The sequence below is a fragment of the Heteronotia binoei genome, chromosome 8 (assembly GCF_032191835.1).
Source record: "Heteronotia binoei isolate CCM8104 ecotype False Entrance Well chromosome 8, APGP_CSIRO_Hbin_v1, whole genome shotgun sequence".
Lineage (NCBI taxonomy): Eukaryota > Metazoa > Chordata > Lepidosauria > Squamata > Gekkonidae > Heteronotia > Heteronotia binoei.
The window spans coordinates 33,373,536-33,445,624 of record NC_083230.1 but is presented as its reverse complement, the minus strand read 5'-3'; the positions used below and the strand labels follow the sequence as shown (position 1 = coordinate 33,445,624).

The 72,089-nt window shown below is 41.8% G+C and overlaps 1 protein-coding gene and 1 non-coding gene across 2 annotated transcripts; both read right to left on the bottom strand.

Moving 5' to 3' along the window:
* Positions 1-27,277: 27,277 nt before the first annotated feature.
* PPP1R3A (protein phosphatase 1 regulatory subunit 3A) lies at positions 27,278-68,865 on the bottom strand. The gene is made up of 4 exons (XM_060244866.1): positions 68,043-68,865; positions 32,756-32,814; positions 32,498-32,634; positions 27,278-30,044 (listed from the first exon to the last, which is right to left on the bottom strand). The coding sequence occupies exons 1-4, from the start codon at positions 68,831-68,833 to the stop codon at positions 27,303-27,305; spliced, it is 3,729 nt and encodes a 1,242-aa protein (XP_060100849.1). The 5' UTR covers positions 68,834-68,865; the 3' UTR covers positions 27,278-27,302.
* On the bottom strand, positions 48,574-48,648 carry TRNAT-UGU (transfer RNA threonine (anticodon UGU)). The gene has a single exon. It is a non-coding gene; the product is annotated as a tRNA-Thr (tRNA).
* Positions 68,866-72,089: the final 3,224 nt, after the last annotated feature.

The following is a 72,089-nucleotide window of genomic DNA, read 5'->3' as shown; positions in this document are numbered from 1 at the left end:
CCTACCTTTATCTCATCCCCATCTTGACGTTTCTGCCCTTCCCTAACCCTGGCACTCTCTATCTAGGAAAACTATTGTTACTCAAAATAGACAGTCCCCATTTAAATAGCCAGGCAGTTATTCAAATGGTAGGGTTTTATTAAGAATAGGATAAAATTAAAATGTACACCATAAACACACACAAGAGTTAACTAAGAAAGGTAGGGAGGAAAGGAGAGAGATTTTTAGGGAAGGCTGAAAGCAGCAAGCTGAAGACAGAAATGACCAGCATCTTGGGAAATGTGAGAGAGAAGGTCCACATGCAAGTGCGGTTTGTGAAGGATCCAAGAATACACACACACTGCTGGGGCAGCAGGGTGACATATTTATAGAGCAAAACATGTCCTGAGGCAGATTGACTCACTGCCAGAGGACAATGAGTTGATGGTTGTATTGGAGGTAGACAAAAAGGTGACAGAGGGTTTTTAAACATTTTATTTTATTTTGACAGTAATAATAAATCAATTAACAGCTCAATCAACAATAACAGAGTATGAAGAGTATATACACAGTATAACAAAAATAAATTCATAATTTATATTAGTAGTAAGATATAAGAGGTACAGAACATTTTAAAAATGCATACATATAGATGCCATTTAGCTAATTTACTATATGATATGTCATATCCTTAGAGGAAGAACGTATAATTGCAATACTATATATATATATATATATATATATATATATATATATATATATATATATATAAAGATCTTTACAATCTAATTCTTTTGTTGCAGAATCAAGCAGAGGAAACCATTTATCCAATAAATGGGATTGATACTTATGGTTCCCTTCTCTGGCAATTATTTCTGATACCTTGTCTGGTATAAAAAAAGTCCACACTTTATTATGCAACTGGTTTAATAGCTTGACAAGCAGCAGACAGGAAGGGTTATTTGGAAGGTGAACAGACAAACATATATTAATCATCTCTTAATCAAGGGTAATGGTTGAAGGGGAAGTTAGGCTGGGATGTTGATGGGATTATACTGAGTGAATCAATAGGTTCTGGGTGACCCATTGTCCTAAAGTCTTGCATCTCTCCAGGGCAAGGAAGGGGTAGTAGCCAACCAACCACTTGTGCTTTGATATCTGTTTTCCCCAGGCCTCTACCTGACTAGCATCCATTTTGGTCCAAGCAGTGTCCGGCACTTAGGGTTTCAGGGTGATACCAAGAGGGGTGTTTCTGGCTTATAACAGGGGTGGCCAACGGTAGCTCTCCAGGTGTTTTTTGCCTACAACTCCAATCAGCCCCAGCCAGCATGGCCAATGGCTGGGGCTGATGGGAATTGTAGGCAAAAAACGTCTGGAGAGCTATTGTTGGCCACCCCTGGTTTATAGAATCATAGCATTGGAAGGGACCTCCAGGATCATCTAGTCCAACCCCTGCACAATGCAGGAAACTCACAAATACCTCCCCCTAAATTCACAGGATCTTCATTGCTGTCAGATGACCATCTAGCCTCTGTTTAAAAACCTCCAAGGAAGAAGATCCCACCACCTCCTGAGGAAGCCTGTTCCACTGAGGAAGCACTCTAATGGTCAGGAAATTCTTCCTAACGCTGAGCTGGAAACTCTTTTGATTTAATTTCAACCCATTGGTTCTGGTCCTACCTTCTGGGTTCACAGAAAACAATTCCACACTATCCTCTATATGACAGCCCTTCAAGTACTTGAAGATGGTGATCATATCACCTCTCAGCCACCTCCTCTCCAGGCTAAACATGCCCAACCTTTCTTCACAGGACTTGTTCTCCAGACTCCTCACCATCTTCGTTGCTCTCCTCTGGACCCATTCTGGTTTGTCCATATCCTTCTTAAAATGTGGTGCCCAAAACTGAACACAATACTCCAGGTGAGGTCTTACCAGAGCAGAGTAAAGCGATACCATCACTTCATGTGATCTGGACACAATACTTCTGTTGATACAGCCCAAAATTGAATTTGCCCAGGGCCGGGTCTGGGGGGGGGTCAGAGGGGGGTGCTTGCCCTGGGCACCGAGGGGGGGGTGCCAAATTGGTTATGGAGTCCATTGTATTTCATGGGACCATAAGATAGAATGGCCCATAAGGGGGGGCGTCATTTTTTAATTTTGTTCCTCCTCAAAAAAAAAGTAGATCTGGTCCTGCATTTGCCTTTTTAGCTACCACTGTTGACTCATGTTCAGCATATGTTCCACTAAGACCCTTAGATCTTTTTCACACATACTTCTGCTAAGAGAAGTCTCCCCCATCCTATAACCACGCATTGGATTTTTCCTACCTAAATGCAGAACTTTACATTCATCCCTGTTAAAATTCATTTTATTGGTTTTAGCCCAGTTCTCCAGCCTGTCAAGATCATCCTGTATCCAGTTTCTGTTGTATTCTGTTGTATTTGCAACCCCTCCCAATTTAGTATCATCTGCAAATTTAATAAGCATTCCCTTTTTTAGTTCTTAACTGTCCTTCAGGAGGAGGGGTCTGGCTGCTAACACTATGACCCAAGGCATCTGCAATGCCTTGCGCAAGGCTTCGCAAACCGGCACCAGTGTCTACCTTGCCTTGCCTTATGCAGGGGTTGGCTGGGTGCCACTGTCTGCCTTGCCTCTAGGAGCCTGAGGTAGGTATCACCACCTCCCCTGTCTTGCCTGGTGGGCTGGGCTTTGTCTCCCCTGCCTTGCTTTAAGCTGTCTAGGTGCCACCTTTCCCAGCTTGTGTGAGGCTTGGGTGGGTTGTGCTCAGTCCTACCATGAGAGGATTGGGGGGGGGGCTGATCATCAGCCCACCAGGAGGCATCCAGGTACTCTCAATTGCAATTCTCCCCCCTCTGTAGTAAATTAGGCTGAGAATGTTGAACAGGCCCAAAGTCACCCAATGAATTTCCACAGCTGAATGGGAATTTGAGGTCCTAGTCTGAAAATCTAAACACTACACTAGTGTTCATATAGGGGCTGCTGTTGAACAGTTACAAGCAGCCAGGCTCATGTAAATAATACAAATTAATTGGTAGAAATTTGTCCTGTGTTGCTGCTCAGTCTGGCCCTAGTAAGTCCTCCTTCAAGCCTCTGGAAAAGGCTCTCCCCTCTCCTGCCTTTTACTGACAGAAACCAAGCATGTTGTGGTTGCCAGGCAATAACCATTTGTTTCTTAAAGTTATAAGTGCTCCTTTCATCTTCTTGGAATTTTTAAACTCCTAATTGTAATTTTTGTAGGTTTCAGGTTTTTCTGCAAAACTTGGGTGAATTTCTGGTTTGTAGAGAGATCTGTTTTGTTCATTCACGGATCCATTCAGATATGGGTGAGTTTGCTGTTAGGATATACAAGTGGGGACTCACAAGGAATTGGCAGGGAGCGTGCATACCTTCCCCCCTTCCTTCCTTCTTCCTCCTTCTCTAACAATCTTCCCCTCTTTCTCATGCCCCCCCTTTCTGTCAGTCTTCCCTACCTCTCTTTCTTCCCCTCCCCTTTTGTCAATCTTCCCCCTCAAATCTTTTTCTCCTCTTCACTTCTCTCACAATCTCCTCTATTCCCTCTCTGCTCTTATCTGTCAACCTACCCCCACCTCTTTTGCCCCCACTCTTCTCTGTCAATCTCCCCCTCTTCTTCTATATCAACCTACCTGTTATTTCACGCCCCCCTCTTTCTCTCCTCCTCTTCTCTAATCAACCCCCTTTCCTTGCCCCAACCCTTCTTTCTCCCTTTCTGCCCTCCTCCTTTTCTCTGCCAACCAGTCCCTCTCTATTTCTTTCTCCCCCTCATCTCTCAATATATCTCCCCTTTTTGCCTCCTCCCCTTCTCCATCAATCTCCCCTTCCCTGTCTCTGTCAACCTATTCCCGCTCTATTTCTCCCACCCCCTTCTTATCAATATTCCCCCTATCTATTTCTCTCTCCCGCCCCCCCCCTTACTTTAACAGCTATGGTAGCTGCAGTGTCAGGAAGCTGCTCTGGATCTAAAGTGGTTTTCCTGTTGCCAAACCAGGTACAGCTCCAGGTCTGGCCTCAGCAGCGTTCATTGTCTGGGGTTGCTCCAGACCCAAACAGACTCCCGAATGATGACGTGGCCAAGCCTGGAGAGGCTTCCAGCATCCTCCACCACCAGCTAGGAAGAAAAAGGTAAATGCATTGTTTGCACAAGCCTGGGAGATATTTAACCTGCCCCTCGTGTATTTTTTAAAGATATTGGGCTTCGCTGCAAACCTGATGGGTCCCTCTACTTTATAGAAACATCTGCTTAGAGTTTATAAAACCAAACCCTCTACCAAACATACATCAAAACACATTTCAGTATTTCTGGTATGTCCCCTGAAGAGCTTTACACTCTGCAAAGAACAATTTACTGATGAAGCCTAGCCCTAAAGACACCTAAGGGTGTCCTTCACCTGAGCCAGGGCTTTTTTAGCTCTAGCTCCCACCACCTGCTAGTACTCTCTGACAAATAACATCTGTGTCCTGCAGGACTTTATGCAGGGCATGCAAGGCAGAGATGTTCTGCCAGGCTTTTGGTTGAGGACTGATCTGCCTCGTGAAGACAAGGATAGCAACAGGTACCACCTTACTTGGCATTCCCTTCCCCTTCCCCTCCTGCTTTTCCCCCGCTTATTGTGAGACAGTAATGCAAATGGTATGATTGCTTTGGTGCCGTTTGATGCTATTTTTAGCTATTCTAAATAGAATTTTAAATTGTACAGTTCCCATTGTTAACTGCCCTGAGCTCTGTGAATCCAGAGAAGAGTGGTATATAAATCTTAATGCAAATAAATAATAAATTAAATAAGTTTTAAAATAGAGTTAAAATACACAAAAACAGTTAAAATAGATACAAAATATAATTGGTAAGGAAGGAGGGATCATTGAGGGAATGCCAAACAAAACAAAAAGGTCTTCACTTACTGGCAGAAGATGGCAACTGAAGGGGAAATACGATACCCCTGGGGAGAAAGTTCCAGAGCTATGATGGTATGACCAAGAAGGCCCTCTCATGGGTTGCCATCTTCCTAATCTCAGAAGGTGGGGGCCTCCAAAGATGACCATAATGGTTGGGCAGGTTAATAATGGATTAGGCAGTCCTTTTCTCAATCATATATACTAACATTCATGTAAGAGAAAGAAACAACAGTGTTTGCTTCATGATTTAGTTCAAACCCCTCTTGCGGAAGGAGAGATCTCAAGGAGCAAACCTTTTCTTTATTTCAAAAAGTTTATTGAAAATTGCAAAGATAAACAGAACATCAACAGTCTTGGAAAAGTAGATTGGTAAGTATAACTGCTAACATACACAGACCCTAAGTAAGTAATTAGCAATGCATTGAGGAGGAATATAAGGTTAAAATGAAGAAAACAGTATATGACATAAGAAGTAAAGTAAACCACAGTAAGATCAACTGATATTAAACTAAACAAAAAGAGCAAACAAACTATCTCTTTCTTTCCACTTCTGTGCCATAACACAAGAACCTCTGTGCTAAAAAGAGGATAGATAGAAAATGAAGCATATTAAAAATATAGCATCGACATATGAGAAGGATTGTAAGGAGGAACTTCTTGTTAAAAGATATAGTCCACAAGGGGAAACCACTTGTCACCAAAATTAGAAGGTGACTTCAAGGAGCAAACCTGGTAGATAGAGCCCTTCGCTTTTCTTAATATCCACCACTCCACAGGAACAAGACAGGACACTCCATTTATCAGAGTTCCCTTCTTTTCCTCTCCCAGAAGCAGTTCCTTGCTCCCCTTTTCATTTCTCTCATCACACATTGCCTTTCTATTTAAGATGAAACGACATATTATGTTATTTGAGAAGCTGGGTCTGGGTCCCTGTCAAATATTGTCAAAAAAATTCAATGTGCAGCTTGGTTCTTAGATTCACTTCCCAGCTTGGGTTTTTAGTTTCTGCAGTGACTGTGATCATTTATTTCTTTTAGAGAATATCTTCTTATATGAATCCTGATCATTAGACTTCTGCTCAACAGCTGTGAGCTTATATCTGTACTTCTTTTGATAACAGTGGAAAATATAAATAGAAAGGTCAGTGCTAGTCAAAAGTAGTATGTCAAGGGCATTTGCTATAGATTGCCTGCAACGTTCCCAAGCAGTTTGACATTGGGCACAAATAGCAACAACACAGCATCTCCGATTTCAAATTCATGATGACATTTACAGGAAGAGTGGCTGGGAAGAGCCTTGCCTTTAAATCCAAGCCAGCAACAGAGTGGCAATATGGATTGGTAGCTGCCCTGGCTTCAGCTAGAAGAATTAGCTGGAAGCATGGATGCACTGTGAGAGAGCTGTGGTTGGATATAATGCCTTATCCATTCATAAAGCAGTGTATAATGTCTGTTAGAAAGAATGGTATGAAATCCTTAATAAAACAATCAAATCCTGCAGTAACAGATGGGACCTAGGAAGAGAATAATTATTATTTGGAGATGCAGACTTCATGGAAGCTTCAGTTGGTACCAAAGACAGCAGCTCCTTTATTGTTAGGTGTATACAAATGAAATCTGTCAGCTTCACTGTCTTCGAGTTTTCTTCCAGACTCTTACCTGTAAAGCTTTTCATGAAGTAGGGCACCAGTAGCTGAAGGACCACCTCTCACTTTATGAGCCAGCATATCAACTGCACAACAGGTTTCTTTCCCCCAGATGAGAACATGCTCTCTGAAGAATTCAAACATTTTCAACAGTAGCCCAAATTGTATGGAATATGAAGCCGGAAGAAATCCGGAAGTCTCCTTAGTTACTGGTTCTTTAGAAGGCCAGCCAAACACTACCGCCTATGGCTACATCAGATTAGCAGTTTGATATAATTGCTGTTCCCTTCCAGATTTAAAGTGCTCAATCAGGCAGCAGCATCTGCTTTCCATTCCCCAGACACTGGCACCCAGTTCTGACCCACCTTAAAAGCTGAGTTCTTAGGCACTGGGGAAACTGGTCTTTACGAATGTCAGCATTTTCACCCTGTGTTCCCGGATGTCTGGACTCCCTTGTTGCGAACTTAAGCCTTGAGAAGGGTGAAGCTTCCCATCCATTTCCACACACACCCCTTTTTGATCAGGTAAGGATGTGTGCATAAGCACATAATCACCCCTAGATTGTCAATCACCGCTTCTGCATTTATTATTTACAGTTTACAGACATCTTTCTCTTTATATCTTTCGTGAAAGCTTATCAAGACTGTGTTTTTCTTAACAAAACTTCCAACACTGTTTTAAAAAACTTCCCCCATGCTGCACTACTTATCTCAGGAGACTTCTCCAGCAATCCGATTGGCCAACAGCCATTGTCATCCTGCCAGGAATTTGAAGTGCCGCTTCCCAGCGCTGGCCCTAGACTGTCTGGCACAAGAGGCAAGGCTAACTTCTGGGACCGCCCCCCCCCTGCACTGATAACATCACCAAGTCACATGGGGAGTGCCCAATTTGGTAACCCCAGAAGGCCAGCGCCCTAGGCAATTGCCTACTTTGCCTAGTGACAGGGCCAGCCCTGCTGCTTCCCATATGCACTTATGTGCACGCTCAGAAGACCGATGATGAAAAAAGCTGCCTGATCATCCACTCTGTGGTTGCTGCACAGCAGTAATCTGATCGATCAACCACAGAGTGAGCACATGCTAAACCTGATCACAGTGGGCTGTCTGATACGAACATTCGAACATACGAAGCTGCCTTATACTGAATCAGACCCTGGGTCCATCAAAGTCAGTATTATCTACTCAGACTAGCAGCGGCCCTCCAGGGTCTCAAGCTGTGGTTTTTCACGCCTACTTGCCTGGGCCCTTTTTAGCTGGAGATGCCAGGGATTGAACCTGGGACCTTCTGCTTGCCACCGTCCCTCCCGATCAAAATTCTCCATTACATAAAAACCTGGATTAATTAGAGATGGGGGCAGATTGCATTAACCCTGTCGTCTGACCATAGCCCTTCTCTAATCTAATGTGATTCAGTAGATCTGGTTTTTATCTGGGCATGTGTACTGTGTTGTATTTTTAGTTTTTCTTATTACTGATGGGATTGTTCATTGCTGTCAACATTTGAGTAAATTTATGTTAGTGTCCTCATTTTAAAATAAATAAATGTTACTACAGCACAAAGAAAGTAATTGATCAGGTTCCATTGGATATATTACAAATGTTGTTTCTTACAGCATATCTATACCCGCATCCTTGGTTTTCAATGTCCTTTGTTGTTCTGAAATGTCCTAAGACTCCACTTGATATTTATTAGGCTTATATCCTTGATACTTTATACCCTTGTGCATCCTACCATATCTATGATGCAGGGGTCATTTCATAGAAAAAGAGGTGCCAGAGCTCATTTGCACAACAAATTTGTATAACTCATTTGCATATGACATACACTCCTGACATCACAGGAAGGTCTACTAAATTATATCAGCTCAACAGCTATCTTAAAATGCTTCTTGAATTATAATTGTTGTAATAAAACCTTACTCCCATCATAGTTTTCTTCTATGTGGCCACAGTGGCGTGATTATTTCCTTCTGTCTGCTTTATACATTTTGGTTGTTCCCCCTTTTTTGTGCAGAAAAAAAAATTAGAAAGTTTGTCAAATCTTAGAGTTCAGCAAAATTCTCACGGGGGTTTGGACAATGGAGCTCAATAAAAATTTAGAGGTTTTGAAGCTCTGCTCCTGTGAGCTTCTGTCCAAAATAAGGCCTGCTACTGTGACTGTAGTAGATATGGTAGGGTGCCTGTGCATCCTACCATATCTACTATACCTCTGAAGGAAAAAAAGGATCCCAGCAAGACTGCTATTTTGCAAGACTGTGCACACATTGGCAATGGAGGGGGAAAGAAGAAATAAACCAAAGGAACTGAGCACACTGCTACATGCTCCAAATTCTGGAATCCATTTCAGAAATTCTCTCCTTTAAATCTGAATCAAAGGAGGTACAAAGTAAACACACAGTGCAAAGCAAAGTCTGAAACAAACCCTGGGTAAAACTGGGGAGATCTTTTCATCCTTACCTATCTCCCATTGAAATATATCACATGCTTATTGCCCAGAGACAAAGCTCTTTCCTAGTCCCATCCTTTGAAAACAGGGTCTTTTTATCTTTTTATAGACCTTTCCTGCCCGTCTCTTCCCAGCTATCTTTCACCCCACCCCACTCTTGTTCCATTGCCATGTAAAGGGGTTCAGCTGACCCTTGCTGACTTAGTTGAGAATCTAGGGGTTATTCTGGATCCAGAACTGCTGCTGGAGAAGCAAGATAATGCAACAACAAAAACACACTTTCTTTCACTTTCACACAGGCTCAAACAATGCAGTTTAAATCCTTAGGGTTTGTAGAATCTTTCGGGCTCAAGTGCCATGTTCTACTGGAGAAAGTTTTTCCTCCAGACGTTTCGTTCTCGGCTGCAGAGAACATCCTTAGTGGCGTTGCAGCCGGAGCAGGCGCTCTGACCTTCTTGGCTGCTGTGCATTGAGTGAGGCCAGGGCTGCTGGAGAGCTGCTATTTCTAGGCTGGAGGAGGTGTGGTGAAAGGGCAATAGGTTTGTGGATGTGCCCATTGTTTGGTGGGGCTTCCTGGAAGGGTAGTGATAAGGAAACTGGCTGTTGAATGTGACCATTGTTCTGTGTTAATTGCTGGAAGGGGTGTGAAGAAAAGGAAGATGGTTGTTGACTGTGCTGATTGTTCTATGGAATGTGCTGGTTGTTCTGTGAATTTCTGCAATTTATAGACTAGGGTGTTTTGCAGAGCTGGATACCAAGATTGGTGGATGGAAATGCCTTCTTCCTTTCTGTTAAAGTTGTGCTGGTGTTTGTAAATCTCAATAGCTTCTCTGTTCAGGCGGGTATGATAATGTGAGGCCGTAGAAAGGTTTAAATCCACTTCAGCTACTATCTGTATAATATAGTGGGTTCAACACAATATAGTGGGTTCAACACAAGGAAGAAGCAAGGTGGTAATGATCATAGCTCTTTTATTCTGTACAGCATAGTATAGGGCCGCACTCTAAGACTGAGTAACTGGGCCAACGGGGCCAACTTATATACACTTTAAGGTTCCTGCGCTAGCACACCATTGGATCATTCAAATCAGCAAGGGGCCCGTGATTGGAGCAGGGCAACAGGTATTTGGATCCTGCTGCCTATTGTTCCTGAGTCTCCAAGCTCAGTCCTTATGGCTCCAATGAGCAGGCAGGAACACCCATAGTAGTCTTCACTTTGGTCCACATACACAACAGTCTGCAAGTGGATTTTGCCATTTCACATAGTAAAATTCAATTGCAAAGTGCATTGGCAGTGGATTGAAAGTGTGTTATTTAGTGTGTGTTAAAAATTAGTCTAGCCTGCAACATGTTCCCTACCTTGACCCAGCCAATTTGGTTACCATAGAGACTGGATTACTGCAAAGCACTCTATATAAGTCTCCCCTCAAAATCAACTTGGAGACTCCAGCTAGTACAGAATGTTACAGCTTAGTCATTATCAGGAGTTAGGCACACCATGCATAGTATTCCCATTTTGCAATGACACAATTCACTGCCCATCGGTTAAGAACATAAGAACATAAGAGAAGCCATGTTGGATCAGGCCAATGGCCCATCCAGTCCAACACTCTGTGTCACACAGAGGCCAAAAAAACAAACAAACCAAGTGCCATCTAGAGATCCACCAGTGGGGCTAGCAGCCCTTCCACTGTGCCCCTCCCAAGCACCAGAATACAGAGCATCACTGTCACAGACAGAGAGTTCTAACAATAAGCTGTGCCTAATAGCCACTGATGGACCTCTGCTCTATTTGCTTATCCATTCCTCCGTATACTTATCCATTACTGGGCTCAATTCAGGGTATTGGCCATCATATACAAAGCACTTAATTCTTCATAATAGATCAGCCCCTCAAATGACATGAGAAAGTATTTTAAGGACTTCATGTTGACTTCTGAGCTTTTAGAATGCATTGTCAACACAAGATGAAATGTGCATTTTGTAAAAAAAACAAACAGATATGCTCAAGATTCTGTATGCAGCCTTGCCACCCACACCTCAATTTGTTGGGGAGGATGTATATTGGAGGCCAAATTCTCACAGAAAGCATTCACACTTACTTTCACATCCATACCTACCTCTTTACTTACGTAGCTTGCCTGCATTTCATATCTTCATTGAAATAAACATAAGATTTTCAATAGTCTCACAATGCATCAGAGTACACATTCTTTGAACTGTGGCATAGGCTCTTGGCCATGGTTCAGAACAGCTCACCGTTTTTCTAAACCAGTGACACTCAATAGTTCAGGAGCCACCTGTGGCTCTTCTAAGCACTGTTCCCCAATATGGCATCTGCTTCAAGTTTCAGTAAAGAGGTCAAGGTATGTTCATTGGGGCTTGTGATTGATAGGTGGGTCTGAGACTTCAGGACTGTTCTCAAAGGAAGAGTAACAGCTCAATCAAAGAAATAAGTACTACTGGAAATGTATTGTTGAAAGAAAAAATGGGCATGGAGCCCATGAAACTAAAATGGTGTTATCTGTTTAGAACTGCACAGTAAATATATGGGATTGGATTGAATGCAAAATTTCTGCTTGCACTAGAACTCTTGCACAAGCAGAAACACAAGGAAAAGACCATGGTAGCTGCTTGGACCAAGTCAAACTTATTGTATCCCTACTTGCATTTTTACCTGCACAAGATTTTTTGCCACTAATTTCTGGGTACTAAAATATATAAGGAGGATATTGCTACGTGCCGCACACGAACTTGCACAAATGGAACTGCACTAAGTCAGTTTATGTTTCCATCTGTGAATTGCTGGATCTGAGCCACTGGGTTGAATCCAAAGAACCACACACTTCAGACTATTTTCAAAATGGATCTTGCTTGCCTGTCCTTGTCTTTTACAACCACTTATGAAATAGAACAGAGGACACTGTGGGATCCAGAAACTGCAGAATTTTCCTGTGCATGAGTGGAAGTACCTTCCACCTGTGTAAAGGGGGGAGGGGTCTAGTACCTTAAAAAGGATTCTGTATGAATGACATATTCTTTATTAAGTAGTGGGTTCAGACACTAGAGTGATTTCAGCATAGCTCTGTTTATTAGCGAAACACCACTGAAAAATACATACGGCAAGCCACAACTATATACACATAACCCACCACCAAAACACACCCCCAAATGCAAATCAGAGATATCAAACACAGTGGAACCCTATTTGCTAGAGCATTAGTCCATAGAGGTTACCTGATTGGCTGGCTCTGCAAGAGCATCCAATCTGAGTGTAGCTGTAAGGAGCCTCTCAAACAAAGGGTCTTCGCTTGAAGCTCTTATTACACTACATTTTTTTCAGTGTAACCATCTCATTTGAAATCCCCTCACCAGACCCTAAACTGAAGCTAAGTGCAACATTTGAGCACCAAGCACTACTTCAGAAGTATATATAATTGGCTAGAAAATATATATTTATACAGAAGCCATTTTCAGCAATCCCATTCCTTCCCCATGGCCATCTCCCCTTCCCAAAAACAACAGTGTTACTGTTTAATATTTATAGACTCCATTAGCCTGACAACAAGACTTTGAGCCATCTTTGCATATTCTATCAGGAACTGAGATCCACAAAACGAGGATTGAAAGGATAAAGATTCCACATCCCACATCAAAGTTCTGTTAGCCATAAATCTTCTTGAGGCTGAGACTATAGAAAAGAGCATAGTAAATATAAGCCTTTTTTTTTTTTAATGCTGCCTTGGTTATGCAACTGCAGCAAATCATCTGACAACACAAACATGGGGCCTTTTAAAGGTTTCAAGTGCCCTGATTACAACCGTATTAAATCTGTGTCCTTTTGCATAGAAACTCTGGGCTTGACAGGGACTAAAATGAGTCTAAACCTCCTCTGCTTTTTTCCCCCAGTCACTGTTTTGCAATCCCTGCTGTGTGGCATCCGCTACTAAGCTGACATGCCCAAAGAGGGGCTGAACAAAGACAAACCCATTGAACTGTATTTACTTTCTAAATCTGCATAAAATGACTATTGCAGGGAGACTTCAAAGTTGTTGTTTTCCTCTTCTTTCTTTTTTTTTTTTTTAAATAATAATCAGCTTGAAGTGTAGAATGCTGTATTTATCTATAAATGCAGGAAGTATAGTTTAACTTCATAATGTAAAAAAAATGACTCAAGTCTCAGTATAAGAAGGGCAAATCCCACCCCCATCCACCAAAATCTCAACAAAGAAAAGATAACAAATGTAACTACTTTTTCCTTGGGGAACAAATCACCCCCATCTGCTGTTTTTGAAAACAGTGTTTTTGTGGCAGTCTCACCTACTTAGTCATGCTAAAACAGTGCAAGAACAAAGACTAACTCCAGTACATGCATACATTTTCTCAAAATTTACATAAAATTAGAATTTCCAGAACACATAATACAGTAGCTACCACACTGTATTCTTGCTTGAATCTTCTGGGGCTCTTCTTTGCCACAATAAATATAACATGTTTCTTTAAAAGTATTGTCCTTCAAAAAATTACTTCAGATAGATTTTTAAAATGTGCTTATCCATTCCCATACCATTGTATTCAATAACATTAGGAGATCATTTTTTTTTCAAATAAAAAAAAATCATTTCATTAAGATTTTGTCTCCACTTCTGGAAACAGAAATAGGCAACTTAAAAGAAGATGTCCAATTTTATGACATGGGTAACTGAGCCATCTGCTTCACTGACCAAGAGGGATTTTCTCCAACCTGTCCATTCAGAGAGATGGCAGGTGCTTAATCACATTACCCTCTCTTCAGGTCCTCTGGTTTAGGGGCATTTCTGACATGAACAGCATACTACTGCTGTGAATGTTAGTTAGTGTCAGAATTAGAGAAAGTCTCAAAATGAAACCTACAATGTGTGTTATTGGGGGGCGGGGGCAGGTCTGACCTAATGAGCATCGTTGGCAAGTCATGTCTTCATTGCTCTTGTTCTTAAGACAGACAAGCAAGATGTCGGGTCTGTAGCACAAAACAGTTCTGTGCACAACTACTTTTCTTAAGTATATTTCTTAGCTTGTCTGTATCATTGTGGATCCTAATATAAAGGGGGAGGGTTTAGCTGATGGTGTGGTAGCTTTGTTCACCTGTGACATATTCTTAGCAATGGGGTGCAGCAGAGAATCTGGGCTATGCACAGGAGAGGAACTTGTCAAAAGTAGAAGCAGCAGGCAACAAAAGCTGTTGGGTGAGCAATCAAACTGGACTTGTTCACTTGCTGGCATTCAAAAAGCAGACTCTCCATTCCAGGACAATGCTATGCAGAGTGTACACTTCTCAGTCGATTGACTTCAATTGATTTAGAAGTGTGCTACTCTACTTAAGATTGCACTGTCAGTCTCCACACATCACACTTTTTAAAAGAACTTAAGTGTAGAAGCAAAGCTATTGTTTTAAAAAAACTGGTGAACTTATTGTTTCATTTCCTGTTATATGTATTTCCAGTTCATGTATTACAGATACTGAAAGCTATATATTATGAGAGGACTAAACTCCCCTAGCGAGCAAAGCATAGGACATTGTACCCTTTGGATGGTTTTGCAATGCAAATTTAATGAAAGCAAATGATCTAGACTAGTATCCTGACTTATTATCTACAGCCATGCTGCAGATGCGGAACTACTGGTGTGCAAAATGGAATTCCTGAGATAAAAATATACACAAAAATTTCTGTTTGGGTCATTACAATGGTTTCCCAGAAGAGTATTAGGAATCTGGGATTTTTAGTGAAATAAAATTACCCACTCTGAAAAATTCATCCCCCCTCCAAGTTTGTGTGCTTACCAAACCGACAGTAGCATGTGCATGTGCTCATCATGTTGTTCTTTGATTCCACATATTTTCTCAGGGAACAACAAGAATCCTTCCTACACATCAGATACTAGCAAAGAAGCAGCACAGGACTCCCAGACAATCACTTTTGCAGCCAAGCCACTGAAAACTTGCAACATACACTCCTGTCTTTCTTTTATTCCACTGGTTTCTCAAGCAATGGCATCTTTCCTTCAAACTGGATCCTTGCAAGGGAGGAGCACAGATCACTTCCATGGCAGAGAGATGTGTATGTGCAGAAACCAGCCTACTTCAGGGTCTGGTAAAACCAAGTCCATTTGTTCCTTTTGCTTGAAATTCAGGATCTTGAGGGGAGAGAGAGGACTGTGTCCCATGCTGTTTTGGTGATATCTTTAATGACTGCAGCCCCAGACCATGGAATTGGCTGTCTGTTGAACACAATAGTATCTGAAGTGTGTGTGTGTGTGCGTGTGTGCATAAGCGCATGTGTCTGTGTAAATTCTCCTTCTGCAGGGTCTGGTAAAACTGAATGTCTTTATTGCATGTGCTTGATATTAGACAGTTCTTGAGAGGGGGGAAGGTTGTATCCCTTGTGATTTTGGTGCTGTGATCTTTAATGACTGTTGTCCCAGAGCTTGGGTGGTCCATCTAAAGGAACGCAGTGTGAATGTGCAGTAACTTGCTCACTTCAAAGTCTGATAAAACAGAACCCACAGTTGCATGTGCTTGAAATGTAAAAGGATTTTAGAAGAGAGGGAAGGTTGTGTCCTGCGCAATTTTATCTTTAATGACTGCTGGCCTACACACCCTCAAATTGACTGTACATTGAACAGACTAGTCCTGAAAAATCTGGAACCTAAAAACATGACAAGGATTTCTAACCTGAACCAGTAATTCAGGTTACTGGTTACCTGAACCTACCCAAAATGAAGAAACCATAGTAAAAATCCCAAACTCCAAGTTGAGATCCAAATTTGGTGCGTACCTCTATGCAGAACTGATGGTGATTAATGAAAGTAGATAGGTAAGTGCATGTGTGCATAGATGCAGCATCAATACTGCACAGTAGAGCTCTTGTATTGTCAAGTTCTCAGCACATAACACCAATCATGTCTGGCTATACCTATTGTATTGTGTTAGTTTTTTGTTGGCTGCTGCTACTAGGAGATTAGATGATCAATATTCCCAAATTAAGAAATAATAATAAAGTGGTGTGTGTTACCCTTCTGTTTCTTTTCTATGCTTGTTCCCACTTCCTGAATCCAAACCTCATGATGTATCACAGAAGTTCCTCTTCTTGGTTTTACCCAAGTCAGTAGGCTTGGACAATATCTTTTTCTAAGGAGCTACATATCCTGATTTTAATTGTTTGATACTGAGCCAATAATGCAGCAGAAAGTTTTCTGGCACACAACCAACTTTATAACTGACAGACCTGGACAGATTAGAACTTCATCGAGGCAAATTAAGATATCAAAATGGGCATTTGAGAAAGAACTTGGCTGAAGTTTTCAGTTGACTTACGAGGAAGCTGCAGGTGCAGCGGAACGCAATCAAATCCGGGGTTTGCGTGAAGGCTAGAATTTGTCCTTCAGAAGTCAACAAACAACGGAGGGACTCCTGAGGAACATTATTTTTGAGTCTGTGTACTCATTTTGGAAAACTCAGTGACTGTGTGGGGTCCTCCTTGGTATATTGTTTTGAGACTGTTGTTTTCTATTTATAGTGTATGAATGTATGCCCACTGTTGTAGGCTGTTCATTTCATTATAATAGAACTTTATATACACCAGTTAAGAGTGTTTGTTTGTGCACAATAGTTTGTATTGCTGTATTTTTGGATTTCATATATTGTGCTGCCACTGTTCTTTTGCAAGTTATAATTGAGGCAGGGGATTTGGGGATATTATTTCCTTTCAGATTTGCCAGTTTTCCCTTCTTCATTAATAGCACCTCTTGAGAAGGTGCACTAGGAATAAATAGGGTTTGCAATGAGAGGCGCCTGTAAATGATTATTGCATTCATGTGGAAACCCCTGTAACTCATTAAATAAAGGCTTTCCTTGCAACTGGGTTAATGACATTCAGTGAAAAGTTCTATGTCTACTTTCATGTATTATTACTATTAAACTTGTCAATTTGTGTTTATTTATTGAGCTTTAATTACATAAAATTAAACCTCACCGAATATTGACAGGATATTACAGGTTATGTAGGCAAGAGGTGAGGGTGTTGGAGCCTGATTCTCACTGAAGTGGCCCTCCACACAAATCAATACCTTCAATATATTGTTCCTTAGCAAGGAGGTTATGCTGGGAACATACATTGTTGTGATGTTGTATTCAACATCTGCAACACCTTTTCTGGATGTAACCATCACCTGTAACTAAGGCCTCTGGCTGGTGATCAGGTCCCTTGGGGAATTCTCTTTGGCCTCCCCAGTCACCAGATGCAAGGTAAAAGAGTCAGTGCCACCACCAAGTTGACCCTTGCCACCTTCCCATCCCAGCTCCCTTATGCTGATGTGCCATCCAGATACATGGAGACTGTCACTTTACCCTCTTGGAGTAGCTGGGGCATGGCTGTCTATGTCCCACAGTCCTTTTACAGGTAAGCCTCCTTTGGGGCTTCTGGCCCACTTCCCTGAGCTCTTTCTATATCAGCCTTCCTTCTTCCCAACCAAGGGTGCAGCTGCAGTCTGTGAGCAGCCCTTGTGTTCCTTCGGCATCCATGTCCTCCCCCTCTCTTGCCAGCTCCCAGCTGTGGTTGGCCAGAGCAGCCCCACCCTCCTACTGACATCAGGCTGTCCTTCCTAGCCCAGTCATGTTTTCATCCAGCCAAGCCATCAGGAGAGACTCATCACTGCCTGGACCCTACCAGGCCACTCAGGCAGCCACATAGAAAGACAGTGATCAGCTCTAGCATGTTTGGAAGAATTTAAGGACAAAATAGTGATGACAGATGGAGATCCATGACTGGTATCTTGAGTGAAGCAGGTATTCTCATTTGGCTTGGGAAGGGGTTTAATGGTGCATTCAGACTACACTAAATGAGCCTTATGGGAGGGTGGGATAGAAATAGAATGAAACAAGCAAACAAATAAATAATGTGTTTTACAGCCAGATGTTTACTGTGTAAGAATAGCAAAAATCCAGATGTAAAACATATTATTTAATGTAGTGTGAATGCACCATAACTGTTTCTTCCTGAACCAGTTTTGCATTGAGCCCGTTTACGGGGAAAGGCGGAATATAAGCTTACTAGATAAAAATAAAATAAATAAATTCTCAATTCCAGAGCTGTTTTTGTATTGTGGAAGAAAACATAAGTAACAATATTGTATTTATATGTTTCAGTCAAATGGCAAACAAAAGGAAGGGAGATTCATGTGGGAAATTGTGACAGTAAAGGATTAACACATTTTCTCCATACACAAAGATCCCAGCTCAAATCAGAGCCCTCCTAGGTTGCTATCAGCATTTTAAAAATAATCATGTTCCATTTTCCCTGAAAGAAAAGTAGAACTGCTATAGAACAATGGTATGGACAGTTTGGAGAAACTGGTAAATTTAACCTTCAGACAATAAAACTGAAGAGGCACATAGCAAAGGTTTTCTCAGAACCAGTGTGGTGGTTAGAGCAGGGATGTCAAACATGCAGCCCAGTGGTCAAATCAGGCCCTCAGAGGGCTCCTATCAGGCCCCTGAGCAACTGGCTATCATCCATTTCCTTCTCCTTCTCTCTTGCTTCCTTGTGCATAACAGCTTGCTTTGCCAGGCTTGCTCAACAGCACAGGAGCTACAGAGCAAAGACCCAATTTTCTTCATTGGCTGAGACTCCTCTCTTGGGGAGGAAGAGGGGGGGGAGAAGAGCTTGCTTTGCCAGGCTCTCTCAATCGCACAGTAGCGCTACTGAGCCCAGCCTCTCTTCCTTCTATTGGCTGAGATTCCTCCCCCTCCTGGCCCCCTGGGGAAGGAAGGAAAGAGCCAGAGCTTCCTTTACCCACTTCCCTCAATCCCATGGGAGAGATACAAAGCAAGCACCTTTAAGACCAATGAGTGCTAATGTTTTATGCATGTTGTAGTTTAAGTTAAAAAAAGATCTTTAATTGTGTTTGTCTGTGTACTTTATAAAGTTTATATCTCTGCTACCTAATCTTAAATAGGTACACACACAGCCCAGTCTGACATGGCTCAGCCCAACAAGGTCTCATTTATGTCAGATCCGGCCCTCCTAACAAAATGAGTTCGACACTCCTGGGTTAGAGTGTCAAACTAGGATCTGGGAGATCTGCTTCAAATCCCTATGCTGTCATGGAAGCCTCGTTGGTGAACTTGGGCTGCTCACATACTCTTAGCCTAACCTAGCTCACAGGGTTGCTGTGTGGTTAAAATGGAGATGAGGAGAACACTTTGAGTTCCCGGATGGGAGAAACTGAATCAATGCACTAAATCAATACAATAATTAAAATATTGTTCATTCCATCCACTGCTAAAAAATTGAAGAACCACTGAGATTAAACAACAGGAAAATATGCCACTGTTAAACATTAGGGGAAACTTTGTGGGAACAGTTAAATAGTGGAATAAACCAATATAATATTTTCAGCGTAAGGGAAGTAGGTAGGTTCTGAACACTCAGAAGGCATGACTCATTGGGAGGCCTGAACTATCTAGACATAACCACTTACTATAAAACAACATTATTAGCGGATATTATTAAAATGGTACTTAAGGGTGACAGTGCTGATTGGTTAAAACCTTTGCAACTGCTTCTCCATCTAATGTCCTTTCAAGAAGCCATACAGTCTGACTTTCACTCCTGTCATTCTTGGTGTTATATATCTAACGGTACCTGCATTATGTAATGCACATATGCTAGTGCCATTACTGTATTCTTTATGAATCTTCATTAAATATTTATAAAAAATGAAAAATAAATTGAAATAGTAGTTAATAGATACTTCAAACAAGTATGGGGTTGATTCCTTGGCTTAGTATAACATTTGGCATGTGGCCTTTTCTTTTGTAGTCAAGAGATGTTAATTAATCTTTTGTTCCATTCAAAATGGCTGACACCGATTTTAGGAAAAGAAACATTAGTGAACATACGGACATGTTGTTTATAAAATAAATATCCAGTATAGTAGCTGGGAGACAAGAAACTTGCTCAGAGACATCTTGAATGGAAGTTGGCAAAATATGTTTAGAGTGGAGCATAGAACTGGTAGCCTTCCACTGGTAAAGAAAACATGTGGCACACATGAATGGTTATGTCTGATAACATATTGCCCCAAAAATATGGCAAGGAATGTGGTGTGAAGAGGTCAGTTTCAATGTTTGAATGTGTGTGTGCGCAAACTTTTTTCATTGTACACACCCACTCTTGTTCTCCACACAAGGAGACAGTGTGATAACTTTGTTAATTATTTGTGAGAGAAAGAGGATGCACTTAGAATTGCAGATTTATACCCCGCCCTTCTCTCTGAATCAGAGTTTCATAGCGGCTTACAATCTCCTTTATCTTCTCCCCCCACAACAGACACCCTATGAGGTGGGTGGGAATGAGAGCGCTCTCACAGCAGCTGCCCTTTCAAGGACAACCTCTGTGAGAGCTATGGCTGACCCAAGGCCATTCCAGCAGATGCAAGTGGAGGAGCGGAAATCAAACCCGGTTCTCCCAGATAAGAGTCTGCACACTTAACCACTACACCAAACAGTTGTTCTACTTCAAAGGAGGTACATCATGATTCTAAAATGACATTGTAACATTTTTTCTGTCTCTGAACATGACAGTATGCAATGCAAAAGAAACAGTAAGATCCCAGAGTTGTTCCTGTTCTGCTGTTTGAATCTGAATGTATATGAAGTCACCCTGCCAGCATGTGCTGCATCACATTATCAGAGATCTCTAGGAAATCAGTCAGTTCTTGCTTCTCTGGCTTGCAACCTGTATGCCTGCACTAAGCCTTGACATACAGCCACAGGTGGATGTTTGACCATATCAGCTAGTCTAAAAGGTCATAGAGACATTTTCTCGTGTTGGATTTCTTGCACTTCAAGCCTTATGATGCCCAACATTTTAAACTAATGAACCGTTTTGTCTAAACACTATTTTTTCCACCACAACTTGCACATTATCACATTAGTGTGACTGTGTACTGCTGTTCTCGGAGTTTATGGTGCTTTTCAACATGTGATCTCAGCAAAGGTCAGAGCTCAGGACAGAAATGGCAAGGCAGTTATAAACTATCACATGAGATATGGGGGGTGGTAGCTTCCCCTAAGTCTGGCTTTTAGCACGTACTCATATGGTAGTCACTTGGTGCAGTTGCTCCTCAGTGCCTGTGGGAAAAGATATGTACTCCCCCTTTCCATCAGCATTTTATGCTGTATCTCATTGTGGAGTTGATGATGCATGCCAATCACAACAACAACAAAACCAGACCACTCACATGCAAGAGAAGTGCTGCCTCTGCCTGCTCAGAAGCAAAATTTCCAAAAAAAAATACAGAAAATAAGGTTTTGTAGATTAATTCAAAAGGGGGGAAATCCAGAGTGGGATGATAAGGACTGAACATGCTTCAGAAAGCCAACAATATCAGGAATAGCAGATTGGATGAGGATTGCCACCTCATTTTATTCTAGATATGCTGCACAATTTGTCACAGTAGAGAAACAGCCTGATTGTCCTTTGTCTGATGTGGTCCTCTATCTTCAATATGTCGAACCTATCCCATTCCTGACGCCTCCACTTTGAATTTGTATGAGTATAATATCGATCAGCCTCGGGGTTCCTAGAAAGCTAGATATTTTTTGACAATGTTCCTTTCTGTTCGTTTCAGAGCTATGTCCAAGCCAAAATCCAGGGGATTTTTTGTAGCAGGAACTCCTTGAATATTAGGCTACACACCCCTGATGTAGCCAATCCTCCAGAAGCTTACAGTAGGCCCTGTACTAAGAGCCCTGTAAGCTCTTGGAGGATTGGCTACATCAGGGGTGTGTGGCCTAATATGCAAAGGAGTTCCTGCTACAAAAAAAGCCCTGCCAAAATCAACTGAATAGAAACATTTGAGATATTAGGAAAAGCAAAGAAGGGAGATGCTAATTATTTATCTCATTGTTCAGAGGGAACCTATTGGAATATCCCCTGCTTCATATGCTTGATGCAACGAAAAACACACTTGTCTTTCTCTTCCTATAAAGCTGTGCTGGATATCAATGACAATAACATAATAGCTGTTCAGCAATCTGTTCCATTTGCTTTTGTATAGATGAGCAGCCATGAGCAGGTAATTGAAAACATACAGTGGGCATAACTATTTGCATTATTTTGAATCACTGCTATAAGGAAGGTAAGTGTACATGAATCCTGTTCTTCAGTGCTGGAAACATAATGCATTTTCAGACTGCAGCCACCTTTCACATTTTTGCACATGTTGTGCTGCTTCTGATGATTGCACTGTTAGTGGTATCAGTTCAGATGTCCCTTCATGGGTTCCCTCTGTTCTGTTTTTTGCACAGGTGGTAAAGCAACATTTGAACATTTCAGCAGACTCATTTGGTCTACCTTCCTTACTCAAAAGTAGCCCTATTTATGTGTGTGTAAAGTGCAGTAGGCTCTCAGACAGCACAAAAGATGATTTATTTGCTCAATCACTTGCCCCCCTGACATCTTTAAACTGAAAACATTAAAATAATGTAATAAAAAGAAGAAGGGTTTTTGCAACTGGGGGGAAAGGTGCAAAGGGTTAAGAGATTATCAGGTGGATTTTACATGAGAGTAGCACCATTGGTTTTGATATGTCTACTCTCATGTAAAGCAAGAGGGGACATGACCACAGCTTTTCTTAGGCTTGAGAGAAAGGTAGAAAGAGACCAGACCAGACAAACACACACATGCTCACAAGGCAGAGCAAAGAGGAAGCTGCCGCCTATGAGAATGACTGCTTGTTGCAATACAGTCACCTTCCATTGCTGAAACATTTCAGCACTGGAATGCAATTTTTAAAAATGCACCCAAATTTGTCCAACCTATCTGGGAAGGTTTTGGTGGGTGGGTTGTGCCAGTAGTCACCAATACAAAAAAAAAACTTAGTTCAGATAATGAGCAGAGACTTTGTTGTGAATACATTGAGAAAGATACAGACCTTGTTCTTTCAGTATTCAAGTAACAGAATTCAGAAAGCTATTTCAGACCTAAAAAATGCTGGCAGTATTCCACTCTATTGCACTGAAACCTAACCTTTCTCGAATATACCAAGCAATTTGCTCTGCACTCTAACTGTATTTTTGCTGGCAAATATTCAATAAGAGGATCTGGGACAAAAATACATTGGTATTTACTTACTTACTTCGTGATTTTATGACAAACATCTATCCATCACTTTATGCTCCAGTATGTGCTCCAATAATCAAACATGTTACTAAAATAACCTCACACTGACCATAATAAAGGCTGATAATTTCTGGAAAGAATAAAGGGAACACAGCTATCCGAATTGGGTTGCTAAGCCAAGTCTAGCAAGTTGCAATAGCAAAAGGGTTGAAGTCAGGGATATGGTGGGGGGTGATCAGCATTGAACGTATGGTGATGTCACTTCCAGGGACAACTGCAGATTCTCTAGCAATTTCTGGAGTTACTGCCATTGTTTCTGAGTTTTCATCAGAAGTGACATAATGCTTACATGGCCGGTGAGGTTTCCCCCCCCCCCCTCCTTGGAGTAGTGGCAGGCAATGGGAGCTTGGCCAGGGGTTTAATAGTCATATATCTGAAGTATGTTGAATTTGTATTTGTTTTGTTAGACCATTACATGTAAATATATTTATATCCTTTTTCATAGAAAGGAAGTATGTACTTTTTAAAGAACCTGGTTTTTATTTTGTGGGAGATTAAATTGTGTATTTATTTACCCCAAGTTCTTTTTTAAGGGTTTTTGCCTTCTTTTGGCTTCCCCAAAGACAGTTCTAACATACTTGTTTCAATATCTTGCTTTCCTTATCTCTGTATTTTACAGACTTTAAAGGTCCAAAAACCAGCCAATGTCAAAAGATCTAAAAACCAGCAAATGTCAAAGGATCAAAGATTGCCATCCTATTTTTGACTTGCATTTTTGACCCCGCACTTTTCTTTCCAAAGTTAATGGGATTGATATACTGAGTGGTTAAGTGTTTAAGCCATGAACCAATAAATGCCTATTTAAACCAAAGCCATGAAGTTCCTGGGTGTCCTTAAGTGAGTCAACCTCCGCCAGCCATTTTTAACTTGGAAATAATGATACTGTGCTCCAATAATCAATGCTAATAATCAGTGCTCCAATAATCAATGCTAATAATGATACTGGCTAAGCTACAAGGCTGCTATAATGATAACAGACAAATGTACATAAATAAGGATGGTAATGAACTGGGAAAATGTTGTTCAGTTTCATTTGTGGTTTGTGGCATGCCCAATTCACAAACCATAAACTGTCACCATCTTTTAACTGGTTCCGTTTGTGAGGTTCATAATGCAGTAGAACACCCACCCCTGTGTGCTAAACACCAAACACATAGGGAAATCTCTGGCTGACTCTCCTTTCCTGCCCTCCAATTTTGGTGAGGATTGGATTTATGGAGTCCAAGTTATGGCTCCCCAAAGAAGATGCCTCCATACTCCAAAAGATAGCCAAAAAAGCAATGACAATAGAAGCCCTGCAGAACAGAATCAAAGTCCCAGAGAATCTCTGCAGTAGATGAAAATGGGGATCATTTTTGCAAGCCCAGCAGAAGCACTGCCATTGTGGCAGTGCAAACCCAAGAGGACTAAAGTCAAACCAGAGAATCTTTGCAGTATAAGCTGAAGGGGGGGGGCATTTTTACAAGCCCAGCAGAACCAGTTCAATGTACTAGTGCCCAGCAGAATCCAGAGCCACTGTGGCAATGCTAGCTCAACAGAACTGATTTCTAGCACAGAATTACACTCTAAGTGGGGTGGTGGGGTTTCGTGTCCAGTAGAACCAGTGCAATGTACAGAGTGCCCAGTGCAATCACAGACTGTCCTGCAGAACCCAATGCTACTGGTACTGCAAGCTTAGAAGGCCTGATCTCAAAGCACAGTGTCACCAATCCAACCAGGATTGGGGGGGGGGGGATTTTGCAAGCTCTGACAGAGAAAGGAACACCAGCAAAAAAATAAAATAAGCGGAGGATCCTCTTGAAACTGATATACCTAGTTTGAAACTGAGAACAGTGTTTCCAAGACTGGAGAATTCCACACATACCCTGAACTATTCTCTGCTCTGCAGATGCAGGAGAGGGACGCCAGTACTGGAATCCCCAGGCATGTGCACTGATCCAGGAGGAGGAGGAAAAGGAGGAGGAGGAAGAAGATGATATTGGATTTATATCCCACCTCCACTCCAAATCTCAGAGTGGTTCACAATCTCCTATATCTTCTCCCCCCATAACAGACACCCTGTGAGGTTGGTGGGGCTTAGAGAGCTCTCACAAAAGCTACCCTTTCAAGGACAATCCCTGCGAGAGCTATGGCTGACCCAAGGCCATTCCAGCAGCTGCAAGTGGAGGAGTGGGGACTCAAACCCAGTCCCAGATAAGAGTCCACACTATTAACCACTACACCAAATCATATGAGGTATTGAAGCTGAACTGGTTCCTAAGTAAATCCCATTAAAATATGACTGAGTACAAACAGCAAATGTACTATCCTGAGAACTGTTATGTCAATAAAACCCAAATCTATAGGGCTTCCTACAAGAAAAATCATTCTTTCAAGTTGGTGTAACTTATGTTCATAATTCCTGAAGTCAATCAAATCTACAGAATATCCAGAATGCCTTTTTAACAGCTATTCAAGACTTAGCATTGTACTAATTAAACCAATCAATTCATGGTGTAATCTTTAAGCTATCTTCATTGCAATAAGGCATATCTTTTGTTTGCTGACCAATCCCAGTTTTTAGAACATTGCCCTCTCAGCAAAAGGAAAGCAGGAGGGTGAGGAAGACAGAGCTCTATTTCCAGTTTTCAGGAGCTCCCATGAATTATATTTCTGATACAAAATTATATTTCTGGCATAATTCTGGTTCAGATTGTCAGCCAAAGCCTTAAGTGCTGTTAGGAACGGAGCAGTTGGATGCATGTCAATCTGGACTGCCAATGATCTAGAATGCCAATGTGGATGGATTTGAAGCTAAAAATTTGTTCCATGTAAAACAAAATAATGAAGGCTCTTTTTTCCATTTCCAAGTATGATACACACAATCAAACTATTCAATTTTTGTTTATTACTACCGTGTAATGCTTACTGGGATTCTCTCTCCTAAGCAATATGGTCAAAAACAACATCATTCAGAAAGTCCAACTGGAATAACGCTACATTAAGTGAAATTCTCACATCAGGTTAGACAGCCTTCATTTACAAAAAAAATACATCTAAACATAAACCTGAAGACAATTAGACTCTAACTTGCACTCTTCATTTCATTACAGTCCATATCAGCTCAGTGGTGTAAGAGCCTACTTTTTAAACACATACATCATATCAATTCTGGAGTCTATATCTGACTCTGTGCAGACATAAATAGTCTTCATACTGCTTATTACAGAGAAGCCTCCCTATTTAACCTATGAAATGAGTTCTAGCAAAATGTGCTGGTTAATAATGCTAATAATTCATTGGATATATGGTGCACAGCTTTTGTACCCTTGTGTAGCTTCCCTATATCTCAGTGGTGCATGCACAATGGAACTTCCGAGGAGGTTATGACCATGGCCAATATTTATAGCAGTGGCATGTCAAGAGGGCATAACTTGGAGGGAAAGGAAGGCTCTGGTGCACTAATCCAGGGCATCAGAGCCCTTCAAACCAGTGCTGGTTCTGATTCCTATTTGTTCACTTGACAAAATAAGAAACATCATGGGATAAGCTCAGGTGGAGGAATGGTGTGCAAATGACCTAGGCAACATAGTACCATAAGTGGTGGTGGAGAGTCTGCTTCTCTTCTTTCCACTTTACTGACTATGCCAGAATAGGGAACTCCTGTGCAGAGGACATGCCTTATTACTGAGTTAGTCATAATGCCATTCCCTCTTCATTTACTTGCTATATATAATTCTTTAATTCCCACCACCACCACCCCCCAAAAAAAAACCTCTGGAGGGAAAAATGAAGCTTTACCACAAAACAAATGAATGCAATAAAATCTGAAGAGGCTAAAGCTTCACTTCTCCATAACCTAATACAGCAGCTGTATTTAATTTTAACTTGATGTGCTTCAGAACTCGTATTCATATTGGTATTTAATGATCCAAACATAATGGTCCTATGCAGAATAATTACTTATTATAAAGGAGCAAACTTTTTATGCATTCCTTTTAAGCAATGCTTTTTGCGGGGTGGGACTCTTGCATTGGTTTTAAGAGTGGATATTGCTGTCCTTTGGGAGATTAAATGTTAAGTACTTCACATAGATTTTACTCCTTTTTGACAAATTCCTTACTTCTCCTGCCCTCGCAATATAGCCAATACAATGAAAATAAGTACATTGCAAAGCAAACAATTAAATCATAGTGGTACAGAGTTACACAAAACACAACAAACAAGAGGAAATAAAGTATTTTGTAACCAATTTGCTTTAAAACTAGGCATTCAGCAGCTAAATTACAAGCTCCATTTTGCTGGCCAGAAATTTCTGCATAATCAAACCTTGGCTGGTTGTCACATCCTTCATTATTCATGTTTAATATTTTCTCTTCAGTTATACCTTTCAGTTCAGAGCTTGCCTCTTCTCTTTCTTCAGTGGGCTCACTGATTAAAATGGTTGGCCCTAAAAGCTTTCCCACCTTGAGCTCTAGTTGTTGGACAAACTCACCTACACTCCTTCCTTCCTCCACACCAGAAAGCAACAATACTGGACTTTGAGGAAGATCTCCAAGTTCAGCTTCTGATGAAATATTTGAGGAAATATTTACACCTGTTGGACTAAAGTCACATCCTGACCTGGCTGAAATATCGACTGAAGATTCTATGTATGGATGGGATGCATTTCCTTCTACAGTAATATTAACTTCCATGGATACTTCAGAAGCTGTGGTTGATGTACTTTTGTAAGAGTTGGACACAGCATTCTTATTAGAAGGAGAAATTTTGTGTCCAGTTTTAATATCTACATGAGGAAATGTTCCCAAAATGCTTTCCTCTCCAACCTGTTCATTGCACAGGCCTGGATGAGGATATTGTGAAGCATTCAAAGATATTTCAGAAGATAAATCCTGTTCCATGATTGGTTTTCCTTCTGCAGCAGAAGTCCATAATATTTCACCTAATGGTGAATCATTTCCACTGTTATGTTCTGCTCTGGCAAGCCTTTCACTTGCATTGGGTACTGACATCATTTCTCCATGCGCTATTTCATGTGTGCGTGCATTATAAATATCTGAAACTGATTCCTTTTCAAATTTGGTGTCATATAATACACCCACTGTATTGCACTGACAAAGAGGATAATGGGAACCATCATTTCTCCCTTCATGTATATCAAACACTGTTTCCTTTTCCTCTGTGGGCCTGTCACTTAGTGCAGTCTCTTGAGGTAGCTTAACAATTACTGCTTTTTCACCAGCAGACATTTTTTCTGGAGTACTTTCTGATGTCATTTTAATTATATAAGCTGCTGTACCTGCCTCGGCTTCCCCTGTACTATCGTACTCAGCTACAGAAGACTCTTCATATCTCACCGGGTTTTGGCAGATAAACAATTCATCTGCGGGAGTTACATTCAAACATCTTGTATTATCTCTAATTCCCCACATGGCTTCACCACCTGTTCGCTCTTTCATTTGCACACTTCTGTTGGCTTCACTTTCTCTTTCTACTAATTGATTCCCCAGCCCAACCCTATTGCTCTGATCATCAGTTATAACCCTGTCAGGTTCATTTTGGCAGGGCTCTGCCTCCAAAATACTTCTCTTTTCTGGATTGCAGCTCTGACAGTGCTTTCTTTTTTCTACATTCCCCCCAGCATCAAACACATCCTCTTGATTTATTGATGCAAGGTGCATAGAGATTCCTTCGCCTTTTGTTGTTACAAAATTGGGGTTAGTTGTACAAAACTGAATTATATGAGTGTCTTCCAAATGGTTGTCAATTTTATTAAACTCTTTACTTAAAATTGAAGTTTCTTCTTCTTTGTTTCTTTTGACTGAGATTTCTTCAACATTTAACCATGGAAGCTCTGCTGATTCATGAATTGCCTCAGCTTGTACTTCACCTAGCTCACTAGAAGGCCCCACCATTTCTCCTTGGTGTACCTCAGCTGCTATGCCAAATTCATAGCCATCTGTGGTGGACAACCATGACTGATTGTGTATTTCAGTAAGGCATTTTGTATCAGCAGGATTTGCTGTTAAAGGGTACATTTGTTCTTCTTCTGAAGGGTGTTCGAAAATGCTCAATTTAATTTCTTTTCCAATATCAGTATTATACTCTGTCTTAGATTTTTCTTCTATATCATCACCTTTGATATGGGGACTTCCTAAGGAAGTCATTGCTACATCATCATCAGCAAAGATGTTATCATATAATGACCCTCTTAAATATGACTGTTTTTTGTTTTCAAACATCTCCTTTACAGGTTCATTTATGACAATGTTTTCCAGAGATGACTCAGAGGTTTGGGGAGACATTTTTTGCACATATTGATCATGAACTGGCTTCATGTTGTCACCCCATCCTCCCAACATAGTTTTCTTTAATTGAATGGATTCACCATTATTTAAGGGAACTGTTTCTGATGTTTCCCAGACTTGTTGGTGCTGATCATAATCATGCTCACTGATGAATAACCTCTCTATTGTTTTACTTCCTGGAGTGCTATCAGTTTCATCTTTGGGGACATCTGTATGACTTGTTCCTTGTTGGCTTGACATAACATCTGTAATATTGGCAACCTCATTATCCTTTGTTCCAGGCCAATACTCATGTGATAAAAGGGTTTCACTTGTACTGGAACATTCCAAAGACAGTGCACTATTGTTTACTGACTCTACTGCAGAATGTTCTGTCAAAGAACAGATAGGCAGGGGTTGCCTAACCATGCCAGAGTTGACCTTCTCCCCCAAATCTTTTTGGTCATTTGGAAATTTAACTGGCTTGGATATGTATGCATTTTTTTCATCTCTGGAAGAACCTCTGGTTCTTGTGAAGTGATGTCTGAGCTGGAACAACACAATTGAAAAGAATGGTTAGAGAATGTGTGTATATATACAGAGTATTCATATATGTCTGTATGTATATCTGTTCATCCATCCATATTTCTGAATGTGGAGGTAATGACAAAACAATTTGTAAATGAACCTGCTCTGGCAGGATGGGTGGGATATAAATTCCAATATTAAATTAAAAATGTAAAACAATTGTTTTCAGACCACAAAAATCTTTCAGAAAAATTATATTCTAAATCAGTTACAAAATTTACATTGCATGTATTTTTTTTTAAAAAGAAAAGGTTTTTGATGGCTGAGAAAAGAACAAGAAATAAAATAGCATGCAATACAACCCCCTCTCTTTCTGTTTATTCATGAGCTCAGTAAGCTGTAAGTCCATTTCATACAAATGAATTCTAAAGAGAATATATTCTCAACAAGGAAAGCTCAACTAATTAACGGGCATGTTTTATTTTAAAGTGAGTGTACTGACATAGTATATCAAAGCTGGAGAATGCACAGCATTGTCCAGTAAAATAAAGATACTTTTGCACACTGACAAATATGATGAGGATTATCTCTGCTACATTCCTCTTAGGACCCTTTTACTGGCTTCAGAGCTGAATGTTTTAGAGTCCTCAAGAAAGTGGAAAACAAGTTAGCAGTGTGAAGGCCAGAAATGAAGTTTTTTCCCTCTATCCCAAGTTTCATATTATATTATTCAACTACGTTTGCTTGTCAGAGCATTCTTGCCTTGCTTCCCAATCATCAGACTGATGGTTCCATACCAATCAATTAGAGGATAGTTTCTTGGGCACCTCTTATTACATTTACACTTGCAGCAGATACCCCCATTACAGTATCTCTTATTAATATGTTTTCTGCAAAGCCTCTGCAAACTATTAATAGTAAAACGTCACTCAAAGAAAAGGAAAGGAACTAATGTTTCTGCAAATTCTGTTTTAATGACCCTCTGCCAACTGGTGCTCAAATGTATCTGAGCTCTTCAGTGATGCCAACTGTCAGGATTTAATAGTGAGATGCCTGGTTTTTCCCCCCCTCTCTCTCCCTCCTCATAACTGACATTTGCATGATCTCAATAATTATATGCAAATCTTACGATTTCCCCTTCTTCTCACATAAGGCTCATGTTACTTGTCAACTGCCGAGCTGTCTTGTGAGCCATTGCCTATGGGTTTCAAAGATTTGGTTGCATTTCCATTTATTATAGACCTCCATTGTTTAATTCATTTCACAGCACATAAGGTAAATTAAAATCAGAATGACACACAGATATACTCCTCATTTATTTTACGGATGATCATTGTGATTCTTTTTTAAAGCAACCTATTATTTGAGGTATTTCTTGTATAACTATATTGGGGTGTATGTGTGTGTATACACACACACAATATAAAAGAAATACCTCAAATAATAGGTTGCTTTAAAAAAGAATATATATACTAATATGGAGATGTTGGTTTTCTGGCAGTGAAGGATCTCATAGTGAGTGACAACTTAGAACTTTCCTAAAGTTAAAGTTAGGAAGGCTTCACGATTATGAATAAAAAAATCTATTCACCACATTATCCAGTTGGCTGTGTGGTACTCTTATTCCCTTGTGTTTCAGCTTTCATGTAGTTAAAAGGAATCACCATAATTCTTCATAGTTATTTATCCTATGTATACAACTGATACCTGCTCCAAACCAACTGCTGTGTGTCAATGGCAGCCTTTCCCTCCTTTGTGACCTAAAATGCAAGTTGAAGCCAATCTTATTTTGTAAAAGTTGTACATATTAAATCTTCACAGTGGAAATTGCCAGTGGAAATGGTCTGTTTTGCATCTGACAGTTACTAGTCATGTCCATGATGCCTGAGGGGACAAAAGGACTCAAATGGGTTTGTAAGACCCTACCTACAAGTATTGGTCCAGAATTTGTTGATCAGGGAAGAAAAGGGGAATTCCAAAAACCAAACAAACTGTAGAATAGCGAGGTTCACCCCACCCCGTGAGCACCTGCTACAAGCAATGGTTGCTCACATGCTTGTAGCTGCTACATGATGTGTCTCATAAGCAGCCACTTCAGGCTAGACAGTATCCCACCACAGTCTGTGTATAGTCCTCTAAATATAGTTGTCTTACTGAACAGAAAATGTGTGTATTATGTGTATATGATCACAAAGACTAGAAAGAGGACTCTGAAATATTATTCTTCTAGTGTTTTCAAATAATCACTTACAGCCTGTGATAAAAAAGAAGAGAGATGTTATTACATGGAGACCACAGATCAAATCAATATACCTTATATGCTGTTGCTCAAGTTATAGATACAATTGAAGCGCTGACATTGTCAGATCAACAACAGATAATTTAGTACATCTATATAGACATTGTTAGGGAGGTTTTAACTCCCTTTGAGAAATATACATATAACCATATACATATAAAAGGATAACACTTACCAGCAATTCTAATTCTTTTTCATTGTCTTCATTATCTTCCTCATGACGCTCCACATTTTTGTCTTTTATGTTTTCTTTGCATTGTTTAATTTCATTGTCATCCATATCCAAACAATGAATTTGGGGGATGTTTGACTCTGAAGGGGTTAAAAGAAATGCACCTGAATAATATCCATCAGGATGTTTTGTTACATTCTTTCTCTCTCGTTTTAATTACCATGTGCAGTAAAGAAGAACTAATTGAGTGGGGTTTTATACCTGAAGCCCTGGAATTATTCCATATGTCTTCATCAGCCGTTGCCAATATTTCTTCTTTACTGTTAAATGAGAAAGGAAACTTGGTGATACTTTCCAAAATCATAGTTGGAAATCCTTTTAGCTCTAAGCCTAATAACATCAAAGTTAATGATGCAAAATAAGTGATTAGAAATTTTGCATAAATGTATCATTAAATGTGAGTTTTGTCATGTGGATGAGTGTCTCAAAGTGTCACCCTAGGACAATGCTGAAAGTTGTCAAGAGTAACCTAACCTTCTCCATATCTTCAACCAATAAGTACCTTGATTGGGTTTGAAGACAGAGAATTAGAACATCAGTGCAATCAATCATCCCATTCCTTGTATTGCTTATTGAACCTAGGATATCCTTGAGGCTATTTGTCTCTTCATCACATTATTTTGATTCACTTTTGTCCCATTTTTGAGTCACCTTCACACATACTGCTAGAGCAATTACATTTCCTCTGTTCTCCTATTGGTATGCACATCCTGATGCTGGGGACTTAACAGATGTGGGAAGGGCCTGACTTTTATGGTGCCAGGCATGGGAGGAGAGTTGGCTGGAGGCTTGGGGCAGGGCACAGAGCGGCAGGGAAATTGGTCCTTCCCCCTCCCACCGGGGACCAGTCGCAGGATCCCAGGGTGCCTGGGGATGGGCTGTTTGGGGGCAAGGAGAGCTGGCCACTTGCCTCCTGCCCCCATCATGCAGTTTGCCCACCCACCCTATAGATTAGCCCTTATGACACTGCAGTGTGTAAAGTATGTAGTGGTTTGGGACACTGTGATTTGATGGTAGTTCATAGTCTCTGCCCTTTCTGCATACACAACTTACTTCTGATTTTCACTGAAGTCAAGTTGGTTGGAGTTTACGTCAAATGCTGTGCCAGTGCTCTGCATCTTTTTCTCTCTCTCCAATTTCTATTGGGAATTGTGAGGTATATATTCTGTATACCAGTGAGAAAACCCGGGTAGTATTGTGGGGTTGGTCTCTCCTGATTGGTTAGTTTTGCACTGGCCGTGTCTTTTGATATAGGAGATTCTTACAGCTGAATTTACTGTGGGGTCGCCATTAGTGTTCTCCCCACCCAACCCTTTATCAGTAGTCAGGCGTTTAATGCTAATACGGGATGGCTGGAAAGAAAAAATCATTGGCAGGGACTGTTTTAAAGGTTTAGTAAGAGGAGATGCAGACCACTTGGCCAGAGAGGCAGTGGGGAGGCCACTTGGTGGAGAAGGTTCATGAGGTGGGAGATGGAGATGTCAATGCTTTGCAGCCTGGGTCCCCCCATTGTTATTTGGAAATGAGATGACAAAAGGGAAAACCAGATGGCGAGATGGACCAGACATTATTTTTTAAACAGGCTGCTGCTGCCCCAGATCAGGTTCCACAGCATTATCCACGTGTTTAAAATTTTTGTGGTGAGAGCCAATTTACAAGAAACCCCCCCCCCCTTTTATTTTTACAAAATTGTCCAAAAGGGGGATCAAACTAACAACCTTGTTAATATCACTGTATTTTAACCAACCAAGCTAGCTAACTGGCTATTCCTGCAAACAAGTCAGACAAAGGCAATTATTTTCCTAATCTTCTATTTCAAAAGAAATGTAAAGTGCAAAAGTGACCAATAAGGAGAGACCAACTGGCTTGAGAGGAGAGGAGGGAGGAAAAGTCCAGGGAAATGTGTATGCTTTTAAAGGCTTGGAAGTGAACTAAAAGGATAAATAATCACAAACGGACTCTGAAAAGCCCCGGGCGGGAAGCAGACTGAAAGTGGGCTCAGAGCTGAAGGGGAATCAATTCAGAAAGAAAAACAAAATGCAATTGGGATACATATGGGAATGCAGAAGTGGGGGGGGGGGGGACTCCTGATTGTGATGCACAGTGAAAGCAAAGGAAACAAAGGAGCAGAAACAGCCATTGTTAGCCAAGTGATGTTGTTTGCTGCTGTTTTCTCTGCTTTATTCCTAGTCACAGCTTTTGGCGGTAACATCATGGGGTCAGATCCATTTACAGAAATCAGGCTGCATGCTGTTTCCTGGATACAGGGACCCACTTAAGGCTTATGGGAACAAGCCTGCTCAAGGACTGACAGCATTTGCCCTCACAAGCAGATGGCAGGAGAGACCACTGAAGGGCAGTTGTCTGTGTGGGCTCCTGCAACCTGCCATCCCACAGTTCTCCACCCAAGCTGACTGGCTGGGTGTGATGATGTACATCAACTGGCATAGGCCAGGTAATGTTCTAGATCCATGGGCGCCATGTTGTGTCAATAGTTCTTACAGCTGTAACCAATAAATTTGTGGCCATTTTATTCCACAAATTATCTGAATCTGGTGTGAGTATGGATTTATTATGCTGGGGGGGTGGTGCTGGATACATGCCAGCAGAACTACTCCTTCCCACCTAAAAGCTGGAGACACAAGAATCATAGAATCATAGAGTTGGAAGGGACCTCCAGGGTCATCTAGTTCAACCCCCCTGCACAATTCAGGAAACTCACACATTTCGTTGTTGTTCAGTCGCACAGTCGAGTCCGACTCTTTGCAACCCCATGGACAAAGTCACGCTAGGCCCTCCTGTCTTCTACCATCCTCCAAAATCTGCTCAAATTCATGTTTGTTAAATCAGTAACGCTGTCCAGCCATCTCATCTTTTGCAGTCCCCTTCTTCTTTTGCCTTCTGTCTTTTCCAGCATCAGGATCTTCTCCAGTGAGTGCTCCTTTCTCATTTGGTGGCTAAAGTATTTGAGCTTCAGCTTCAGCATCTGACCTTCCAGGGAACAGTCTGCGTTGATTTCCCTTAGGACTGACTAATTTGATCTTCTTGCAGTCCAAGGGACTCTCAAGAGTCTTCTCCAGCACCACAGCTCAAAAGCATCTATTCTTCTGCGCTCGGCCTTCCTTATGGTCCAGCTCTCACAGCCATACATTACTACTGGGAATACCATCGCTTTGACAACAGACTTTTGTTGATGTCTCTACTTTTTATCATACTTCCCAGGTTCGCCATAGCTGTCCTCCTAAGGAGCAAACGTCTTTTAATTTCATGGCTACAGTCACCATCTGCAGTGATCTTGGATCCCAGAAATGTGAAGTCTATCACTATTTCCATGTCTTCCCCTTCTATTTGCCATTTGACCCAAATGCCATGATCTTAGTTTTTTTGATGTTGAGTTTCAAGCCTACTTTTGTGCTCTCCTCTTTCACCCTCAACAAGAGGTTCTTTAGGTCCTTCTCACTTTAGGTCTTCCTCACTCACAAATACCTTCCCCTAAATTCACAGAATCTTCATTGCTGTCAGATGGCCATCTAGCCTCTGTCCAAGGAAGGAGAGCCCACCACCTCCCGAGGAAGCCTGTTCCACTGAGGAATCGCTCTAACGGTCAGGAAGTTCTTCCTAATGTTGAGCCAAAAACTCTTTTGATTTAATTTTAACCCATTGGTTCTGGTCCTACCTTCTGGGGCCACAGAAAACAATTCCACACTATCCTCTATATGACAGCCCTTCAAATACTTGAAGATGGTGATCATATCACCTCTCAGCCACCTCCTCTCCAGGCTAAAAATCCCCAGCTCCTTCAACCTTTCCTCATAGGACTTGGTCTCCAGACCCCTCATCATCTTCATCGTCCTCCTCTGGACTTGTTCCAGCTTGTCTATATCCTTCTTAAAATGTGGTGCCCAAAACGGAACACAATACTCCAGGTGAGGTCTTACAAGAGCAGAGTAAAGCGATACCATCATTTCACATGATCTGGACACTATACTTCTATTGATACAGTCCAAAATTGCATTTGCCTTTTTAGCCACTGCATCACACTGTTCACTCATGTTCAGCGTATGATTTACTAAGACCCCTAGATCCTTTTCCCACATACTACTGCTAAGACAAGTCTCCCCCATTCTATAACCATGCATTGGATTTTTCCTACCCAAATGCAGAACTTTACATTTATCCCTGTTAAAATTGAATTTATTGGTTTTAGCCCAGTTTTCCAGCCTGTCAAGGTTATCCTGTATCCTGTTTCTGTCTTCTACTGTATTTGCAACCCCTCCCAATTTAGTATCATTGGCAAATTTAATAAGCGTTCCCTCTACTCCTTCATCCAAATCATTTATAAAGATGTTGTTGAACAAAACAGGTCCCAAGACAGATCTTTGAGGCACTCCACTTGTCAAGAACCATATATATTGTCTCTTTTTATTATTGAGACATTCAGGTCTCAAATGCTTGTTTTCACGTCTTGAGATAGCCTGCTATGCTACATCTTGAGAATGTTCATTTGAAGTAACACTGTACTTGTCCTTCCTATTAAAAGGTGAAAAAAAAAGAAAACTAGACTAGGCAGAGAATGTTTGATATGTTGGCTCCAAAGAATCAAAAGATGGCCACTAACATCTGGCTGGCTCAGGGTGGCATCAAGCCAACCCAGTGAGCTGAATGGAACAGGAGCACCCAACGGCCTGTGGAAGAGGTACGGGCCACGGATGCCCAGGGGAGCATCTAGGGTGCTGGCGTACCCCATCTGCAGCTCCCCAGGCACTCTCCAGCCACTTCCCTGCCTGTCCAGACAGCCAGGAAGGCACCTCATAGGTGCCACAGTGAAAAGGCACCACTTTCAAAGTAGTGTTTTTTTGAGCTGGCTCCTTGTAAGTTGGGGACAGCTCAGGGGCAGGATGGGAATGGCAGGCAGGTGTGCGCGTGTAGATGTGTTTTTTAGATCCATTTGCCTGGCATCCCCAGGGTGGCTTTAAACGCCCATCTGTAAGCAGCCAATAGGTCTCTGATTGAGTCAGATGATGTCTTTGCAGGTTGGAGGCCTAAAGCTCACAAACCGTATGTAACTTTTTTAACAGGCAGTAAAAGTTTTGTGGAACCAAGGCTGTCAAGGGGGGTGGGGTTTGAGGAGACAAAATTAACTGGGTCCAAGTCAGCTGGGGGACCCTGAGGCCAGCATTATGGAGCATTCATGTATTTTTAAAAAATCTATTAGGGGCACAGGAAAGGCCGAGCACAGTAAAAAGCACTCAGAGTGCCAGCTGGGTCTTTTAGCAGAATTTACAATGAGGCTGAAGAAAATTTGTTTGCTGATCAGATTCTATTAAACCTATCAGCCAAGACAGCATTAGAGCAATGTAAGACCAGCTATGACGAACTACAGACCTTGCTTGGCTGTAGCCTCATAGCAAGGTACGATTACCAGCTCTGGGTTGGAAAATACCTGGAGATTTGGGGGTGAAGCCTGGGCTTTGGGAAGGGGAGGAACCTCAGGAGGGTATAATGCTATAGAAGAGGGGTGGCCAACGGTAGCTCTCCAGATGTTTTTTGCCTACAACTCCCATCAGCCCCAGCCTTTGGCCATGTTGGCTGGAGCTGATGGGAGTTGTAGGCAAAAAACATCTGGAGAGCTACCGCTGGCCACCCCTGCTATAGAGTTTACTCTCCAAAACAGCCATTTTCTTCAAGAAAAGTTATTTTGATTGTCTGAAGATCAATTGTAATAGAGGGAGATCTCTAGGTGCCATCTGAGGTCAGCAACCCTATGACAAGGTCATTATCTTCAGCAGTCTATGGTTTCCTTTTTCCTTTAGTTCCATCCAGCTCCTGCTCAGGCAGATCTTGCAAAGGATCATCCCTGTTACTGTGTGGTAGCAAAATTAAAATTAAAGTTTTAAAAAACTTTTTCATTGTCTTTTCCTTCATTTGTCTCTTTTCCACACTTTTGTCCTACATTTTGCTCTTTTCCTTTCATTATCTGCCATTCATCTATCCCTACTTCTAATTTCTACCCCCCCAGTGGCTTGCATTGTTTTATCTCCTCCATTTTACTCTCAGAACAACCCTGTGAGGTAGGCTATGCTAAGACTGAGGGATGGGCCCAATGTCACCCATCAGGCTTTCATGGCAGAGTGGGGATTCAAACCTGGGTTTCCCAGATCCTAGTATGACAGTTTAACCACTACACAAGTTTAGCTTCCATTGCAAATAGCATGCTGAGGTGGGAGTGGGGGGGAGCTTGGAGGGATAACCTGGGCCAAGATATTCCAATTCCTTTCAGTTTTTCCCTGGAACTCCCATGATTATCCTGAAGCTGGTGGCCATTTTTGAGATTCTTAGTTTAATTTTCCGTTGAATTATGCCTGCCTCAAATGAACAGGTTGATGGACATGTGGATCCTTCTATTATTATAAATGCATGGTAACAGTCAGCCAAATGATTTGTTTTGTTATGAATCTGGTTTGGATCATGGTCCTATGGGGTGGGCAGGTCAAATCTTTGTTTGGGGGGCCATAGTGACTCTCAGCAGTCCTGTGTTGAGCTCAAAAGCTATGCCATTTGAGAAAATATTTTAAAGATGAAATATGAATTCAGATGGTCTTAGACTCTCTAATGTATTCTCTTCCTCATTCTGGATATTCTTGGGTGACATATCGATAAATAATAGGCCGGTGGGGTTTTTGGGAGGGGGGGTTTAGTATCAAGTGCTTACTTTGATTGAGATTGTTGGGTGCAACCTAAACGTGGGGGTTTCCTGCTTTAGTCCTATAAGATTCCTACTGTAAGATTCACTACTAACATCATCACATGGCAATGAGAATCAGCAATATACATGGCAATCCTTTTCAAGGTGCCTGTAGGCAGCTACTCATTGCATCTGCACTGGCTGTTCCTTCTATCAGCTTTTTGACCACATCCAGTCCATGGTTTGCATCTTTATCCTCAGCTGAAGAATCCACTCCTGGGTCTAAGTCTGCCCAGGAGGGATCCTAACAGAGCCAAGCCCTTCAGGAGTGCTTGGATTTGAAAATATCCCTGTTTAGGGAAGAAACATGGACTAGGTGACTTTTGTTTCCCATTTTGTCCCTACAGTTGGCCATTTCTATTTTTCTCCCAACAATATGCACAATCCAGTGGGAATGGGTCCTCTGAAAGTTTCACAGCAATGAACCAGAACTACATTTATTTCAACTGTTCACATGCAGGAGATTTCTCTGGAAGATGATGCCCTATATTATTATGTTGTGTATGTGGACTAATGATGCTGTTACCCATGTTCCTGTCTGGCTTATTGGAGCCTTTAGGACTGAGCTTGGGGACACAGGAACAATGGGCAGTAGGATTCAAATCTCTGCTGCCCAGCTTCAATCACAGGCCCCCTGCTGGTTTGAATGATCCAATGCACAGGAACCTTGAACTGTACATAGTTGGCCCCATTGGCCCAGTTGAGCAGTCTTCTAGTTCAGCCGTTACCATGCTGCAACTAATAAAGAGAGCTATGATCACTGCAACCGTGTCTCCTCCTTGCATTGAACCCACTATATTATAGTGACAATGAAGCTGGGGTCCTGGTGAGCGAATCCCAGCAACTGGCACCACACTGTGCATCACTGCCTTCAAGTTCCAGCCCTGTGCATCACATTGCCACCACTGACCGGAATGGCTACCACTCCAGGACTGTTTCCTGAATACTACCGCACACACCCTGAGCAGTGGGAGTCATGGGTGGAATGACTCCAATACTAAGTAGAATTCCAGGATATCGAGGGAACTAAGAAGGCACTGCTACTCAGCGCCTGTGGAATCGCCACACTGGAGCTCACCCAAGGCCTCATAGTGCCCACCTTGCTCAAAGATGCATCCTTCGAGCAGTTCATCAAGGTGCTGATAAACCACCTTGCACCTAAACCCACCCGCCTGACTCGTCATTTCTACTTCTTCAAACGGAGCCAGCAGCGCAATGAGCCAGCCAGGGACTAAATTGCTGCTCTATGCAAGCTGGCTCTGCAATGCGAGATTCCAAGCCTGGAAGAGGCTCTGCTTGACTGTTTTGTTTTTGGACTTCAGGAGGAAAAGTTGCAGCAGAAACTATGGGCCAGAAGAACGCCACCCTCAAGAAGGTAGTCCGGGAGGCTACGGCCTGTGAGAAATCCCAGAAGGATTGACCCTTGACCACCATGCATGAGGCTACCCCATTGTTAGCTTCTGAGGACTCCAATGGCGATGACACACTCAAGCTGCACCACGCGGCCCCGAGACACCCGCCACCACGTGTGACAGAGACTGTGCCTGCCCGAGTTTGTGCCAGCTGCAGGGAACCCCAAGAGCACTGCTTGTGGAAATTTAGGGAAGTTGTCTGCCACCAGTGCGGGAAGACGAGCCATTTGGCGCAAGTTTGCAGGTCCAAATCTACCTGCCCTACTTCAGGAGGAACAGCCTGGCAGCAATATGGCTGGCGCAATGAGGCCACTCAAGTCGAGGAACTATACTCCCTCACCGCAGTCGCCACCCAGGTATGCCAGTTATCCATGCCCTAGCCGGATAAACTAAAGACTACTGTGTTCACAGAGGGCACTCCATGTAAGATGGAGATAGATTTGGGGGCCACCTTCATCGTAATTTTGGCCCAGACCCTGAAACAACTGTGCCCGGGGGGGACCCCGCTTGTACCCCTCCCCAGTAATTGTTCAGGATTTCCAGAAACAGGGAGTTGCCATCAAGAGAGTAGGATTTTTCAGGGTTAAGTATGGACAGAACAAGGAAACCCTGCCATTACTAGTAATTGCTGGGGCCCTCTCTAACTTATTTGGCCAGTCATGGTTTGATCCCTTAGGGATCCACATGACAGGCATCCACCAGGTCCCCCTGGCACAGACTTTCGAAGGGTCTGTGAGGAGTTCCCATCCATCTTTGATGGGACTCTGGGAATGTACACGGGGCACCTCATATCCTTGCAGCTCAACCCCACCGTGCAGCCCATAAAGCTTAAGGCCAGACCTAGCCAATTTCTTCCGCATACCAGCAACTTCCAGTGAACGATGTCATGGCCGAGGCTCAAACAATCGTGACTCACAGGGGCGCTTTCAGAGTCAAACACCTCCAATTCAGGATCAGTGTGGCCCCAGAGATTTTTCAGAACCTAATGGCCCATCAGCTACCAGACGGCCACAAGGTCCCGATGGCCTATTATTCACGGACTCTACAGCTGGCAGAGCGCAGCTACTTACAGATAGATAAGGAGGGGCTGGCCATAGTCACAGGGGTTAAAAAATTCCACTACTACCTCTATGGCCAGCCTTTCACGATCCTGACTGATCACAAGCTGCTGCTGGGCCTTTCGCCTCCAACCACCAGACACCCCAGATGCTCTTGCCCCATGTTCTCCTCTGGTCTATCTTCCTGGCTAGGTACCAGCATGACCACAAGTACCAGCTAGGGAAGGTGATGGGTCACACAGACACTCTGAGCAACCTGCCATTCCTGTCGGGAGACCCAGATCTGGCCTTGGCTCACCAAATCCTTTTGTTTGAATCCCTCCCAGACTGCCACTTGCATGCTAAGGATATCACCCGCCAGTCTTCAAAAAACAGGATCCTCTCTTGTGTTTTGGACTGGGTGTGGAGGGGATGGCCCACCAGTTGGGTGGGCCTGGATTTTACTGCTTATGCGTCTTGCCAGGACAAACCTTCAGTCTATAAGGGGTGCCTGTTGTGGGGTAGTAGGGTGGTGGTGCCCCCAGAGTTACATCAGCGAGTCCTAACCGCACTGCACGAGACTCATCCAGGAATAGTGCACATGAAGGCACTTGCCCGCAGCTGTGTTTGGTGGCCTGGGATCAATAACGCAATCGAGTCCTGGGTCGCCCAGTGCCAGCCCTGCCAGGAGATCCAAATGGCCCCCCGTGCGCCCCAATACAACATTGGGAGTCCACCCACAATCCAGGTTCCCGCTTGCATTTGGACTTTGCGGGGCCCTTTCAGGGACAGACCTTCTTCCTCATAGTGGACTCATACTTGAAGTGGCTAGAAGTAGTCCCCAAGGCATCTACTTCCTCCAGAGTCACCATCAGAGCCCTCCGCTGGGTTTTCACTATGCACTCTTGTTTCCGACAATGGGACTGCTTTTATGTCGGGTGAGTTCCAGGACTTTTCTGCTTGGAACCTGATAAGGCACATCAGGTCCACGCCCTTCCACCTGGCCACGAATGCCCAGGTAGAACAGATGGTGTAGACAACCAAGGAATCGCACCACCACATCATCCATTAGAACTGGGAGGCCTGTCTTGCAGAGTTTCTCTTGTGCCAGCATGCCATTCCCTGCACTGCCACAGGCCACAGCCCAGAGCAACTCCTAATGGGCCAGCAGCTGTCCACCCTCTTGGACCAGTTGCACCCAGACCAAGCCCTTGACCTGCAAGAGTTCCTAGACATGATCCAGCCCCCCTGCAGATTTGCTCTGGGAGAACCGGTCTATGCTAAAAACTTTGGGGTGGCCTGGCCTGGATTCCGGGCATGGTGGCAAAAGTTTTAGGGTTGGTCTCTTACAAGGTGACCACCAAAGGAAGATTCACCCTCCGGTGGCACATCAACCAACTGAGATTCCACACCATCCCAGAGAACGAGAGTGACGATTACAGCCCCACGGACCAGCTGGATGCTCTGCCACTTCAACTGACCAAGCTGACAAAATCTGAGTACCCGGTGCCAGCACCACTGGTCAAGTCAGCAGCAACCAAGGAGGCTGCGACACCAAATGAGACTCCAGCATTGCTGGCCCCTCCACTCACTGTGCCAGAAATCACGACCGCTCCTTCACCCACTCCGGCCCTCAGGTGGTCTACGTGAGAGCACCGCAAGCCCGCCTACCTCCTGTACTATGCATGTTAGGGCTTGCAGACTGTTGTGTATGTGGACTAATGATGCTGTTACCCATGTTCCTGCCTGGCTCATTGGAGCCTTAGGACTGAGCTTGGGGACTCAGGAACAATGGGCAGTAGGATCCAAGTCCCTGCTGCCCAGCTCCAATCACAGACCCCTTGCTGGCTTGAAGAAGAAGAAGATATTGGATTTATATCCTGCTCTCCACTCCAAAGAGTCTCAGAGCAGCTCACAATCTCCTTTACCTTCCTCCCCCACAACAGACACCCTGTGAGGTGGGTGGGGCTGGAGAGGGCTCTCACAGCAGCTGCCCTTTCAAGGACAACCTCTGCCAGAGCTATGGCTGACCCAAGGCCATGCTAGCAGGTGCAAGTGGAGGAGAGGGGAATCAAACCCGGTTCTCCCAGATAAAAGTCCGCACACTTAACCACTACACCAAACTGGCTCTCCACTAGCATCCTAGCACGGGAACCTTGAACTTATATGGTTGGCCCCGCTGGCCCAGTTGAGCAGTCTTCTAGTTCAGCCTTTATCATGCTGCAACTAATAAAGAGCGCTATGATCACTGCAACCGTTTCTCCTCCTTGTGAGCCAGTTGGTGTAGTGGTTAAGTGTGTGTACTCTTATCTGGGAGAACTGGGTTTGATTCCCCACTCCTCCACTTGCACCTGCTGGAATGGCCTTGGGTCAGCCATAGCTATCGCAGGACTTATCCTTGAAAGGGCAGCTGCTGTGAGAGCCCTCTCAGACCCACCCACCTCACAGAGTGTCTGTTATGCGGGGAGAAGACATAGGAAATTGTAAGCCGCTTTGAGTCTCTGATGCAGGGAGAAGGGCGGGGTATAAATCTTCTTCTTGCATTGAACCAGGCCTTGAATTCAGCGGGAGCTCACAGGAGCACAGCTCCTGAATCTTTCAGAGAGTTCCACCTCATCCTTCCCACCTTGTCCACTGAATAGTAGGTGCAACTGCATAACAATCCCTGGGCAAGCTCCACCACCTATTTTTCTACAAAATGACCCCTGGAAACCACTATATTATAAATTGAATGCATTCTATTTCCTCCTTTGTGTTTGTCATCTTTTGAGCAAATATTTGTGTCACCATCATGAAAGATTCTGATGTTATAATAAATTATAAATCTTTCCCATCTTTTATTCAAAAGCCTTGCCTGCAAACTGATATAATTCTCCAAAATTATTCTGCAGCAGGTTGTTAAATTTAAACTTGGCTCAACAACCTACATATGACCTGTCACCACCTTTCTATTTATAATCTATCTTCCACTTCTTTCCTCAGCACACTAATATATTATATTTGCAATGGAATAGTCACTGTCAACAAAGATCTTTACTATTTAAAGAGTGTCTGTGTTGTTTAACAATATTTGCTTGTGGAAAAACAAGTATATTTTTCTACTAGTATTCTAGCTTCAAGAACTGCCTTTTTATGCTAAACCTTACTATTAGGATTAATACTTGGACACTCAGGAGGGCTGTTTCACAATGGGGGTTTGTACTTTATACTGGGCATTGCCCCAGGTCTTGTCCAGCCTCATTTACCCTTACCTAGCCCAATTTACCAAGAATTTGTATACATACTACCTTCTGCTGAATTCACTTCAGTTTCCAGTAGGCCTCATTCAATACCTCATAAGTATACAGCGTCATGGGATACACTAATTGCCTATGGATATCACTTACATATTTTCTCTAGGTGACATGTAATATTGCAGGACTGATCACAAAAGAAGGTTTACTACAAAAGGGTTGACATATGCAAATACATATGTTGTGAGAAATTGTAAGAATGCATAATTCTTACTGGTGAGACCATGTCAACAAACATTTCTAGTCCAGAGTAAATAAGTGGCCACTAAGAATTGGAGGAATCATATTTTATCAATTTTTTTTCATGAATTTCATTGATCTTTCTAAAGTTATGTATGCACATAGTCAAAAAGGCTTTTATTGGGAGGAGGTCAGATTTGATGAAGAATTTAAATGTTCATATTTGAACATATGAAGCTGCCTTATACTGAATCAGACCCTCAGTCCATCAAAGTCAGTATTGTCTTCTCAGACTGGCAGCGGCTCTCCAGGGTCTCAAGCTGAGATTTTTCACACCTATTTGCCTGGACCCTTTTTTGGAGATGCCAGGGATTGAACCTGGGACCTTCTGCTTACCAAGCAGATGCTCTACCACTGAGCCACCGTCCCTCCCCAAATATATATTTATATATTTGCAAGGTGTTTCTAGTCTCTAGGAATATGCTGCTAAAATATCAGAATGCAGCACTATACCAACCCATTCATTTGAGTTTGGCCCTACAGTTCTGGAAAGGCGAAGGGGAATAGGATAAGCAGAGAAGCCTTTCCAAATCATGAAGACATTACACTGTGTCATACCTTGTCTGCCTGTAAACATAGCAGTTTAACACTGAGCAAGCACTCATAGCTGTACCACAGGATGCAAGTATCAGGTCACCAGTTCTCTCTTCCCCTGAAGGTCAGAATCCTCTTTTCAGTATTTAGTAGCAAATGTATTTCAATTTCATATTCACACCATTCATTTCAGACAAGTCTCATTGTTTCCACAGTAAGTGACCTCTATTTAAACCATAATTAATTCAGAATAGATCTTAAATGCTAATCATTTCCCATAAATGCAATATATAATCAATAAACTGTAGACAAAGTAGACAAATACGCAAACAAAGTAATGATACCTCTTATTTTCAGCATCTGTTGGTGAAAGACTACTGCATACTTTTAAGTCACCCTGAATTTTTCATTTCATTCAGAATTTGATTTTTAATTTAAAAACTGTTTATAATGGAAATTGAGCCAGTGGAAGATAACAACTTCACTAAGTAAAGTTTGTTATTTATGTATGTATGTATGCATTAAAATATGTATACCCCACCTTTACTGCTGGCTTAAATCTGAAGCCTTCCTCTGATCTAAAGAGACTTCTTCAAATTAAGAGGCTCTCCCATTGGAGGATGAACCATTTAGGTTGGAAGACTTAGATCTACTTGGAGGATGGTTGGATCCACCGCATCACTTTGTCCTATATTTCAGATATTCTTAGCAACGTGACCACATATCTTTCTAAAACGTGGTGAGATATATTGGATTCCTTGAGAAACTACTTGTTTTCTACTAGACCAGATTAGCAGAGCTATTTAGAATGTGCCATCTCAGCAAGATGGGTGGGTATTACATCTTCACATCACAGTATCACATGCAGCTGGTGCATGTTGTGTGGAAATGGACAGAGATAGAACATGTAATGTATTGGGTTCAGAGATGTTCAACAGCAAACATACTTTATTGTAGAGCACATTACAAAGACAATATGGCAGGGCCGGGTCCTCGCTTATATACAATCACCCAGAACAACCCACTCCCCTGCCCAGTCCAATCCTGCCCTGTTAAAGCTCGCACCACAGATCTTAATGGCAGTCAACATCAGTCCCTTACAGTCAGGTGGACCGCAGTTTCCCGCAGCACGTAGCAAATGTATTTCACGTAGTCGCACTGTGTTGGAAATTCAGGGACCAAAATGCAGGACACAACACTCCTCCCCCTGCCCTAGTTCAATGCACATAGTCGTTAAGGTATGCTGGCAGTCGCCGCTCCGTTTGGGACTGCTGAAGTTCGACCAGGGAAACAGGGTCTGCAGGAATTACTATAGGTGCTGCCGGTTCCTCCCTGTGGGGCGAGGGCAGAAAGGAAATGCCCAGCATTTGCTGAGGAAATGGAGTCCCCTCACTCTGCCCTACTGGGGAAAACGGGCCTAATTCTCTGTCCGGTTCTGATGTTGGAAAAACCAAGGTCAGCGGTGCGGCAGCCCAATGCCCTCCCCGCTCCGCATTACCTTGGGCTCTCCCAGTTCATCTGGCAAGGTTCAGCGATGCAGCTGATCTATGTGCTGACAGAGGAGCTGGCCTCCCTCCGTTGATACTTCGTACAAGTGGGACCCAGTGACCCTTAGCACATAGACTGGTACCCATTCTGGTCCACTAGAAAAGTTCTTTGTGTAGACCGGGTCCCCCGGGAAGAACCCCCTTGAAGCTTCCTGGGGCTCGGGCAAGTTGCGGAGGTCAGGTGCTCGGTCAGGGTGTAATCTTTCCAGTTGCGTGATCAAGCGCCTGCCCATTAACAGTTCCACCAGGCTGCAGCCAGTCATGGGGTTTGGGGTAGTCCTGTTCCCAAAAAGGAAGGCAGCCAGGTGGTGGCCCCAATCCCCATAAATGATGCGGCCTAGTGCCTCCTTTGTTGTGTGGACCATGCACAACAAAGGTTGGAATGGTCAGTTGGTTGCCGGGTGGAACGGGGCAGACCATATGTGCCAGATGAAGTACTGGTTCAAGAACTCCCGGAATTCCCAGGAGGTGAATGCAGCAATGTTCCCTCTAAACTGCAGAGTCCTGTGAGCAAAAATTCTACATTGTGAGGTACTGGCATTAAAGTTGTGAGCTACTGCATAAATTAGTGTGCTCTGATCGTTATTGGTTCATTCATAATTTTCTGTTGTTCCTCTGTAAATTTGGTAAGATTATTCTGTTTAAGATACTTTTCTAGATCCTCATTTGGGACTTGTTTATTTTCATATAGCGTTTTATAGAATTGTTCCACGATTTGGCATATCTCCTTCCTTTTAAATTTCTCTTTATAATTTTCAGCCCTCAATACTGTTATTATTATTATTTTTTTGCACTCTCCTTTCTCAATCTATATGCTACCCATCTGTTCAGTTTGTTGGCATGATCAAAATAATTTTGCCTGGCAAATTTCAACTTTTTCTCCACTTCTTCCACAAGAAGTAAATTCAATTGATGTATTTTTTTATTTTATTTTGAGATTCCTGTTTTGTGGGTTGTGCTTTTAAGTCCTTTTCAACTTTTTCTGCTTGCTTCATTAACTTTTGAAAGTTTTCAGATATTTCCTTCTTTTTTTTAGCATTAAAACTAAATGCCAACCCCCTGAAGTATGAACATATGAACATATGAAGCTGCCTTATACTGAATCAGACCCTCGGTCCATCAAAGTCAGTATTGTCTACTCAGACTGGCAGCGGCTCTCCAGCGTCTCAAGCTAAGGTTTTTCACACCTATTTGCCTGGACCCTTTTTAGTTGGAGATGCCGGGAATTGAACCTGGGACCTTCTGCTTACAAAGCAGATGCTCTACCACTGAGCCACCATCCCTCCCCATGCTTTGGCTGTATCCCAGACAACTTGCATCTTTACATCATGAGTTGTATTCTGTTTTAAAAAAGCTTCCATTTCTATCTTCGATTCTTGAAGAAAGTTTTTATCTTTTAAAATCTGAGTATTTAACCTCCATCTTCTCATTTGGGTTCCTTTAATTTTTACCGTATTTCCTGCTATCACCACTGCTTATCTCTTGTTTGTCTCAAGATGTTGTCTCTAGTTCTCTTCTAATGGATTTCACTGGGTAGTTCATTCCTCCTCGTAAAACTTTTTTTTTTAACTTACTAATAATTTTTATTTATATTTCCAATCCTGTAACTGATACATATCAAACAGAAAGAAATTCCGATACAATAAAAAAAACGAGAAACAAAGGATTAACATCATCCTATACCACACAATTGCTTACAAGAGGAGGTGAACTGTGGTTTAAAACCCGCCATCAAAATTTAATATCCATCACTTATCTAAATAATTATAACAAGAACTATAGCTCATAATAAGTGACATTCAATTTTTATCCATCCAGTTATACACTTTCTCCCATTTCTGTTTCGCTTCACTTTTCGACATTCCTTTAACCAAATTGGCTAAAATGTCCATTTCCACTACTTGAAGAATCTTCTGAATTACCTCTTCCTTTTGTGGGACTACCTTAGACCTCCAAAATTTAGCATATAGAATTCTTGCCGCAGTCAGAATGTATACAGTAATATATTCATCTTCACGGGGGACAACCCCTCTAACAAACGGAAGTAGCATAGTTTCTGGTTTAAAGGTGATATTTACCTTAAGTATTTCTTTTAACATTCTGTGAATTACTATCCAGTATCTCCTTGCTATATAACACGTCCACCATAAATGGTAGAAGGTTCCTATCATCCTTTCACCTCCTCGTAAAACTTGATGGCACACGCTTAACGTGGTCATATTCTTCTTGCATTATCTCCAGAGTCACTTTAGGATTTCTGCAAGAGCTTCGCTAAGGATTTTCTGGAGCTCATCCAGATCTTCAGATATGTCCTCTGATACATTTTGAAACCTCAACATAAAAGCTGCTCTGTCCATCTCCAACTGGATAACTCGCGTATCATATACTTTCTGTTCTTTTCCCAACTGTTCTACCTTTTGTGTATTATCCACCACTTGAGCATCTAGAGCCTTCAATGCTTTATTGGTCTCTGCTGTTTGTTTTCTGTTCTCTTGAAGCTCTTGTTTAATTTCTTTCACTTGTTCTCCTATATTGTCTACCTTGTCAGTCAGTTGTGCAATAGCTGCCAATAAAGCATTTTGCATTTCTTTCATCTCTCCTTGCCCCGTTGCAGCAGTCAGCTTTGCTGTGCCAGATGGGAGGCTAGGCGATGGGGTCAGGGCTCTGCCTTCTCTATTCTCTCTTTTTTCCCTTTTTTTGAGCCTCCTTAAATCCAGCAGCCATATACCTTGCTTGCATTTTCCTTCATCTGGTATATTAGCAGGTATCTATCTTAAAGCAGTATGGATTTAATTAAATCCACAACCTTTTCTCTGATAAATCAATGTTTTGGAAATCTGCACTAGTTTGTTTGGGAACACCACTTCCCAGCTTGTATCAGCAGTCTAAAAAAACACCAAACAATGATAAGCCAAAAACTAAACAGTATCTTTTAACAATAACAACCATTCAGCTATGACAAACAGCAAAGCAAAGGTCCAGCTCAGACTGACAGTATCTTATTAGAGCGTTCTAAAATTCGATCCAAACTAGTCCAGGCGAATCTATTCCAGATAATCCAAAACCAGACTTTGAGAGTTGTGCTCCCAATTACAAATATCCAGTTGATGAATTCTCTCCTCTCCAACCACTGTAATTCACAAATAGGCAAAATTTAATCCACAAATAAACAAGGTTTAAAAGGTAAAAAAAATAAAAAAGCAAAAACACCAAACAAAAAAACAAAAATCAAAGCCCAACAGCAAGCTTCCAAAAATTGTCTTTATAATCCAGCAAAGAAGGCAAAAGTAAAAAAGAAAAAGAAAAATATTAAGCTCCAGCCAGGTACTTATAAGCCATCCAACTTTTTGTATCATATGTGAAACAGCAAAAACCACAAACAACAACAAAAAATAATAATAGTGAAAGAAAAGCCGTAAGACCCTATGTCCCAACTGAAAATTTTGTAATCCAACAAAAATTTGGCGGGGGGGGGGGACCAGGGGAAAAGAATTTTAAAAACAGAGGCTATGAATAGATCTTTGCTGCAAACAAAAAATATAACTCCTTCTTGTATATCACTGTCAAATCACCTCTCTGCCAATGTATCATTAGAAACTACAATGTTTCATTCAAAATACTCATCTTCTGCCCATCAGACCAGCCAAATTCTTCCATATCATCAATAGATTTTAAGACCAACAAAGCTTTATTCCGAGATTACGGAGATGGAGGAAGCCGAGTCCAGCTCCATCAGGCAGGGGGCACCGTTGATAAGCACCAATACCTTAATTTTATTGGGGGTGTCCTGGGGCAAGTTCAGTACCTGGATGCTGGTTGATGCTGTGGTGTGTGCTTCAGTTGAGTCATAGCGTGTCGACTGGCGCCTCTGGTTGGACTTGGCCCAGCATGCTTGAGCAGTGTGGCCAATTTTCCCACAGTTCCAGCAGTTTGCATTCCGGAACAGCCAGTCATGGTGCTAGTGTGGGTCCCCGCAGCTTGTGCACTTTCCAGAGGCTTGCTTCTTGGTGGCCCGTGGTTGGGCCCCTGGCCAGTTTCTGCGGTGGGCCACATGGTGGAGCTGATGTGCTTCCTCCACATCCAATGTGTCAGAAGCTGTGGATGCTGTTGCCTGGTGCATGGCCATTGCCTGGCGACTGCTGTGATGTAATACTTGAGCTGGTCCCCCCATGACTCCCACAGGTCCGTCCTGGTAGGGTTGAACTCCGGTAGTTGGTGTCCTGGAGCAACAGCCATGATCCCAGCCGCAATGCATGTCGCTACGAGTGATTAGAGCTCTGGAGTGAATGCACGAGGTGAGCGGTGCAGCTGAGCAATAGGCTGACTCAACAGGATCCCACCTGTTAAGGATCCCTTAACGACTAACAAAAATTGTGGCAGGGCATGAGCTTTCATGAATCAGTGTTCACTTCGTCAGATACAGCTAGAATTTGGGTCCATCTGTCCTTGTATCTTGGAGACTGAAGTGATTTCAGACACTAAATGACAATAGCAGGCATTGGTAACGAGAGAAGAAACCTAGGGCTCATTTCAGTCCAAGAGGATGCATTGTCTTGAGCAATTTAGCAGTCTCTCTAAATTCCTTTGCAAGAAAATTCCTTTGTAAGAAAACTGCTACTCTTAGGTCAGCAACTGAATGTCCTGGAAGGTTAAAATGCCCCCACGCTGGTTTTTGAATGTTGTAGCTTCCAATAGCAGTAATAATAGTAGGAGTCCAGTAGCAGCTTAAAGACTAACAAAATTTGCGGTAGGGTTTGGGTTTTTGTGAGTCACTGCTCACTTGTTCAGGCTTATTTCCATTTATTCTTTGCATTCTCCTGGACTGAATCCTCCTGTACCAAATTGAGACTTAGGTTTCCTGTCTCATTAGCAATTCTGATATCTCCACACCTACTACCCTTCTGCATATCACACCTAATCCAATCATGCCTGCTATTGCCATTCAACATCTGAAATCTTCTTTATAAAATTTATATCTCCGATACCTCATGTTACATTTTATGGCACACATGGCCTGGCCCGACAAAGTGGCATCGATATCAGATCGATTTGCCTTGTAACAAATGAGTTCAGCACCTCTGCTTTACACCATGCAATGCAGATAACACTTTTAAAACGATTAATACTTGCAACAACAGATATCATGTCATCATTTGGAATGTGGTAAATTGTATCCTGTAGAGTCTAGACCAAGCCTACCTGACTTGTATGGCCCAGGTGAGTCCCATCATATCAGATCTCAGCACAAATTTGCCAGCAGTCTGAGAAGTCTGTTTTAAAAGGTGACAGCGCAAGATGTGGCCTTCTCCTATCTACATAAACAGTGGCAAACAACCCAAAATAATTTCCTCTCCAATATACTTTGCTAAGCTATGGAGATTTATCCCAATAGCAGGGGTGGTTAAGGTGATATCAGTAGCTCTACTGTTGCCATGTCTTTTCTCCCCCCTTCTCACCCCACTCTGTTAGCTCATTTCAATTTCTCTCTTTTCTCTTTAATTAGCTGTTTCTCTTTGCAGCCATCTGGATTTCTCTATTTTGCTTTGGTTTGGTGTATGGAATCAGTATAACAAGGAAGTAGGTTCTTATTGGGGTGTACTGTTTATTCACTGATGTGGGGCTGTTCTCTCTCCATTCCTGTTATCCTTGAGCCATCCTGCCTTGCAATGGAATAGACTCCCCCAGACCTCAGAATGGGATGAGGAGGGTGTTGCACCACCTGGTTCCTCACAGTTCCCTGGACCTGTTCTCCCCCTGGCCTAGGAGCAAGAACCTCTCATTCCTCCCTGGCCTGCTGTGGCATTAAGTTGACTTCGTCCTCCCTTTCCCTGGTTGGCTGTCCTAGGAGGCCTACCAGAGTGGCAATTCCCAGCTTGCTTTGCACACTGCCTGCCCAATTCTTCTTGTAAGATGCACTGCCACACCACCACCACCTCCTCTGCTGGTGGTCTGGTCCTCTAGAACCCCTGCTAAGCCCCTGCCATCTGCAGTGACTGAGGTAGAGATTCAAGGACCCCCTTCCAATGGAGGCATGGGCCCCCGCTGCCAAGCCCAGCCTCTCCACCATGCATCAGCTTGCTGGTGGTCGGGAATTACCCCCAAAAGAGTACCCAATTTTAGCATCGGAACACTGGGGCAACACTTTGGTTTTTGAGCAAAAACTCTGTGGTAGAAAGTAATTCTATCATAGAGGTTTTGCCCCAAATCCAGAGCACTGCCCCAACATCCCTGATGTGCTACGTCACTTCTGGGTCACATTAGAAGTCACATGAGCATATTGCTGAAATTTGCAAAGAAACTCCCAGCTCCCAGTAAGTTCACCTACCATCCCCCACTGGCTGTCCAGAGGGACTTGGCATCTGTAGTCTGGAGCTGCTGTTGGCATGGCCCCTCTAGGTTGCTTTTCCCTTGGGCAGGGCTCCAGAGGTCGGACATGAGCTAGCAGTAAAGCCAGGGCTATGCCCATCCCTGAACAACTCATATCTGTAAAATCAATATAAATTGTAATAGTAGAAAAGGGGGGAAACAGTAAAAGCCTCAGACTTGGACGCCAGGAGTAATTTGATATGTGCCAGAAACACATGGAAATCAGTGAAACAAAAGCTAAAACGAAATGCAATGGAAGTGATGGACAGGATACCTTGTTACAAGTATATTAGTCCATTTAAATTGTGGTAGCAACTACATTGTCCCTCCCCCAAATCAGAGTGGAGAGACAAACACAGTAAATGAATTCAACAAGGCCCACTTGGTTAATTATTTATAACTGTAACAGTGAAGGGATGTCTTGGAAGTGTGGAAAGCAGGGCAGGTGGAAAGGGCATCGCTACTAAGCTCTTGCATAACTCCTTTTAATTTCAACAAGGCAAGAAAACTTCCCACTGGATTATGTCTTTAGAGTTTATGAGATCTACTCTGTTTGGGATGAAGTCTTAGCAAGGCAGATAGTGGTAGCTTCTTTGGAGCATTGTGCCGTAACAGTCCACAGTTGCTCATTCCTGTAATGTTAGCAACTGGTCATGTAGGGCATTTTACTGTAACCAATATAAATCTTTGTCCCATTGCTATTGCTAGTGGAAATATGCATGCAAATTGTTTAAATGGCATTCTGCCGTACAGACAGTGTGTAACCTGAGTTAAAATGTGAAACCAGTTGCTGAAAGTCAAACTCTAAAATGAAATCCATTAAGTGGTAACCCACATTCATTATTCTCCCCTCTTCACGATCATAGCATATGTTCCAGGTTTGTAAACCCTTTACCTCTACCTATGATATGAAAGACAGCAACAGCATGCTGATCCTCCACATTCAGGGGCAATAAACCTCGGAATACCAGTGCTAAAAAGCAATATCAGAGACAGGACTTGGCTTCTGCACCCTGTTTGTTGGCCCTCCAGAGCAAGTGGTTGGCTACTGCATGAAACAGAATGCTTGAATAAGTTCACAATCTGATCCAGCAGGACTCATCTTATGCTCCTATGTCAAGTATAAGCCAGATACTATCAGAACAGAATGTAGCAACTTGAGCACATGAAGTTGCCTTATACTGAGTCAGACCGCTGGTATATCAAGGTATCAGTACAGTCTGTTTGGAATGGCAGGGGCTTACCAGGATCTCAAGCAGAGGTTGGTCTGCTACCTGATCTATTTAACTGGAGAGTTGAAGAAGAAGAACAGAAGAAGAGATTGGATTTATACTCTGTCCTTCACTCAGAGTCTCAGCGATTTACAATCTCCTTCTCTTTCTCTCCCCACAAGACACCCTGTGAGGTAGGTGGGGCTGAGAGAGCTCTGAGAGAACTGCTCTTGAAAGAACAGACTCTGAGAGAACTGTGACTGACCCAAGATCACCCAACTGGCTTCATGTGGAAGAGTGGGGAATCAAACCTGGTTCTCCAGGATTAGAGTCCATGCTGTTAACCACTGCACTAAAGTGGCTCTCGAGGACTGAACCCAGGAGCTCTGACACTGAACTGCAGACTTCTTTTATATGGGGAACTCCAAAAAATGACTGAATGTTACACTGTCCACATTAGAGGTCCATTTGCATAAGAAAATAAGTTACAGGTTGCAACCTGTAATTTGGAAATTAGCCTTAAAGGAAGTGCTTCATCAGAGAGTAATAAAAAGTAATATACATTACAAGTATACACACATTTTGTACCAGGTTGACTGTCATGGTTTCTCCCAAAGAATCCTGGAAAATGACGTTTGTTCGCTATGCAAAGACTTTTATATTAGAAAATTTCAGCACATTTCCCAAGAGTCCCTGGTAAGAGAGAATAACTTTCAAAGGCATTTCTTTCACCAGCATAGCATTTACAGACACATACACAAATCAATCCACTATTAGCATGTTCCTCAAGCTGTACTGCATAAAAATCAAATTGTAACATGCTTTTAGCCTGACATACCCCTATACATTCAGTGGTTGGTTTCCTCAACTAAGACCATGCACAGGCGAGGGGAGTCAAAATATGATAACCAGACTAGGGAGGAAGTAACTTATATACAGTGTAAAACTGGAATGCATGGGAAAGAATGTCAGGCCCTGGTTTCTGTGCTGGAGCCTGTGTGTTCCATACTTATGGACATTCCTGCAAACACGTCTTTGTATTTTGTGCTGCCCTGTTCTGGTGTTAAAATACACCTATGATGGTGTCCCTTTGTCACATGCAACACACACACACCCACCCTTATTTGTAAATTCCAATCACATTTATTTATTTATTCATTTAGTAGACTTATATTCTGCCCTTTCCCGTAAATGGACTCAGGGCGGATCACAACATAAACATAAAAACCTACAATTTAGAACTAAAAAACAATGCAATAAAATTAACAAAACAAAGAACAATAGAAAAACAAATAAGGTGCATCACAGGCAGGAAGGGCACATTTTACAGAATAAAACAGTTATCGCCCCAAAAATAAAATGATGGTAATAATAAAAAAGATAGCACAAGGGTAGAGCATGATGTCACAACAAGGGAGGCCAACTGATGGAATAGTAGCTGGCAAGGGATGCCCGCTGCCTGGACATAGTGTCAATAGGCCTGTGGTGCCCACTAGCATGTTTTCTGGTGCCTACTGCCTTCTCCCCTAAAGAAAAGAGCCAATCCTGGCCTTTGTCACATCCACGGATGAAGCCATAGAAACATCTATTATGGTTTTTCCACATGCCACTTAAACTTTGAAAATACTCTGTGCAACTCTTTCTTGCCCTGAAAATAAGGCCCATCCACAATCCCCCAGTGTATATGAAAATATGAAGCGGCTTTATATTAACTCATACCACCTTGCCCAATCCTATCTGCCAATAATGCTACTCAGGCATTAAGACACACACACAGGGAATTGCTGAGGTTTCAAAATCACATCAGTCTAGAAAATTTATCCCAAAAAAAGTTGTGCTACAGATAAATACCAAATAAACAAATGCAGACATCTTCACAAGAAAATAAAAATATATCCATAATTCTACTAATGTCTAAAATATAGAATATTACTAATCTGTAAATATATGCATATCTGGACTGAAGTCCCAGGGGGTCAGCATTTTGGATTATATGAACCTGTGAAACTGCCTTACGCTAAGCAGAGTTACACCATTCTCAACCAGCAACCTGAGATCCTTTAATTAAATTAAAGATGCTGGAACTCTGACTTACCTGCAGGTCCAGTTTGCAGGCCTGCAGGTGGGAAGGGGCAAGGGGAGGGGTAATGACTGACTGCCTGGTTGGCTGGGAGCCAAGTAGCAACAACAGTGTGAATCCTGAGCCTGCCCCTTTCTGGGGGCTAGGTGTAACTGACCGGCCTGAGAAGGCCTGAGAGAGGAGGCAGGGATTTCAAACTGAGGGGATTTAAAGAGTACTCACACTGCCTGGAACTCACCTGACCATGATTCCTAATGCTCTTTGAGACCTCTCCCTTCCCAAAAAACCTCTAGTTGTTAAAACTTTGGGAGGTGCAATTTTACTTTGTTGGTCTTAACTAGGCCTCGGATTCAGCGGGAGCTCACAGAAGCACAGCTCCTGAACCTTTCTAACAGTTCCACCTCCTCCTTCCCACCTTGTCCATTGAATAGTAGGTGCAGCTGCATAACAATCCCTGGATGAGCTCCACCACCTTTTTTTCTACAAAACGACCCCATTCTTAACTAATCAAATCTTAGACCGATTTCGCACTACGCTTGTTCCGGGGTGGAGAACCCTTTTGCTACTGGGGCTTCGATCTGTTTTTGCACAATTTGCCCCAGAGCTGCGAGTTGACAAGCCACTATTCCACAGCAAGCGGGATATGCTGACAAGCGGTTTCCGCTTGCTGCAGAATAGCAGCATGCCAAATCGGTCTTAGTTTTTCTCCTCACTTAACAGCACCTGCTAATTTGTGTCCCACCACCAATCAATCAATTAGCTCTGAAGTGAAAGATTTATGCAATCTGAAGAGAAACCAGAATTAATAAACTTTGCCTTAATAATGAAAACAGAGAAAGGGTATTTTATATTTTATCCTTCAATGTTTTGTATCCATTGTATTCCTGCATATTTCTACTATAAAATGATAAAGTATTTTTAAAAACAAATTAGCTCTGAAGCTGGCTGCACCAGCTCTGAATGTTAATTATGAAAAGCATGTAGAATTGCCACTTTATTAGGTGTTTATTTGGTTAACAAGTCAGACTGATACAGCTTCTTAAGATTTTAAGGAACCATGGTTACCTTGAAACATCATGATATTGATACTACTCTGGGCTTCTTTTTATATTTAGTTACATTTTCATTATTTGTTTTCATTTTCTACTTTTTACTGTTGGTTTCATAAATTCATTTATATTATTGGCAAACATTGCACTTTTCAATATACAATTTATACAGTATCCATACACATAATGGACCATTTATACATATATGCTTGTTATCATGGTTATTTATAGATGTAAGAATAACACAGAAAATGGGTATATTTTAATGGAAATATTTAGATCAAAGAATAGAAAATGTCACAAAAATAAAGAATCATGGATTCTGTTGATGCAAGAGAGTCACAACATCAAAACAGGACTTCTGTTGATTGATATGACAAGGCTAGGTAGTGTATAGAGAACATACGGTGATCATACCCAGTCATTCTTAACTCCCATTACAAACCATTTTCAAGGGAGCCTGAAGGAAATGGGGACTTCAGAAGACTCTTTTAAAACTCTTAAACTCTTTTTAAAAAATTATTAATTTCACTTCATATCCAGTCCTAACATTGGAGTTCAGAGCATGACCTGTATTTTTGTAAATGTCTATAAACTTACAGGGCAATCCTAAACAGAGTTACAACCTTTTAATTCAGAAGAAGTCAATGGCTTTAGAAGAATGTAATTCTGCTTAGGACTGCCCTGTGAGATAAGTATTTACTAAGGTCAACTAAAGTAAGTAATGACTGTGTCATATCAAAAGCAAAGGGATTTCAGTTAGTTGCGAAGTGCACATGATCCATTATGACAAAGTTTCAGTGGATTTGAAATCATGAATTTAGCTCAGAGATGGCCAAACTGTGGCTCAGGAGCTATATGTGGCTCCTTCGCACATATTGTGTGGCTCTCCTGCCTGCCTGCCTGCCTGCCTGCCTGATTTCAAACATCTGACATTCATCTGATGTTTTTTCTGTGTGGTTCTTATGTTAAGCAAGTTTGACCATCCCTGCTTTAGCTGGATGGCAGCCCTGAAAACATACTACAGCAGATATTTTGTAACATATTACAGAACCTATTTCATTTTCCTCCAAACTGAATTCCATTCTTCCATTGGGTAACCAGATGCTATAAAAGAGAATGATCCAGTGAAAACTAGAGGTATGAAGTTATTGTTCATCACTGCTGCTTCAGCTCCAGAATCTACATTTCAGTTTCAGTTTCCCCTCATGCAAACTGAACATTTGCTTCCATGCCATGTTTTGTTCCTTCATGCCAAGAATATTTCTCAACATTATTTTATATAAATGGTGTGCATATAGTACATGAGTAGCATAAAAGCAATGTAAAAATGAAAGGAAATGACATTGTGGATGTAAAAAATAAATGTATTGAAAACACAAGCAATGAGAATGGGCGAGAAGAAAATGCATATGCAAAACCAAAAGGAAAGGAAAGGGGTCCATCTGTAAACCCTTTGTGAAAACCTTATTAGAATAGGAGGCATTTCATAAGAGCCCAGGAGGCATCGCCTTTGTGTCTTCAGGAGGCACTCATTTGGAATCAGCTGCCCAACATTTTATGAAACCCCCAAACGTTTTGTGATTGGCCTCAGCCCTCATAACAGCCATTTTATCTCACCTAATGGCAGTCATTTATTGAGGATCCCACTACCTGTTCTTGAAGTTCCAAAAGTGCATACTGGTTCGACAAGGTTGGGCTCCCTATAGTTTCTGATATCAATACATAAATTATTGTATGTCAGATTATTTTTTTTAAATCAAAAGACAAACTATAATACATCCCTTCCCAAACATTTCTCTGCATGGTTCAAGAAGCGCTTTCTTTCAGCTCTGGAGCATGAGTGGTCTTGTGTGTGCTGTGGAGTAGCGATGTTCAGGGATGTAAATATGGATAAGATGCGGAAGCCTTTCCACCAGACATAATATTAGGCCTGTTGCTGTGCACAGTAATGATAGAATTCTGAGCTACTGTAATACAAATAAAGAAAAAACTGTGGCACAATGAATTTAGCATTGTCAAGAACTACACCACAAGACAGCTATTACTTAAAGGCCAAATCCAGACAATGTGCCTGACATTTCAAAGGGGAATGTGGGCACGAACTATTTTTATGCCCATGTCAGAAGTGGTTTGGCATAGTCTTTCACATAGCACTATCATTAGTTTCTTGATTTTCTTTGCTACTGCTCTAGGTATGCACCAATTAGCTGTTATAGTCACAGACTGGGGTGATAGAAATAAGCAATCATGCTGTGAATTGTGAGATATGATTTTCAAGTATGATAATAGGTGTCTTTACCATAATCCTCACAAGCTCAGGCTTAAAAAAAAGAACAGCAGCACCCTAGCCCTCAAGTTTTGCAGAAACAGCCTGAAATTAATTAACACAGTTTGCTTAAATTCTAAACGATGTCAATAGAGGGACTGCAGAGGTTTTCAGTGGTCTCTGGGCCTTTGTGTTTTGAATATATTTATAGAATATGAATACACACAGTGGCCGTTATCATTTGTAAGATCTAAATTTACTCACTAAGAGGAGAAAACGTAAGCAGGTCTACTCAGAGGTAAGTCCCATTTTATTCCACATGGCTTATTCACAGTACAGTGTTTTTAGGACTGCATTCTATGTATTCCTGATTAAACAAGCCAATGATACATTTCATTTGCCAATGTTAATATAGTAATTTTTTCTTGTGCCTTTCCACCTAAAATGTCTAATGTTTTAAACATTAAAATAGTCACATCAACACTATTAATGCAACTTTCATATATAATGTTTTATATTTTGTTCCAGCTTGTCTATATCCTTTTTAAATTGTGGTGCCCAAAACTGAACACAATACTCCAGATGAGGTCTTACCAGAGCAGAGTAAAGCGATACCATCACATCACGTGATCTGGACACTATCCTTCTGTTGAAAACCTTATGAGGTTGCCAAAAGTCAGCTGTGACTTTTTTATTCTACCTATATAAGAAGCTGCCCTCAGCTTCTTATATAGGTAGAATAAAATCATGATAGGTAGAAAAATATTCTCTAGTATGATTCTTTGCTCAGTTACAGAGCTTTGCCCAACTTACTTGGAAGAAAACACTGTTGGGCTATGTAGTTCATACCATACTTACTAGGAAATAAGCCCCTGAATTTATTATGAACTCAGTGAATCTTCCTTTTGAATATATTTGCTTGTGATTAGTGTCCATGAATCACTGAAACTGTGAAAAAGAGACTTAGCTAATGAAGAGAAGTGCTGCGGATGATCATATCATTTTCTAAAATTGTATTATTTTCTAAGATATTATTTACAATTTTATAATCAGCTGCTTACATATTTAGTGGTCTAAGAACTGTCTGTTACCTTTCTATACCTTCCCACTAGATAGATAGATAGATAGATAGATAGATAGATAGATAGATAGATAGATAGATAGATAGATAGATAGATAGATAGATAGATAAATTTATTGTCATTGTTCTCCACAAAAAGAGAGCAACGAAATGAGGTGCTCTTCCACAAACATACCAGCACATCAAACACACATATTCATATTCATACCATTTAAATACATCTAAAACCATTTAAACCATTTAAATACATCTAAAACAGATAAACATTCATAAAACCATTAAACCATTTAAATACATCTTAAACAGATAATCCTTCATAACCCTGCATTTAACCTAACCACAGCACTTGGATAGAAACTGTCCTTAAATCTGTTTGTCCTAGCCTTCAACACTAGGGATGGACATGAACCCCCCCACCCCCACCCAGCTCCTGAACCAAACCCTGAGCTGACCTAAAAGGGCCCTACCTGAACTGAGCCAGCCCAGTGAGTTCAGTTCCCCCTCTCTCTCAGCCATGGTGAACTGTCACTGGAAGAAAGAGTGGGGACCATCCAAGAAGGGATGTCCCTTTCACCTTTCTCTGGGCTGCAGTTCGCTGGAGCCAGGAGAAAGAGGGAGAACACTCAGTACATTTAGAAAAACATTTAGAAAAAAATGGATATGATTACTAAGAGCCAACATGGGTTTCCCAAGAACAAGTCATGTCAGACTAACCTGATCTCTTTTTTTGAGAAAGTGACTACCTTGCTGGATCAGGGGAATGCTGTAGACATCGTTTATCTTGATTTCAGTAAGGTTTTTGATAAGGTTTCACATACTATCCTTGTTGACAAGTTGGTAAAATGTTAGGTGGATTGCACCCAAAGAGTGCTTGCGATTGGTTCCTCGTCCTCTTGAAGAGGAGTGACGAGCGCTTCAAGGATCTGTCCTGGGACCTGTTTTGTTCAACATCTTTATAAACAATTTGGATGAAGGAATAGAGGGAATGCTTATTAAATTTGCCGATTATACTAAATTGGGAGGGGTTGCAAATACAGGAGAAGACAGAAACAGGATATAAGATGACCTTGACATGCTGGAAAACTGGGCTAAAACCAAAAAACCGAATTTTTAACAGGGATAATTGTAAAGTTCTGCATTTAGGTAGGAAAAATCCAATGCATGGTTATAGGATGGGGGAGACTTTTCTTAGTGGTGGTATGTGCGAAAAGGATCTAGGGGTCTTAGTGGATCATACGCTGAACATGAGTCAACAGTGTAATGTGATGGCTAAAAAGGCAAATGCAATTTTGGGCTGTAACAACAGAAGTATTGTGTCCAGATCACGTGAAGTGATGGAATCACTTTACTCTGCTCTGGTAAGACCTCACCTGGAGTATTGTGTTCAGTTTTGGGGACCACATTTTAAGAAGGATATAGACAAGCTGGAACGAGTCCAGAGGACGGCGACGAAGATGGTGAGGGGTCTGGAGACCAAGTCCTGTGAGGAAAGGTTGAAGGAGTTGGGGATGTTTAGCCTGGAGAGGAGGTGGCTGAGAGGTGATATGATCACCATCTTCAAGTACTTGAAGAGGATGGTGTGGAATTGTTTTCTGTGGCCTCGGAAGGTAGGATCAGAACCAATGGGTTGAAATTAAATCAAGAGTTTCCGGCTCAACATTAGGAAGAACTTCCTGACTGTTAGAGCGATTCCTCAGTGGAACAGGCTTCCTTGGGAAGTGGTGGACTCTCCTTCCTTGAAAGTTTTTAAACAGAGGCTGGATGGGCATCTGACAGCAATGAAGATCCTGTGAATTTAGAGGGAGGTGTTTGTGAGTTTCCTGCATTGTGCAGGGGGTTGGACTAGATGACCCTGGAGGTCCCTTCCAACTCTATGATTCTATGATTCAGTAAGGGTAAAATGGGTGCCAGCCATTGAATTCATTGGTTTCACTTTCCTCTGCTTCAAAGAGGGGGAATGAAACTGAGACTTTTAATGGCTCATAGCTATTTAAAACTAACAACTGACTAGGTCTACCACCTAGCTGTTTGATTTAAATGACTAGCAGCCATTTCACCGATTGGTTTTGCTTCCCCCACTGTGAAGGCAGGGAAGCAAAACCAAGGTGTTAAATGGCTGCCACAGTACCTAACATCTTACCAGTTGACTCCAAGCTGCTCACCTGTCTGGTTTAAATGTCTGGCCCCAAACAGCTGAACTGAACCAACCACAAGTCTGGTAAATGTTTGGGGAAGTTGCCTTCCCTGAACATTGGTTGGCAAGCTCCGAACTGGGCCAAGTTCAGGTTGAAATTTCAGTTTGTGAACCAGTTCATGCCCATCTCTGCTCCCCACCATTGCTTGATTTGCTGCCATGTGAAGAAGACATTCATGAGAATTATACTTTGGACAGTTGACAGCAACTGATCGATAGTACTGACTATTGTATCCATCCATCATCTGTCCGTGGATCTGCTTGCATAAGATCTTTTAAATGACATTAAATAGATAGAAAGTAAACAAACATGCAAGGGGCGGTTTACTTTTTACAATAAACTTTATTGGTTATCAAAAAGACTTTGTCTTTTCTGTATTATTATTGTCTGTATACCTTATACTGAAAGGGATGGTTTATTGACCATGAGTGCCTGAGTATTGTCTTAAGTAGCAAAATCTTTGGTGAAGGATATCTATGGCTGCAATCTAAAGACACTTTCATGGGAATGATGTGGGATTTATTTCTGAGTGAGACTGCTTAGGATTGCTCCAGAATAAGGTACTATTCTGATTTAGCCCTAGAGAAGAAGAGAGACAATAAAAAGGAAATATTAATTGTAAAACCTTTTTTGTTGGTAAAAGTATGCAAACATTCACAATTTTCCAGCTGCCACGGGGCACTGAGAATATCAAAAGCTGCAAACTTTTAGCCGTAGCAGTGCTGCTGCTTGTCTTGTGGCAAAAATAGTAGAGAAGGCCTGACTACACTGGGAGTGTTGTCACCATACAAATACAAGCCCGCCCTCACAGTAGCAAGGAACAGCTGCTCTCCTGTGAAAGACCACCATCCACATCATCACTTCCTAAGAATAGCTGAAGGCTTTAGCCAAATCCATAGGCTGACTGAAGTGTGCTCCTGTCATTCAGGGCCTGCCTCAGCAAACTTGAACTATGCAAAGTACATCTCCTTTTTTTGTCCACGATTGCCTTTTATCTAGAGGCATTCATTGCTGGAGAACACTAATGTACCAGCGAAAACAATGAATATCCTCAGAGAGCAGCAAGGCAGCTCTGTGCTTTATCAGCATCATGAATTGCCTCTTACTCCATGAGAAGTCTGCTTAAAAAGAATATTCGTTTATGATATTTTTTTTTTTCAGTTAAAAAACCCCATACTTTCTTCTACGGTGCATCATCTCACTCAGTATGCACGCTTGGTCCAAAATCTGACAGTTTAGCCACAGTTCACTAACATCTTCAGTTGATGTCATTTCTAGATGCCATCAGCACAGACATGGCATCGTGGAGCTTTAACATGGGATGGCACACCATAAACTCAGTCACATCATCATAAATTGCAAAAGTGTATTTGATTGTCCCATAATAATCATTTGTGTAGCAACATGAGCCAACCCATTGTCAAGACAGTGGTGTCTGCATAACTGAGTAATTCCCAGACACACAAGAAAATATTGCTTTGTCAATTTAAAAATATAAAAGAACCCACCCAATGATTTGACAATCAAAGTCTTTCTCTCAAAGAGCAACTGAAGTCTGAATGTCTTTGAGTGGAGGAGGAAGACAGGAGGGACAAGGGAAAATAAATCTCTAATATTATCCTGGATGGAGAGATTGAGGGCTTTTTTGTAGCAGGAACTCCTTTGCATATCAAGCCAAACACCCCTGATGTAGCCAATCTTCCTGAAGCTTACAGTAAGCCCTGTACTAGGAGCCCTATAAGCTCTTGTCCAGCATATTGTTTCATGCAGTGGCCAAATAGTTGCCCTGAAGTGCCAAATAACAGAATACGGAGGCCAAGGACCTCTCCTGCTGCTGCTGCCTCACAACACTGGTATTCAGAAGTCTGCTGCCTCTCTATATGGAGGCATCATGAATTGAACTCCCACCCTTTTATCTTGTTAAGTAACCAGTGTGTAGGACCACTTTTCAAATCAGGGCCATGAAATGAGGAGAGGGACCTCGTGCTCTTTCCCAATCCTGAAACAACCCCGGGAGTTGCTGCTTTTTGTACTGGGGAAATTTAGTTCCAAGCAGGGAATTACAAGAACACATCTGGTGAAAAGGACCAAGGTGGACATCCAGAAGACGTAAGGACTTTGCAATGTGCAGGTCAGAAACATACTCTGGATGGGAAGTGGGAAAGTTGTTTGTTCCATCTGCCAATCACCACAACCACACCACAGTAGCAGAACTGTTCAACCAACAGCCTCATATGTCACATTTTGCTCATTCTAGACCTGCAAAACCTTTGTGACAATGCATTGTTCTGCAGTCAAAATATATCAAGCCTAGGTGAGCCATTGTACATTGTGGATTCAGTGTGGTGGATCACAGGTTATGTTGGTGAGGCCAATGCAAGTAGGCTTGCAAAAAGGTTCAATCAGGATAACTTTAGCAAACTTGCCAAACCACAGCATATTCAGAAAGACAATTTTGGAAACATACGTACATATTTAATGTTGGTGTTTAATGATACATCCAGACAAATAGTTTACATTTTAAAAACAGTTTTCTAAAAATGAGTACTTCATATTAAGTAGTCTAGCCAAGCATCTGCTTTATCTTTCAGAGCATGGGTACTGGTTCAGATCCATCTTAAACCTGGCAATTGGAGGGTTTAGAACATAACCACGTGACTCTGAATCAAGACTTGACAGGGGAAAAGTAGCTTTAGAGACAAAAGTACTGAAAGGATAGAAAGTACAACAGAATAGCATTAATGCATTCATACACAGAGTCTCTGATGACATTCAAACTGTCTCACAAGCACAGTCTTCAAGTACAAAACCTTAAAATACATAGTCAAAACTGAAAGTTGCATTGGACTTTACTAATAATTTTACAATAATAATCTAGACTAAACGCGTTTCCCTCCAAAGTTTTACAAGGGAGATATCAGCGAGCCCCTTTAGCCGACAGACTTTGCTCCTGTGGAGCAAATACCCCTGACTCAATCCAGCATATATTGCTTGATTGTTCTTTATACCATAACCTCCGTAAACATTTATTTGACAAGCTTTCTTTTTCTCCAGATTTGTCTATTCTGCCACCCTGTTATTATTTATTGAGTGATACTGAGGGGGTGGTTAGTGAGGCTGTGGCAAAATTTCTGGCTGACATCCTTAAATTTAATTCTGACCATGTTTGAATGCATCTGTAAGCTCGGTTTTATCTTGATTTTATCTCCAATGTTTAAATTTTTATATTCTGTGTATTTTTATCTGATTCTATTATGCCATTAAAGGTTTGGTATGGTATGGTATGGTACAATAATAAAACACAATAATGAAACACAGTAATTTCCTAAAGATGTTTACAGAGTTTCTCTGTTTCAAAGCCAATTCCAGAGACGTAAAGAAATATTACTTGCTCTCCAAGTGGTAAAAAGCGTGCCTATGGAAACAGAACTTATTGGCAGGCCATTCTAACAAGTAGCATGGTTGGCCCATCACTTCCCACTCCTATCCCAGGAACAAATGAAATGAGATCATGGAGGACCTGTACATAGATTTCCCCTGTATTTGAAAAAATGGAAATCATTGGGCAAGGATTCAGAGCGGACTCATCAGAGGAAATTTAATTCTTCCTGACTGTATGCTTTCACCAATCAAAACCACCTGCATGCCATTATTATTAAAGGACTGAATACAAACTCTTTCTCCCTTGTTTGCCATCCAGGGCTACTAGCAGCATAGGTATGGGAATACAGGTCACTGTCCATAGGCAAAACCTTCCTTCTCTGGGCCAAGTCTCCCCTGGGGCCGTGGACAGCTGCTATTTCCATTCTTTTTAATGCTGGGAAGAATTGTTGTGGATTTTCCAGCACTGCATCTAGTGTGGCTTTCAAAGTAACATTCAGTGGAATGAATTGCTTCCCAAGGCTTTATTCTGACAAATATTTTTAAACTTCTGTGACATTTTGAAAATTACATAATGTATTTCATCTCTCCATAAATCTTATTTGAACTCCATAACAACACCAATTTAACATTATAGCAAAATTCCTACAATGGAACAATATCTCATCTTACTTTCAAACACATCCCACGTTTTAAACAGTCTTTAATTAGCTGATTCACCTGATTGGCTGTCATGCCATTTTGATAACATTAAGCTTGGTAATGTTCCACCCCAGACTAATTAAGTTTCTTCTAAGAGAATTACTCTGAGAATACACTGTAATTATAATGTGTGCATTCTATTTAAACCAGTTGTACAAGCTGGCAAGTCCTATTAATGGCAATAGTAGAAGTGAGAGCATGGTACAGGAAACAGAATAACTACAACTGGTATTGAAAGTTATTTAAAATATCTGCTTCTCTGATGAAGTAGTAAGCTTCTCTTTTAAAGGACAGAATTAAAGGTCTTTAAAACCATTAATTAAGCAAAGAAAAGATGCAGCCTCACCTGTTCAGTGTTGACTTTAAGCAGCCTTTGATTTGTTTATCTGCATCTTCCTGGAGTTTGGTATCCTCCACCAGTGCCATTTCCTTTTTATGACAGATCAAAATGTAATTGTGATGGTTGTAGTTTGCCCAAAATATCCCTGCAGATGTCTCATAGCGTATACAAAATTCAACTTTAGCACCATCCCTTTGATAAGGAGGAACCAATGAAATCTTGAACAAGAACTGGTCAGTCTCACCATCACAAGAATTAGGCACATATTCTGCTAATATGTCATAATAAGTCAGCCAGTTGTCCAAAGACATCCTAACGTAGACCAGCTTTTCAAAAGAAACATTTAGAACACGAATAATGCCCTTCATACATGTTATCCCTGGTAGAAACTCTATGGACTCTAGCCATACTTTTTGTGCATGCACTTTTTGCAAAAGCTCTTCTTGTGTGGTGGGTAGTGTAAACAGTGGAGTTAAATAGAATTCCTCCACAGGCACAACTTCATCTTCTAAGTCATCATTTGGTAATGTAGTTGGGACTTCCCAGGTATCAAACTCCTTAACAGATACAAGGTCAAAACCAAATGCATCAGCAAATGAAACTTTTCTTGCAATAGTAGATGGAGCTTCTGACTCTGTTTCTTCAGAAGAATCTGAATTCCGTCTTCGGGGGCTAGGTGAAAAACGAGCCTCGAGTGTACTTTTAACATCTTCATCTTCTGAGAGAGAATCACTTAAAGTTGGAACTTCTAATAAGTTCTCCTTACTAATATGACCAAGTTCTTCAAAAGACTCCATTGGGTTCTCTGATATAAACTGAAAGAGACCCGTCTGAGTACTGGCAGCTGATATTTGAGATCCTGTGACTTGAAACAAGGATTAATATTACAGTTGACATGGCAAAAAGGACTCTGGTCTATTAATAGGAGCAATGGCTTGTTAAATATGTTCTCCAAAGGCCTCCAATCTGATACCAGTACTGTGAAAACTTCCAGTTTGGAGGTAATGTCTACTTTCAGTATTCCAGTAATATAAAACTCTGGACCTTGGTAATCATTACAGGAAGTAGACATTAGTAAAATGACAAGCTTGCATTTGGTAAATAGAAAACACATTACAAATGTAGAACTGTAGATTCTTACATACAGATATTATCTTGTTAGTGATTTATATATTGCATGAGATTTCTATGTAGCTGTCAAAAAATGCAATTAATACAAAATACACTGTGTGGGGTGGGACCATGGCTTAGTGGTAGAAAATCTGTTTTGCATGAGGACAGTCCAAGTTTCAACTCCCAAACCTGGTGATCTGAAAGATCTTTACCTGAGATCCTACTAAGCTGCTGCAAATCAGATTATGCAGTTTTGACACTGAAAAGCTAATGGTTTGACCGTACAATGCAGAATTATGTGGTCATGTGGCAATTTGACCCACCCTTGATAAAGATGTTTTGTATTTAGAGCAGAGAGCCAATATCTATGGTTTAACCATATTAAATAATAAAATTTTACAAATAATCATGATACAATTCTCCAGGGCTTTTTGGAAGGAAAACTCCAGCAGGAACTCATTTGCATTTTAGGCCACACCCCCTGACATCACCATTGGTTCACACAGGGCTTTTTTGTAGAAAAAGCCCACCAGGAACTTATTTGCATATTAGGCCACACCCCCTGATGTCAAGCCAGCCGAAACTGCATTCCTGTGCGTCCCTGCTCAAAAAAAGCCCTGCAGTTCTCAGTTGAACACCAATGGTTGGTGCACAGAGGATGAAAATATCTTGGACTAAGAGGAATGAATGGCTAGGGGGGAAGGAGGGTGGGAAGAGAGATGCTGGATTTTCATAAACAATCATGATGAGAAAAAACAAAGATACGCCCCAGTTGCAGCAAATCTGTTCTCTTCTGCAGCATTAGTTAATAAGGTCCAATATAAATGCACACTACAAGATGCCAAATTGTTCCTGATAGTTTCCAGCCTCCAGGTGGGGCCTGGAGATCTCCTGCTTTTGCAACTGATCTCCAGCTGGCAGAGACCAGCTCCCCTGAAGAAAATGGCTGCTTTGAAGGGTTTACTCTATGGCATTGTATCATGCTGAGGCCCCTTTCCTCTCCAAATCCCACCCTCTCCCAGATCCATCTCCAAAGTCCCAAGGTAGTTTCCAACACAGACCTGGTAACCCTAATTGCACAAGTTATGTTCAGGTGAGCTCCTACAACATCCTTTCTTCGCCTGTATCCCGGCCTCAGATTCAGTGGGAGCTCACAGGAGCGCAGCTCCTGAACTTTCTGAGAGTTCCACCTCCTCTTTCTGAGAGTTCCACCTCCTTGTCCATTGAATAGTATGTGCAGCTGCATAACAATCCCTGGATGAGCTCCACCACCTATTTTTCTGCAAAATAACCCCTGCCTGTATCTATGAGACTGGATGCCAGTCTGACAGAATAGCTTTCAATATACAATAGATTTAAACCTTTCCATGCACAGATTGCCCTGGAGTTGGCTTCATAATGCTCATTTACTGCCCATAGCCGCAAAGGACCGCCTGCTCAACAGCCCGTGAGCCCAGGATTAAGTTTGGTGCCATTGAAACAGAATTTTATGAATATTTTCCTTCAATGACCACTGGTCAAGATCTTACCAACACAGGCCAATTTTTTTAAAAAAAATAGAAGAATAGTCTTTAGTGAATATGTTACATTTTCAAATATAACTTTAGCAACAAAAATATAATTTCTCTGCTAAACTTTTAAGCATTTCAACTTTTTAAATTCTGTTTGAGGTATGTTTATGAAGAAGTGTCTTCATAATATTCCTTATCTGAAAATAATGATGGGGGAATTTTAGTAAGAAATTCCCAAAGAGACATAGGTTTACTTAAAACTTATACAGTTTTATCTTTCAATATCATTACAATAATCCCCCAAACAGACATCTCTTAATAACATCAAAGTAAACCATCTAAGAACATAAGAGAAGCCATGTTGGATCAGGCCAACGGCCCATCCAGTCCAACACTCTGGGCGTTTTCGCACTTACCTTAATCGGCAGCGACGCCCCTCTTCACCGCGCAGGATCTGCGCGGATTTCGCACTAATTGCCGCGGAGCTCCCGGAAGAGCCGGAAAGTCCCGCGGCTTTTGCGGCGCAAATGGAAACTGGTTTTTGGCAGTTTCCATTTGCGCCGCAAAAGCCGCGGGACTTTCCGGCTCTTCCGGGTGCTCCGCGGCAATTAGTGCGAAATCCGCACAGATCCTGCGCGCTGACGAGGGGCTTCACTGCCGATTAAGGTCAGTGCGAAAACGCCCTCTGTGTCACACAGTGGCAAAAAATTTTATACATACACACACACTGTGGCTAACCTGTTACATTTCTTTGAGGGGGTGAACAAACATGTGGACAAAGGAGACCCGATAGATGTTGTTTACCTTGACTTCCAGAAAGCTTTTGATAAAGTTCCTCATCAAAGGCTCCTTAGGAAGCTTGAGAGTCATGGAGTAAAAGGACAGGTCCTCTTGTGGATCAAAAACTGGCTGAGTAATAGGAAGCAGAGAGTGAATATAAATGGACAGTCTTCGCAGTGGAGGAGGTAAGCAGTGGGGTGCCGCAGGGATCAGTACTGGGTCCCATGCTCTTTAACTTGTTCATAAATGATTTAGAGTTGGGAGTGAGCAGTGAAGTGGCCAAGTTTGCGGATGACACTAAATTGTTCAGGGTGGTTTAGAACATAGCACATTTAAGAGAAAAAAGACTTTGATTCAGAGAAGTTTTAAACATATACCACACTCATACAGATGAAGATGCCTTACTCAGACCATCAGTTTATCAAGGTTAATATTGCGTACTCTAACTAGTGGTGGCTCTCCAAGGTCTCAAATAAATTCCTTCATGTCATCTACTATCTGGCCCTTTAACCGGAGATTCCAGAGACTGAATGTGAGAACTTCTGCACAGTGAGAAGCTATGCATTATTATAGAATAAACATCAGCTTTATTCCTTTGGCTGCACAACAAATTAATACTTCACATGTTGTTCCTACTTTTGAAAAACAG

Coding starts and splice junctions, on each gene's coding strand:
- PPP1R3A (XM_060244866.1), bottom strand. CDS start 68,833: ATGGAGTCTTTTGAAGAACTTGGTCATATTAGTAAGGAGAACTTATTA. Junction 32,815..68,042: donor TTAAAGTCAACACTGAACAG/GTGAGGCTGCAT, acceptor CTCATTTAACAG/TAAAGAAGAAATATTGGCAA. Junction 30,045..32,497: donor AAAAAGAATTAGAATTGCTG/GTAAGTGTTATC, acceptor GTGTTGTTCCAG/CTCAGACATCACTTCACAAG.